General features: G+C 41.9%; 1 long non-coding RNA gene and 1 other non-coding gene across 2 annotated transcripts; both read right to left on the bottom strand.

The window, feature by feature from the left end:
• Positions 1-6,276: 6,276 nt before the first annotated feature.
• On the bottom strand, positions 6,277-6,405 carry LOC120879170. Its single transcript, XR_005724734.1, has one exon. It is a non-coding gene; the product is annotated as a small nucleolar RNA SNORA70 (small nucleolar RNA).
• Positions 6,406-25,912: 19,507 nt separating this feature from the next.
• On the bottom strand, positions 25,913-61,384 carry LOC120878612. The gene is made up of 3 exons (XR_005724588.1): positions 61,316-61,384; positions 41,932-42,001; positions 25,913-28,013 (listed from the first exon to the last, which is right to left on the bottom strand). It is a non-coding gene; the product is annotated as an uncharacterized LOC120878612 (long non-coding RNA).
• Positions 61,385-72,089: the final 10,705 nt, after the last annotated feature.

Here is a 72,089-nt window from a genome sequence, read left to right as displayed (position 1 = left end):
CTGTCCATGAGATTCTCTACGCAAGAATACTGGAGTGGGTTGCCATGCCCTCCTCTGGGAAACCTGGGTCCCCTCATATTACTCTTCTGCTCAGAACTCTTCAGCTACTTCCTAACTCACTCAGAGTACCTGCCGACCTTATGTACTGGCCTCTGAGGTCCCAGGGATCTGGCATCATCTCTATCCTCACTCCACACTGGCCACCAGCTGTCCCGACCTCCTTTCTGGGTCTTCCTGTCCCAGTTGCTTCCACACATGAACTTCGCACTCAAGCTCTCTGGTCTGAAATGCACTCCCCCTCCTGCCACCCACCCCCGAGTTGCTGGCTCACGTCCTGCCTTCCTTCCTCCCTTTTGATCTTTACTGAAATGTCACCATCTGAATGATCCTCTCCTGATCAAGCTGCACAAAACTATAACTCTTGTTTTGGCGCTGCCTCCTCTCATTTCCTGTTTTATTTGGTTCCACAGCATATTTTTCTGTCTGATGTCATTTTATTTTCTTGCTCGTGTCATTATTTTCTGCCTCATCACTTAGAACATAATTCACATGAAAGTGAGGGACTCTTTTGGGCTTCCCAGATGGCACTAGTAGTAAAGAACTTGCCTGCCAGTGCAGGAGACATGGAAGACTCAAGTTTGATCTCTGGGTCAGGAAGATCCCCTGGAGGAGGGCATGACAACCCACTCCAGTACTCTTGCCTGGAGAAGTCCATGGACAGAGGAGCCTGACCTGCTACAGTTCAAGGGTCACACAGAATCGGACATGACTGAAGTGACTTAGCTTGCATCACCTAGAACATACTTTACATGAAGGTGAGGACTATTTTTGTCCTACATCACTGCATGTGGTTGATGCTGATTAAATAATCAATGAAGGGCTGTGTGTTCAATGATGAAAAACTGACTGGGCTGTATTTTGGTATACAGTTCACCAGTAATGGACTTCAGGGATGAAATTCAGTATTTTTTTTAAAAAATTTATTTATTGGTTGCATTGAGTCTTAGTTATGGCGTGTGGGATCTTTTGTTGTGATGCACGGGCTTCATTGCCCAGCAGCATGTGGGATCTTAGTTCCTGGACCAGGGATTGAATCCAGGTATTCTGCATTGCAAGATGGGTTCTTAACCACTGGGCAGTCAGAGAAGTCCTGAATTCCAGTATTTTAAATGGAAATTTTGACTACTTCACTTTTGCTTTATGCATACATTTTGCAACTTCATTCCCTGAGTATGAGTTGACTCTACTATAGAAGACCATGGCCATGTGGCCCCTTTCATAAAATAAAGAGCAAAAACCTGGCAACTCAAAGTCTGTAAAGCCTGTGATGACCATTGGTAAGTAAATGCTGATGTCAAGCGCCTCAGACATCAAATATACTGAAAAATGTCCTGGGTTCATTTTCAATTGGAATAATTCAATAAGTTTCCATTTGTTTCAATAAGTTGAAATAAGTTTCAGTTTGAATAATTCAACCCCCTCAAACATGAAGCTTTCTTGCTTCCAACTCAAAACCCATGTCAGCCCAGCACCATACACGGAAAAGAACATAAATCCAACTCCATAAAGCACTGAGGAGTAATAACTGATGTTTTCATTCTGTTTTTTTATGAGGCCACAGAAGAGGTGGAGGCACAGTCACAAATACACTCAGATTTCCTACCACTCTCTGTAGCTATCGTTCACCTCTAAAGTTCTGTATTCACTCCAATCTCCTTCCCTTTCTGCTCAGACTTCTTCCTCTTCCTCGTCAGTCGCCCATTCTGCCCCCAGTCTTCTCTCTTCCATGCATCTCATGACATTTGTAGATCAGTGATAACTAATGTATATTAATGAAGCTTTTCTTCTTCTTCTTCTTCTTCTTTTTTTTTTTTTTTTTTTTTTGAGCAACAACCCTGCTTCCACACTGGGCACAATAAAGCAGGAGAAGGATGAAGGAGGATTTTCCTCTCCCTCAGGCACAGGCTGGGCTCTTCCATTGCTGGTTGTTATTTAGTTGCTCAGTTGTGTCTTTTTGCAACCCCATGGACTGTAGCCCACCAGGCTCCTCTGTCTATGGGTTTCCCAGGCAAGAATATTGGAGTGGGTTGCCATTTCCTTCTCTATGGGATCTTCCTGACCCAGGGATCAAACTCACGTCTCCTGCATTGGCAAGCGGATTCTTTACCACTGAGCCACGAGGAAAGCCCATCTCTGGTAGTACAGTGAATTCTCTCTCTTAGCTGTGCTCAATGCCCCTGGCTCTTGCCCTTCAGCTTGTACCACATTTGCGTGAACTCCTGAAGAGCAAAGAGGACAAACATCTGAACAATCCCCTGCCAACAATTAAGCATGCACCAGGCTGTGCCTTCACCACGCCCATCTACTTGTGGTCCATTTGTCTAATACTAAGATGCTCTCAGGGCTACACAAGCCACCTGCTTCCTCCCCAGATTCCCTGAGCCCTGACACAGTAAGTATCTGTAACACTATTTCTCTCCTAGTCATTAAAGATGGGTACGTGCTGTGCTTAGTCGATCAGTCATGTCTGACTCTCTGCGACCCCAGGAACCGTAGCCCACCGGGCTCCTCCTCTGTTCATGGGGATTCGCCAGGCAAGAATACCAGAGTGGACTGCCATTCCCTTCTCTAGGGGATCTTCCCAACCCAGAGATCAAACCTAGGTCTCCCGCATTACAGGAGGATTCTTTACTGTCTGAACCACCAGGAAAGACCAAAGATGAGTCTGTGTTCGTGTAAATGCCAATTGGAAGGGCTGAGTCCTTTCTCAGCTTGGTCAGTTGTGCTGTTTGCTCTATTAGAGGAGGAAATGGCAACCCACTCCAGTGTTCTTGCCTGGAGAACCCCAGGGATGGGGGAGCCTGGTGGGCTGCCATCTATGGGGTCGCACAGAGTTGAACACGACTGAAGCAACTTAGCAGCAGCAGCAGCAGCAGCTATTTGCTCTGTTATTATTGTGGGTTAGTCTACTTTTGGCACAATTTTACAGCATCATCGAAGTTCTACATTAGTATTTAGATCTCACATGACAGATTTAATGATCTTAGTTCACACCCCAGTGACGTAGGTTTAATTTTCTGGTTCACTTGTTTTTGCTGTTTACTTTCCTGAGTTTCAGCCAAACTAAAGAAACTATGAAAACAGAATCCGATGACCCGTGAAAGAAAATTCCACCTTTCTTGGTAAAAGAAAACCTGGATTCTTCTAGGTTGGCACCTTAGGGAAGGACTCTGCATGTGGGGCTGGAGGAAGTGTAGACCCCGGCGCCTCGGCCCCTCCCCATGTGATACCTGAGTCACCCTGGCTTCATGGATGCGTCCTGCTCTTGGAGGCTTTTACTCAAAGGAAGAATGGGATCACTTCTCCCAGTAGCCCATGGCACTGCTGACTGAAGATGAAATCATTTTGTTTATTTATTACCAACCTGAATTTTCCTGAGCAGATTGTACAAGGAGAGTTTACAAAGTCTTCTTTGGTGTATGTCCCCAGCCCCGCAGCCGTGCCTCCCCGAGACAACCAGTGTAACTGGTTTCTCTGCATCTTCTAGGCTGAGACAAATACAGGATATGGTTTCCCTCTTCCGTTTTCACCAGCACATGATAGAACATGGCACACACCAACACGAGTGACTCTGCCCCCGGCTGTGTCAATACTTTATTTACTTATTTTTTTTTTGCTGTGCTGGGTCTTTACTGCTGCACTCTGGTTTTCTCTGGTTTCGGCCAGCGGGGCTACTCTTTAGCTGGCAGTGTGTGGGTTTCTCATTGCGGTGGCTTCTCTTGTTTGCAGAGCTCTGGCTGTAATTGTGATACATGGGCTTAGCTGCTCTGAGGCCTGTGGAATCTTCCCAGACCAGGGATTGAACCCGTGTGCCCTGCATTGGCAGGTGACTCTTATCCACTGTGCCACCTTCATTATAGAAAAGAAGTCCCTCATTCTTTTCTGTAATGACCACTGCATAGCTCTACCATAATTCATTTAGTCAGTTTCCAAGCACTTGCGTTGTTTCCTGTCTTTTCCTATTACCAAAACTGCTTCAATAAAAAAAGTGAAGAACAACCTTTTTGCACATATGTGGCATCTGTAAGACAATTTTCTGGAAATTGCTGGGTCGATGAATAGGTGCATCTTTATGATTAGTACCTAGTGCCAAATTTACACTAAATATTTTCATGCACACCCTCCACCCCAGGACACACAAGTAATGTATACATTCAGCAAGAGTTTACAAAAGGCTTGGGAGCAATGTAATGAGATAAACCTAGTAACCTAAATTTAGATGGCTCTTTATGAGCTGTGGCTCACTATTTTTTAATTAAAGTTTTTAAGAGTAATTTTTGGCTTTGTTGCAAGACTTGTGGGATCTTGATTCCCTGAGTTGGGATCAAAACCAAGCCCCCTGAAGTCTGGACCACTGGACCTTCAGGGGCTCCTTCCCTGTTCTTTAGTTTGTGGTCCATTAGGGAAAGCTTTCCTGACTATAACTGCTTGTGCAGAGCAGAACCTCTCAGCAAGGTTGGGGAGTTGTTTTTCTTCCCCTCACCTTCTGTACATCCTTCAATTTCTCTGAGCCAGAAGGTAACACAAGATGCCTTAGGTAATAAAAGTCAGGAAATAGAAAGTCTAGTGTTCTTCCTGTCTCCATCATCCCAACACCAACATCTGGCCCAAGTAGGTCTGATGTCCAAGGCTGAGTATGAGGAGTAGGAGGGTAGCAAAAACACTGAGGGGACCACACGGTCCTTTGCGGTTGTTTAGTCTCTTAGTTGCGTCTGATTCTTTGCGACCCCATGGGCTGCAGCACGCGAGGTTTCCCTGTACGTCACCATCTCCCAGAGCTTGCTCAAACTCATGTCCATTGATTCTGTGATGAAGTCCTGGAAGGTGGAAAACGGAGAAGGGACGAGGAGGGAGAGTTTTCTCTCCTGATACGAGAGGGAGGCTCTATGCTGCCCTGGATGTGTTGTGGGTGATGTCACTGTTGGCTTGTCTATATTCGTAGGGCTGTGGAACGATGCCACTGACGATAGTCTCTATTTTCTGTGGGATCTTAAAAGTTGAAGATAATTTCCTTGGTTCCCAATGCTTGAATTTTATTAATTATTGGTGAAATTTTAATACAACAACTACTAATTACAATGAAAAAAAAAAAAAACACCCTGGACAAAACTATCTGTACTAAAAGATGGTCAGGCAGCATTTGCTATGTGGTTATCATGTGTGCTTGGGTGCTAAGTTGCTTCAGTGGTGTCGGACTGTTTGTGACCCTATGGACTGTAGCTGTCAGGCTCTTCTGTCCAAGGGATTCTCCAGGGAAAGATGCTGGAGTGGGTTGCTGTGCCCTCCTCCAGGGGATCTTCCCACCCAGGGATCAAATGCACATCTCCTGCATTGGCAGGCAAGTTCTTTACCACTAGTGCCACCTGGGAAGCCCGTGGTTATTATATTCCTTTCCTTCCCTTTCCTTTCTGGGACACAGCTCAAATCTCTTCTCTGCTTTCCTTGCTGTTTGGTGAGGTCCTTGTGACTACGTTCTGGGCAGAGGAAAGTAGGCAGAAGTCCCAGGCACTGTTTCCAGGCCTGGCCCCCGGAGGTAAAAGGCTTCCAGGCTTTAGGTCACAGGAAAGCCAGAGCACAGAATGAGCCTGGGGCCTGAATTCTTCTTTAAGAGAGCAACTCAGGAAAGCCTAAGATTTGTAGCCTCCAACTTATCAACTAAACACCACCACCAACAAAATAGGGGGACGCTAGTTCTCTCCTTGGATTGATCTCTGCTGCAGGTTACTGTAACATCCAGATACATATGTGCTTCCAGGTAAGAAGGCATGAAAGTAGGATTCAAACACACAGTAGAGCTTTCCCCAGCTTAATTTATTTATTAACAGGGAAGTAGAATTTATTGGTGGGCATGAGTAAGGAGGGGCCAGTGCCAAGCTCTCATGAGTGCACGGCCTGCCATCGGTCCAGAGGGCCAGGATTAGGGATTGACCCTGCAGTCGCTGGGATGAGCTGCTTTTCTGCTACCATGTTTTCAAATTCATCCGCATTCAGCTCCACTTCTTGGAGACTGAGATCTTCTGGTACTCGGGGAACTTGAACTTGGCCCTGCGAAGGGCCTCAGTCACACGCTCCTTGCTCTGCAGCTTGGTGTGGATGGACTTTATAACTTGGCCCATGTTGACCCTGGCCACTGCACCCTGGGGTTTCCCAAAGGCACATACTTATCTGGAGCATAGACTGGGGATAGCACGTCAGTCAGGAATGTCCACTGGAAGGGGTTGTCGCCAAGGTCTCCTAGGGCAACCTGTACAGGCAACAGGCTGCCTACACTGCCAGGGAGACTGCTCTTTGCGGCTATGCCCCACCTTTAAGTAAAAAATTTTACCCTGAGTTAGAAGAAGGGCTCAGATAATTCTGCATGCAACTTCTCGAGTGAAAGCCACTCAGTCATGTCCCAGTTTTTGCGACCCCATGGTCTATAGGGTCTATTGGGTTCTCCAGGCCAGAATATTGGAGTGGGTAGCCTTTCCCTTTTCTAGGGGATCTTCATACCCATAGATCGAACCCAGGTCTCCTGCATTGCAGGTGGATTCTTTACCAACTGAGGTATCAGGGAAGCCCCACAACTTCTTGAAATAAAAAGCAAAATAGAAGTCTACTCTGCAAACTAGAAGGTACTTCTAAGAATAGTAAATTCTATTTCAGTGGCCCCCACCCTCAGACCATGAGGGTTAGAGCTGATAGAAGCCATGGCCCTAAGAACTGCTTGTTGGCTTTCATCAAGGGCAAGGAAGAGGGAGAAGGGGGGTGTTGAAAGGGACAGAATGGTGAGGGAAGGCTCATGTTCGTGGGAATTCACTAATATGTTAGGGCTTGTGTTGACTACTTTCCATGTATTTTCTCACTTAACAACCAAATGGGATTGGTGTCAGCCTCCTTTAACGGATGTGGGATATGGACAGCATATTAAAAAGCAGAGACATTACTTTTTCAACAAAGGTCCATCTAGTCAAGGCTATGGTTTTTTCTGTGGTCATGTATGGATGGAAGAGTTGGACTGTAAAGAAAGCTGAGCACAAAAGAATTGATGCTTTTGAACTGTGGTGTTGGAGAAGACTCTTGAGAGTCCCTTGGACTGCAAGGAGATCCAACCAGTCCATCCTAAAGGAGATCAGTCCTGGGTGTTCATTGGAAGGGCTGATGTTGAAGCTGAAACTCCAATACTTTGGCCACCTGATGTGAAGAACTGACTCATTGGAAAAGTCCCTGATGCTGGGAAAGATTGAAGGTGGGAGGAGAAGGGGACAGCAGGGGATGAGATGGTTGGATGGCATCACCGACTTGATGGACATGGGTTTGGGTGGACTCCAGGAGTTGGTGATGGACAGGGAGGCCTGGCGTGCTGTGGTTCATGGGATCACAGAGTCGGATATGACTGAGCGACTGAACTGAACTGAATAGCACCTCATCATCAACTGCCCACTCCCCTGTCCTCTGAAGATGTTTGCATACAACCCCGCCTGCAACTCAGGGAAACATTTTTTATCCCAGGACCCTTGTCCCTAAAGGAATTGTTCAATTAAGAGCTTCCAAAGCATTTCATTAACTGATGATATCTAGTCTTCTTTAATTTCTTGTCATCATGATGACAAAGACAGAATCAGGCACCACTGATGCTGACACTTGAGTCTGTGTTTGTCTTCATCAGAGCCATTTAACATCATCATTCAAGGAGTCATCAGCTTTTGGGGAAAATACTTTTTGAAAACAAACTTAACGAGGTCATTTCTACATCATCTGGAATCAGAAATGTCTTTTATGATTGAATTTCCACTTCCAACTTATTGACTAATGTCAGGGATTATTATGTGTCTTGGTGAGATGAGCAAACACATACTTTGCTCTGTGTGGATGAAGGTGTATTCTCAGAGGATTAGAATGAAATTACATTTCTGTTTAAGTAAGAGCTATAGGACAGTGCTCCTGTTCTTTGCCAACCATTTTGGCTTTTGAAGATGCATGCTGTTCCTAGCATTTGCTGGTGTTACCCAAAGAGACACTATCGAAGGTGACTTGACTCATCCCTGGGCCTCCATGCCATTCACTGACTTCACAATGGGTATATCTCCACTTGTGTAACTTACAAGGCTCTGAATCTGGTGACTTCTCCCTGTTCCACATCTCCCAGCCTTTTCTCATGTTTCTCTACCATACTCACTACACTCCAGCCATGGAGGGCTTGGTTAAGGTCCTTGCTGGCATCCACCTCCTTCCCAACTCAGTCTTTGCAGTTGCAATTAAATCAGAGGTGTCACTTGGCCACTCCATCCAAGATACTCATTCCACGTCTGTTCACTCTCCATCACATCAGTTTGTTTTGTGTTTTCATGGCACTTACCATAATCTGAATTCATTCTCAATGTGTTCATTGGTTTTCTCCAAGTTTACATACCATGTGATTGTTGGATTTGTCTTTGCTCATCAAGATGTGAACTCCTAGAGGACAGCTAGAGACCAAGTCCCTGGAAATTTTCCTTTGTCATTAGGAAATGATATAATTGCAAATGACTGTCAGTCAGCATTTCTTCACCTTCTCTTGTAAGAAGGATGACTTCCCAGACAAACACTGGTAAATGTTACTGAAGTCCCTTAGAGTTGGAGCAAAGATCTAGCTGACTCCCCAGAGTATAACCATTCAAGACACAGAGAATCATAATGTGAACTCCTTGGATGGAGGAATCATGGCTGTTTGGCTCAAGGCCAATACCAGGGTCTGGCCCAGAGTCTGGCACATTATAAATGTTCAATATCTACTTGTTAAAAGATTGAATAAAACTGCAGTAAGATTGTTCCTCTGGGTAAACTTGGAGGATCTCAGAGGATGGGAGAAGTTCCAGAAAATGGGCCATCCATGTGAGAATTTTCAAAAAAAGTGAAAAAAAGTAGATTTCACAAATCTTAAACTGATGAATTTAGTGAAAATCCCAAGGAAGACACTAAGATGTAACTTATAAAATCTTGTAAACACCAATTGTGGTTTTTAATAACTAATACAAATTCAAGTCGGATATATTATTTCTTTTTCATAAAATTTATATATTAGACTACGCTAGAGAGGAGATCAAGAAAACTATGAGTCTGGCTTTCAGAACGGTACTTTACCTAAAAATAGCGCATCATCCCAGATCTTAAGGAGGCATTTGAAGCCCGCCTGATGGGAATACCATGATAATTTGTCAGTAATCACTGTCTAACCTGCCGTATTCAACAATTTGTAGCCTCTGGATAAAAAGACATTTGAGCATTTTGTAAGTCACATGAATTTGAGAAGAATAACCAATATAATTTGGTTTAAAAAAATTGGAATTTAAAAGTATATCACTTCAGTTCAGTTTAGTTCAGTCGCTCAATCATGTCCAACTCTTTGCGACCGCATGAATCGCAGCACGCAGGCCTCCCTGTCCATCACCATCTCCTGGAGTTCACTCAAACTCACGTCCATCCAGTCGGTGATGCCATCCAGCCATCTCATTCTCTGTCATCTTTTTCTCCTGCCCCCAATCCCTCCCAGCATCAGAGTCTTTTCCAATGAGTCAACTCTTCACATCAGGTGGCCAAAGTACTGGAGTTTCAGCTTTAGCATCATTCCTTCCAAAGAAATCCCAGGGCTGATCTCCTTTAGAATGGACTGGCTGGATCTCCTTACAGTCCAAGGGACTCTCAAGAGTCTTCTCCAACACCACAGTTCAAACGTATCAATTCTTCGGTGCTCAGCTTTCTTCACAGTCCAACTTTCACATCCATACATGACCACAGGAAAAACCATAGCCTTGACTAGACGGACCTTTGTTGGCAAAGTAATGTCTCTGCTTTTCAATATGCTATCTAGGTTGGTCATAACGTTCCTTCCAAGAAGTAAGCGTCTTTTTATTTCATGGCTGCAGTCACCATCTGCAGTGATTTTGGAGCCCCAAAAAATAAAGTCTGACACTCTTTCCCCATCTATTTGCCATGAAGTGATGGGACCAGATGCCATGATCTTTGTTTTCTGAATGTTGAGCTTTAAGCCAACTTTTTCACTCTCCTCTTTCACTTTCATCAACAGGCTTTTTAGTTCCTCTTCACTTTCTGCCATAGGGTACTATCATCTGCATATCTGAGGTTATTGATATTTCTCTCGGCAATCTTGATTCCAGCTTGTGCTTCTTCCAGCCCTGCATTTCTCATGAGGTACTCTGCATAGAAGTTAAATAAGCAGGATGACAATATACAGCCTTGACGTACTCTTTTTCCTATTTGGAACTAGTCTGTTGTTCCATGTCCAGTTCTAAAAGTATATAGTCATATTCAAATGACTGGCTGAATCTAACAAAATTAAGTTTAATAAGAGTCAATGTAAGTACCTGAAATTGAGTCTAATAAACCTATTGGAGGGTTTAAACTAGAGGCAGGTTGGGGCATTTTCACTTAGCCATAGTAGTATATGTTGAAGGGGGACTTTAACCTTATAACTCCATGTGATGGAAGAATTAATGAGAATAAACAGGGTCATATGATGGCCAGAAAGGCTAACACGATTCGTATGTATAAAGCACTGAGAAAGCTCACAGTGTAGTAGGTGTAGTTAGGGTTCAACATGTAATTGCAGAAGGAGGATCAAAGTCCTTAGAGTATAGAAAGATTGAGTCTGCCAAGTAGATTCGGAATCTTCAACATAGTAAGTACTCCATAACTGCAAATTGAGTAGGTTTTTAGGGAGATAACATTAGATTTGGGTCTTGAAGTTTGAATAAAATACATCTAGCCTTTAAGGCAATATATGAGCATTCTACTCACAGTAAAGGACTCCTAAATAATAGAAGCAAGAGAAGTCAGGGGAAATATGTGGGCAAAAACATGAAAGAGACATAGAAGGTATGCAAAAGGAAATGGTAAGAGGCAAGGTTGATACCGTTAAGAGGTGGGTCAGATAATGGAAGATCTTACATACCGAGCCAAGGAGTTTGGATCTCACTTTTTATATTTCAAGATTTTAAATAAAGTGATAAAACAATGCTCAGGTTTGTTACTTAGAACTATATTGAGAGTTTTTAGGAAAACATGGAAGTTCTAAGCTCCTTGTGGAGGCTGTCAAATTAAAAGACAATGAGGGCCGGAACCAAGGGCAGAGGCAACGGGACTGGAGAGCTGGACTAAGAGATGATATTTGAGCTATTTTCACACATGTGAAAAAATGGAGAAAAAATAAAATTCAGCATATGCTTAGAGTAGGGGAGGGATACATGCTTGTCTGTTGCTTAAATTCACAGCTGTGGGATGTCCCTGGCGGTCCACCGGTTAAGACTTCACCTTCGAATGCAGGGGATGCAGGTTTGACCCCTGGTCGGAGAGCTAAGATCCCACAGGCCTTTTGAGCAGAACATCAAAACATACAATAGAAGCAGTATTGTAACAAGTTTAATAAAGACTTAAAAAGAATGGGCCGCATCAAAGAGATCTTGAAAAAAATTTCATAGCTATGACTAGGTTATAAGAATATCTTACATGATTTCTGTGTGTCCAGCTAGGAGGCATAAGAATTTAAATGCCTATTTAAGGGAAAAGGCAATAAGATTAGCAATTTCAATTTTTCTTCATTTTGCTTGTAAGCCTCCGGGTGCTCTCAGTCTTGACTACATTCTTTTTTTCCTCTTTTTTTTTTTTCTTTTTTTGTGACAAATGGAAAAGGGGAAAACTTTATTTTTTTAGGTTGTTATATTTTCATCTCTAAGGGTAGAATCTGGATCATACCACTGAAACAAGCCCTTTCCCTACCTTTTAAAGAAACTTACTTTTATAATTACAGAAATATTGCAAAAGTAGAGTTCCCATGCATCCCACTGCTTCTCCCTCTTTTTTCCTGCGGATGAACTCAAAACATGAGTTGCTAGCCAGTCAGTTCAAGACAAATTCACTCACTATTCTTGACAGAATCCCAGGGCACAGGCTTAATTCACTCACTATTCTTGACAGAATCCCAGGGCAGATGCTTAATACTCTCTTATACAATGTAAATAACAGTATTGTCTTAAATAATCTCTTTGAAGATTACTCTGATGTTAAAGAGATTTTACTCCCTGATTGAGATGGGGTGAAAGTATTTTTGGTAACCTGACCCAGAAACAGCACAGAAATCAACAGTGGGCAGGTCTCTGGGGAGGAAAGAGGGAGCAGGTGGGAGTTTAAGAAGAAGGGGCCCACTGAGGCCACCCTTCTCCAGGGAAGTTGAACTTAGAACAACCCCAGGGCCTCTGGTACCTTGAGATGCACTTAAAAAAAATTATTTATTTATTTGGTTGTGTCAGGTTTTAGTTATGGTGTGCCAACTTAGTTGCTCCATGGCACATGGGATGGGATCACAGTTCCCCAACCAGGGATTGAACCCATGTGCCCTGTATCACAGGGCAGATTCTTTACCGCTGGGACCACCAGGGAGATCCCCGAGACGTACCGTTAAGCTTTCTCTTTTTTTGCTGACCAAAATCTTGGCTTTCTCTGCCCACTGAAGCTGAATAAAAAAATATGGAGACAGAGTTTGGAGGTCATAGAAAGGTGGCTTTAATTCTCAGCCAGTGGAGAGGGGAACACAGTAGATTTATGCCTCAAGAACTGTGCCCCAACTCCATGAGGCGTCTAGGGGCTTATATAAGATGAGGGCTCACAGTCAGGAGTTGGCGGTAAGGAACAAAGATGTTAGGATCTTGCTCAAAAACAGTCACAGACTGGCATCTATAACCCAATAATTGATCCTGGCAGTTCCGGGCTCTATAGCCTTCATTCTGGTATGTAAAAAGAGGAACTACAAGGGGAAGAGGGTGTTGTAAGGGTAAGCAAAGGATAACAGGTGAGAAATGAAGCTCGTGCAGAGTTAGGGGACAGAAAAGCAAACTTTGTTACAGACATGCTGAGTTAGGAGCAGTTAAAGCAAAACAAACTAGGAATGTTCAGTTCTGTTCACTGTTCTCTTTGTCTTCTTTGTTCTCAGAAAAAGGAAAGAAAAAACTCATTCCTCTTTTTCCTTTTCACTGCTACACTTTCTGGAATGGAATTCTCTGATTTATCATCAAACCTTAGTAAAATTTATTCATTACAAAGGCTTGTTTCAGTTTAGCTTAGGAAATGAAAGAGAGCCTGAGTTCCTGCTTTGGAGAGAAGTTGCCTGGAGAGGACTGTGAGGACGAGAGAAGTTACCAGAAATTTAGGGTCACTGGCAGAGTAGCCCAGAGCAGCTGTCTGCAAGGAGTCCCCCAGGTAGCACCTGTGTGGATGGGTAGAGCATGTGAACCCTCCCAGTTCAGTTCAGTCGCTCAGTCATGTCCGACTCTTTGCGACCCCATGAACCGCAGCACGCCAGGCCTCCCTGTCCATCACCAACTCCCGGAGTCCACTCAAACCCATGTCCATCGAGTCGGTGATGCCATCCAACCATCTCATCCTCTGTTGTCCCCTTCTCCTCCTGCCTTCAATCTTTCCCAGCATCAGGGTCTTTTCCAATGAGTCAGCTCTTCGCATCGGGTGGCCAAAGTACTGGACTTTCAGCCATGCTCAGAAATACATGGGGGAGGGACCGCGTTTCCTATAGTCAGGTAGCCTGAGATGTAACTTTCATTTGTGTATGAAAGAGAGGGCTAACCCCTTGAAATCTGAAGAATGAAGGAACATACAAGATGCATGCCTTTCCTAATTTTATTATAATGAATACAGATTGGAATGGGGAAAAATCTTTTTAAAAACAGTAGTCATCTTTTACTTCAATGTACATTTTTATTCATAATTGAAAACAATAGCCTATTATACTGCTAATTTATTGTAAGAGTCTCCAGAGTCAAAGGGTCCATAGAGACATAAAAAAATGTATGCAGTTTCTATTAAATAACATTTTCTGGTCACTTTAGAATGTGAGTATAATATACAGGTATTATATGCACAAAAATGTAAAAAGGAATTGTGAAAACAAGTCTTGTTACTAGTTTGTATAAGAAAAAAGACATTCATTTTTCACAGGCTACCAACATCATATAGGATGATTCCTAACAGAATTCGACTTTTTCCATTGATTTACCTGGTAGCTCAGAGATCTGTAGAAAAGAAGTTAATATATAATGAAGTCACTACACAGTGTTAGGGGGCAGTAGAAATTCATACTGGTACAAAATATTATCCAAGATTTGTACATGAAGTTGAAGTGTTGAGACTGAGATACACATTGGTTGGCAAGTAATCTAAGAATCGTTTAAGACTGAAAGTGTTTTTTTTTTAATGATGTTTTAAAAAAATCTGAAAGGTTAAAAACATGTAGAAATAGGTAGGCCATGTCCTTCTGTCCTCTTACCAGCAGATCCTTGCCTTTGAAATAGAGTGAAATGCTTTAAGTACTTCCCATATTTTCCATTAGATGGCAGAGTTGATGTTACCAATGTGAGGACAAACTAGAATTCTGTTAGTCACAGCAATAAAGAGACTTAGAGGTATTCTCACCATTTCAATACTGCTCTGCTGCTTTCAATAAATAATAATATTGAGTTAGTTAGAAATAATACTAAAGAAACAATTACACGTCGTGTCATCTCTGCAACTGTGCTTTCAGCCTTGCATTTTCTCCTTTACTGAGTCCCCTTACTTGCCTGCTCTGCATTTTATTTAAACAGTGACCTATCAAACTAGAAACCCTACGCTACCACCCTCGGATCATCAGAGATGAAGCACGAAAATCACTTGAGTGAGTAGCGACTGTGATTGCTTTTGATTGTGAGGAGCTTTGATGTGAATTCAGAGGCCCTTCAGACTGGCTTTGGTTTGTCTGAGGTGGGTGTCTGCAGTCCTGGCATTTGTCATTCAGGTCGTGAGTGGTAGGGGGCTCATTTGGTCCATTTTGCTCTTTTCATGCAGAGCCACAAGAGAAAAGATGGCAAAGGTTGGCCCAGATGGATGGGGCAGCCTCTGGGCTAGTGAAACTTCGGTATTATAGTGTGGACAGGTATCGTTTTTAGAGGCTGGACCCCAGGAAAGCAAGTTACCAGCTACCTGAAAGCTATTGGGATTTCTTCTGTAAACTTCTCAAGGCAAAGATGTTTTTGTTACTACCCCAGCTTCTTGTGCAAAGTAGATGCTGAGCCTTTGCTGAGTCATAGGGAGAAACAGTGAGGTTGGGAGCTGGGACCTGGAATCTGGAGGAAGCAAAGCCCCAGCCCCCTAACCTTGCAAGGGTCTGGCTTGTGCGGAGCTGTGAGGTTAGTACTCTTCTTCATACTCCTGACTGTGAGCTCCCTGTGGGCAAACTCTGTTATGATCTTCCTCCATCTCTCTAGTGCCCACCCAGACCATCACATGCAGCAGGTGCTGAGAGGTGTGTTTTGAAAAGAAGCAGCAGCTGTAGCTAGACACCAGGGAATGCTGGTATGGCTTCAAGTAGGTCATCTAATCCTGTCTCTCTAGAGGAGCTGGTGTACCAAATGCTAGGGTGGTCCCTACCTGCAGAGAAACTTAAAGAGCACTTCAAGATACTCATCTTCTAGATATTGTCAGTTTTATACACCAAAGTGCATATCAGACTTTCCATGAATGAAGAAGTAACAACACATCCCAGTTTGCTATATGCTGCTGTTATCAGAAAGAAGAGCTCTGACAGGCCACGGATGCACCAGGAAGAAGTTGTTTTGGTGAACGGAGGAGGGTAACCCCTCCCATGGAAAAAGCTTGCTACACTCATGCTTTCTGCAAAAGCTTCCCTCGTCTGCAAAACATCTCCAGGACTTTGCTATCCTTGCAACTGAAAATATCAGGGCATCCTAGTAGAAGAGATAATTTGGGAACCACAAGATGGAGGAAAATTTATTGAAGGGGAGAATGCCAGAAAAGTAATACCAAGAACCACAATCTTGAAAATCTCTTCATTTTTTTCCCCAGAGAGAGGATCTTAGAACATGGCTCCCATTCAGAATATTCAGGGGATATCTTTGATGTTACTGAGACTTTAACCTTCTGAATACCCAAGTGTTTTTATTTTAACCATTTTGGATGGTGAGTTTTTTTAAATAAAATTTATGTACCCAATTATTTAAGAAGAACTTGTTCACCACAGGGCCAATGTATAAAGTTGTGCAGGTTACATGGAGCACAGCAGTGCCACATTTAAAAGTGTTTCCATTCAAATTAGAGACATTGAAAATCTGTGGTTATTTGAAAATTTTTCCAGTAGATGACAAAGTAAGTAAATAAAAATCAATACTATGATTTTAGGACAAATGAAAGGACAGTATCTTGACTAAGGGGTTCCTAATTTACAATAAATGTTTTTATTGATAATCTGGATTTATCACTGTATGAACATGTTAGTCCTTGAAGCAATACAATGTTACCCACAAACTCTACTAAGTGTATTCACTCTTACCTTAAATGTCTCCAGACAACTGTGCTGTAGAATTTTTAAAATTAGTTCTCTATCTCTGTTCCTTTAGTTTGGGAGAATACGTAAAATTATTGTATTTCTGCATATTGTATACAGTGCTGCTGCTACTGCTGCTGCTGCTAAGTTGCTTCAGTCGTGTCCAACTCTGTGGGACCACATGGACAGCAGCCCACCAGGCTCCCCCGTCCTTGGGATTCTCCAAGCAAGAACACTGGAGTGGTTTGCCATTTCCTTCTCCAATGCACGAAAGTGAAAAGTGAAAGGGAAGTTGCTCAGTTATGTCCCACTCTTCGCGACCCCATGGACTGCAGCCCACCAGGCTCCTCCATCCATGGGATTTTCCAGGCAAGAATACTAGAGTGGGGTGCCATTGCCTTCTCCGATTGTATACAATACCTATGTTTAATTTTCTATTTTTACTTGAAAAATACATGAAATGTCATGACATGAAAATGTCATTAAAATAATTAAAACTGTGTGTAAATTGAGTCAATAGTATTTAAAAAGAGGGTTGAAGAGCTTTTCTATGGGAAAAACTCAGGAGTTTCAGAGTGTGGGTTTTATAACATTTATTGGGGTAGTCAAAGACTGTTTCTGCTTGTTCCTTGGTTCTCAGTTCTGCTGCGGGCAGAGGTTGCCAGGTAGCAGAGTTCTTGTCTCATATAAAGGAGTCTCAGAAAAATCTGAAAGGAAAGCACAACTGAGAAGACAATGTTTTCTTGCCTTTCTACCTATAATGGCAGAAATTCCTTAGTGTTTTCAGACTGGGATGGTCTCAGCAGCAGTTCTCACCTATACATTTCTATCAGGAGATGAGCAATAACTTTGTTATTCTGAAAGAGAATAAAATGTATTTTTGCTTTAGAAAATTAGTACTTTTCACTTCAAATATTCCCCTAAGGACTTAGAAGTATTTTGAAGTGATAATGCCCAAATTCCCTTTGAGTTATATAGGAGGAAATTGGAGTATCTGTATCTTTATGAGAACACAAGAATGTAACCTTATTACAGTTGTCATGGATGCTAAGAATATCCTGTGCTACCCTAAGCATCCATCATATGGTGTCTTAGATTTGCAGGGGAACTTTAATGAAAGCTTTCCACTTTCCTAAGAGGTTTTAATTATCTTGTGGCCCCATATTTATAAATATGGAAATGTGAAGATCAGGCAGAATTTATTTTATTAAAGGAGAGTCAACAGCCATGGGCCCTGAAGCAAAAGAGGAAAGAATAAAACAGGATCGGAAGACCCCCTTCTTGACCCTCCCCTGAAACTTCCTTCTTGACAAAGATTGATGGGACCAGTGTGACTCAGGCTCAGAGACTTCAGAGCCAAATTTTCCTTGTAAGCCTGACAGCACAAAAAGAACTTTCCAGAGGGCAAAGTGATTTCGATTTCTGGGTGAACTTTGGATATTTGAATAATCAATGGCTCTTATTTGTGATGTTAAAAAAAACCCAAAGATCAATCTTTTTTTCCCCTTAACTCACCACATTAAACAAGTGGTTTAAAAATAATGAATAAAGTGGAATTAATGAGTTTTGCTTGCCCAATAAAAACAAGCATGCCATATGACTTGCCCCAGATTCCAATGTCTGAAGTTATTTAACCTGGTGCTCTATATATTATATTTTGCTTTAAAATATTTAGCACAGGAAAGAAATGTTCTTACTTAGAGTGATGACAAAAATGAAAAGCCATAGAAGGACCTAAATAAATATTTCTAGGTATTGGTTGAATACATGGGTTAAATGTGACAGTTTAGAATAATAAATACCCTGGACAATGCAAAGAAAAGTCTCCTCAACACAAGGCAAGTTATGACGAGGGAAGCAGAAGCTGATTGCCATTCACATGGAGAATATTCTATGTGTACCATCATGATCTGAGTGCTGTACTATACTGACTTCAAAGACAAGGCTCTTAGTTTCATTTTACATAGGAGACCCAAGAAAACTATTCTGTTAGAATACATTCAATGACTGCTAGTTTAGGTTTAAAAGAGAGTTAAGAGACCAGAAGAACAATTCCATCCCCCCACCCCCCCTTAAAAAGAGGTTTAAAAGAAAGGAAAACATGTGAGGCAGTTAAAAAGTGACCTGAAGCAATTATTTACAAAACCACTTTCTCAGGAATGAAAGTCTTGAGAAGAGCCTGATATCTGGTGCTGTAGTTGAAAGGAAACTCTCTGTTGGTTGACAAAAAAAGCAAGAGAAGGCTCGACTGGGGCAGATAGAATCATATTTCTTTAGAATAAAGAAAGAAGAAGAGAGGCAGGACAGAGCAGTTCTGTCTTTTGGGAAGTGAAGAGCAGCTATCTGAGGTCTGAGATGTTTTTTGGTCCTGTGAAGACAAGGTGACAGGAGGCAAGGCCACTGGTTGGGACTTGCTGATGCTCAGATACAGGCCGCGGAAAGGCGGAGTGGGAGCAGCCATCAGCCGGAGCCCAGATGAAAAAAATCATAAGATTTCCGTCAACAGCCAAGGGATGGTTCAGTCCAGACTCGCGATAGCCAATGACTACCCAATGGAGGCTGGACTGACAGCTTGTCTAGCAGACTGGGTAGGAGGAGGGGCAAGCCTCTGCAGATACCAGCCTCCATCTGTCTCCTCATCCCTGAACTGAGCAAACCCATGGCTGAGGTCCTTTCAAGGCAACAGCCTGATCTTGTAGAGAAAAGAATATATTGTCTCAGGCATCTTTCTTCTTTTAGCTCTCAATCCCTAAAACAATTTTATACTGTTTATCCTTCAGGAACATGGGCCACATGGTACATTATTTAAAAAAGGATGTTCTCAGTGAAGGTGGTGTGTATATGCATGTGTTCAGCATGGAAAAGTGAACCAATCTTATCTTGGTGATCAGTGTCAGCAGCCAGATTTGCAGGTACAAGGTATGAGGGCCTATAACTAACACTTTTCAGCAACAGGAATCATTTTGAGGAATATTGTTTAATGAGTGGTACCTGGAAAGTTTCTCTCTGTTTCTCTGTCACTCATACACACACACACACTCACTGACTCACAGAGTCTTGGAGGAACATATGTTAAAATCTAATTACAAAAACAGTTTATGATTTTCCTCAACTGTAGGTATCCTTAGAGAAACAGACTACCAAGTAGTTTAAAATACACCCTTTGTCTCCACGGGTTTTCACATCTGCCCGTCTGGAATGTCAGTGCAGGAACGGGGAGGGGGGTGACTGTTTTTATTGTTTGTGTAACCTTATTTAAGACTCTTGAGCTTGGAGGATTTTGGTTTCTGTGGGGGCTCCTGGAACGAGTTTCTCATGGATACAGAAGGATGACTGTACCCATTCGTCTCTAGCCAATATTATGTTCTTAGAGGTTGAAAGGAAACACAAGCCCAACTTTTACTGAGAGAAAATAACAGAAAAGGAAGGGTCATATGTTTTTCACTTGAATGTCCTTCCCCATCTCCCTAATCACCAATGTCCATTACATACTTGGTGAATTGAATGAAAAGAAAATAATGGCACACCCACTCAAATCAGAAGAAAAGGTGCTGCCACAATAAGAGTTGAAGAGTTATGATCATAGAAGAATTAATGTATGTTTGTAGCAGAACAATGAGAACCAAGCAATACATTAGATTGCAATTTACTTTCCAGAGAAGGAAAGTTAAAAGATATTCTGCAGAATTATGGGAAACATAGAAGGATCTTGTGTCATAGGTTTATTATTTTATTTCTAAGAAGAAAGGCAGAAAGATGAGGTAGAAATTCTCATTTCACAGAGTTGATAATTCCTCACAGTATTGAAGAATATATATATATTTTTAAATAACGCATTGTAATCAAAGTAAATGAAAATATTCTTCCAAAAAACCATGCCCACTAGTCTGAACTGTGTGGCAGAGACTGCTAAACATTCTTCAGCATATATTTGCCTTTGTCACTAAGAAATCGAACCCCTAAATTTTAGATGAGCACAAGGCCACCACCGATAAAGACTACAATTTCTAGCTTTCCTTGCAGCTGAACTTGGGATGAGCCAAGTAGTGTGCAACATGTGAGACACATCCTTAAGTGAAAGAAGCTCCGTTCTCTGTCCCCTTTTTAGCTGGAATACAAAAACAATGGCTGGAACTTTGGCAGCCGTCTAGAATCATGTTATGATCTTGAGAAAGTCAGGAGACATAGTGAAGCAATGAGAGAGACAGAGCCTGGGTCCCTGTCTCTAGGGAACCCCAGTCCAGGTCTTTGCTGACTCTCTCCAGGATTCTGAAGTCTGAAGAGATATAGACCTGGATCTTATTGAAGTCACTGCCGTTTTTCTTTTCTGTCATTTTTGGGTAACAGTGCTGCTGCTGCTCTTTAGTTGCTCAGTTGTGTCCGACTCTTTGTGACCTCATGGACCATAGGCCGCCAGGCTCCTCTGTCCATGGGATTCTCCAGGCAAGAATACTGGAGTGGGTAGCTATTCCCTTCTCCAGGGGATCTTCCTCACCCACGGATCAAACCCAGGTTTCCTGCATTGCACGCAGATTCTTTACCATTGAGCCACCTGGGAAGCCCTGTTGCTGCTGCTGCTATGTCGCTTCAGTCGTGTCCGACTCTGTGCAACCCCAGAGATGACAGCCCACCAGGCTCCCCCTTCCCTAGGATTCTCCAGGCAAGAACACTGGAGTGGGTTGCCATCTCCTTCTCCACTGGGAAGCCCTAGGTAATCCTAATCCTAACAAATATAGACTGACAAGGTTGACTGCCAAAGCAATTCTATGAGAAAAACTAGATAATTGGTTTCTTCAAACTGTTTTAAAAATAACCTAATTCTAGAAAGCAAAGGAAAAGTGTGTGCTAAATGGAAAATGGTCCAAGTTTTCAGTCACTCAAAGAAACAAGAACAATAACCCCAAGTTAAGGACTGATATGTCCAAATCCAAATTAGGTAGAGTTTCAGATTTGAATTCTTCCCTCCTTCTTCCTCCCTCCTCTCTTCTCTTTCTTTTTTTCTTTACTCCTTCCTTTCTTTTCTTCTTATTTCTCCTTCTTTTTACTTAATTTAGTTTTCAGTTGCAGGCCAAAACATATTTGGAATTCTTTGAATATTTCAGTATCTCATGTATTTCTTGCTCTTTATATGCCTGCAACTCCATGAAAGATGATTTATGTATCACTTGGCACCAAACTTCTCTACAAATATCTGTATTTAAGAAGATTTACCTACCTTTGAGTAATGGAGTTTTTTTTTCCACTTCAGTTCAGTTCAGTTCAGTCGCTCAGTTGTGTCTGACTCTTTGCGACCCCATGAACTGCAGCACGCCAGGCCTCCCTGTCCATCACCAACTCCTGAAGTTCACCCAGACTCATGTCCATCGAGTCGGTGTTGCCATCCAGCCATCTCATCCTCTGTTGTCCCCTTCTCCTCCTGCCCCCAATCCCTCCCAGCTTCAGAGTCTTTACCAATGTGTCAACTCTTCCCATGAGGTGGCCAAAGTACCGGAGTTTCAGCTTTAGCATCATTCCTTCCAAGGAACACCCAGGACTGATTTCCTTTAGAATGGACTGGTTGGATCTCCTTGCAGTCCAAGGGACTCTCAAGAGTCTTCTCCAACACCACAGTTCAAAAGCATCAATTCTTCGGCACTCAGCTTCTTCACAGTCCAACTTTCATATCCATACATGACTACTGGAAAAACCATAGCCTTGACTAGATGACCCTTTGTTGGCAAAGTAATATCTCTGCTTTTTAATATGTTGTCCAGGTTGGTCATAACTTTTCTTCCAGGGAGTAAGCGTCTTTTAATTTCATGGCTACAGTCACCATCTGCAGTGATTTTGGAGCCCCCCAAAATAAAGTCTGACACTGTTTCCACTGTTTCCCCATCTGTTTCCCATGAAGTGACGGGACCAGATGCCATGATCTTCGTTTTTTGAATGTTGAGCTTTAAGCCAACTTTTTCACTCTCCTCTTTCACTTTCATCAACAGGCTTTTTTAGTTCCTCTTCACTTTCTGCCATAAGGGTGGTGTCATCTGCATATCTGAGGTTATTGATATTTCTCCCAGCAATCTTCCAGTCCAGCATTTCTCATGATGTACTCTGCATATAAGTTAAATAAGCAGGGTGACAATATGCAGCCTTGACGGACTCCTTTTCCTATTTGGAACCAGTCTGTTGTTCCATGTCCAGTTCTAACTGTTGCTTCCTGACTTGCATATGGGTTTCTCAAGAGGCAGGTTAGGTAGTCTGGTACTCCCATCTCTTTCAGAATTTTCCACAGTTTACTGTGATCCACACAGTCAAAGGCTTTGGCATAGTCAATAAAGCAGAAATAGATGTTTTTCTGGAGTTCTCTTGCTTTTTCGATGATCCAGCGGATGTTGGCAATTTGATCTCTGGTTCCTCTGCCTTTTCTAAAACCAGCTTGAACATCTGGAAGTTCATGACTCCCCTTTTTCCACTTAGCTCACAATAAAGAAATTAAGGTTTTTCAGGATGAAAAGAGAAATGCTGCCCACAAATTGTGAATTTTTTGAGAATGGTTTTTTGAAGAATTCTTTACTTATAAATACATTCTTCTAATATTTCAGATACATTCACTCCCTTTCTGCATTACACACTATACAGTTATGTGAGCAGTGATTCCATTTATCAGTTCTACTTTGGGGCATAATACCCTTAAGTTACAGGCTTATTTATTTATCATGAATATTTGAACAGAAAACATAGGTAGACCTTCAGTCCAGTAAAGGTTACAGATGACTCTTAAACAGGAAGGAAATAAGAAAAGGAGACATTCTACATTTTAAAAATCAATTATTGATATTATTTCCTACTTAATTCAGTTATCCATTGGAAGAGCTACTAACTTGGGCTAAAAGGTCGAGTCAGAACATTTGAATTCTAATCAACTGCAGAAGTTCTCCTATTTACATACTATGTAACTCTGAAATGATAAGCGAGTATTTCCTTTGAGAAATACTTAGCCAGAATGTTTACTCCATACTGAATCCACATTTTGGGAAACTATACATTTTAAAATTAGGTGTGAAGTGAAGATCTGTTTATTCTTGGCAGGATTCCTTTCTAATTTGCAAAGATTGAAATGAGCAGTTTTGGTTTTTACTTCCTCCTCAGTTTAGCAGAGTCAGGATGGTTCTCTCCAGCTTTGCAATGTATATTTCAGCTGGTGTTGATGAAGACAAATTCCTCTCAGTCATGCGTGGTCCATCCATTAGGTGAGACAAATGGTAGTCTTGCCATAGTTTGCTAGATTCAGCCTCTTAAAACTGGCTGCCTCCCTTATCTAGGTCTGCAGGAAATGTGTGCTATGTGCTAAGTCACTTCAGTCGTGTCCGACTCTTTGAGACCCCACGGACTGTCACCTGCCAGGCTCCTCTGTCCATGGGATTCTCCAGGCAAGAATACTGGAGTGGATCGCCATGCCCTCCTCCAGGGGATCCTCCCCACCCAGGGATCAAACTCGTGTCTTTTATGTCTCCGCTATTGGCAGGTGGGCTCTTTACCACTAGTGCCACTATACCACTACAGGAAATAGTAGGGCTTATTTTTCTGGAGGAAAAAAGAAGGAAGTCAGTGTTTTCCTAGGCAGGATGTCAAGTTATCTTCAAAACAGGTAAGCCAACAGCCTCTCAGCTTGGAGTGATAGACACAAGTTTTTGTTTCAGGGACACATACCCTGACGTTGTACAGCAGGTGGCAGGCTAAGACACTTGTGGATGTACTATCTTAGAGCTTTTCCTAAGAGAAATTCCTCCCCCCGCTTTTTTTTTTTTTAATAATACCGTCACTTTATTCCAGCCTTCGCAGGTGCTTGTCTATCCTTGGACAAAGGCAGAGAAGAAAACAGAAGTCTTTAAGATAACATTTCAATGCAACTGAGAAGAAACCAGATTCTATAAGAACAGTAGAAAATAAAGAACACTGAATCATTATCTGCACTGTGACCTTTGGAAACTGACCCGAAGGAAACTGACATCGAACTCACGTTCGATGAACGTGAGCCGCAGGGGAATAGCCCTATCTGCCTCTTTCTGCTCCAACTCCGGGCAGATAAAGGAAATCAGAGAAATCTGTTTGAGGCTGTTCCACACCCCATACATATTCTGTCTCTTGGGAATTTTCTAATTCAGCCCCTCCTCTGCTGTAAGTCCCCTGCTTCACTTCTGCTACCTTGAAAGTAAGTTAGAAAGCATCTTAACTGCACAACGGCAGCAGAAGACACTTACAAAAGGAAAAGTCATTGATGCAAGATGGAAGATGCAGTCTGGGGTAGGGGTGGACAAAGCTCACAAGAGACAATGCCAGGATGTTTCAAAGAGGGAAAAATAAAGTGGTTTTAATTTTCCCCATCTCCATTCTAATCAGCGCTCGTGACAGTGAGAACTGCTAAGGGGCTCACGGACACTGGGTGTCCCATCTCGAGCTTTACTGGGGCCATTTCTGAGAAGAGAGCTTGAACCTGGAGCTGGATCATCTAGGACGAGGAAATTCTATCCAATGGACCCGGGCTAAAAATACATGTTCATTTCCCCTGACTTTGACCAGACATACACTTGCACACAGAGAAGTCAAGAAGAGGCAGGAATGTACATAACAGTGAACGTGTCTTTGTCGAAAGTTCTGCCATGTAATGCATGGTACTGCGTGGATTCCCTAAAACAGGAAGCTGCAAAAGCTGGAAATGCTCACTTCTAAGAGGCAGGAAGGGGCTTCCCTGGTGGCTCAGCAGTAAAGAATCCTCCTGCCAATCAAGGAGACAGAGGCTCCATCCCTGGGTTGGGGAAATCCCCTGGAGAAGGAAACGGCAACCCACTCCAGTATTCTTGCCTGGAAAATTCCATGGACAGAGGAGTCTAGTCCAGGGCTGCAGCCCAGGGATCACAAAGAGTCAGACATGACTGAGCGACTAAACAACAAAGAGGCAGCAAGCTTGACAGTTTTGTGTCGGAATTACCCAGATCAAGGAGTGGCTGCTGAGTGTTACTGCACAGGCCTGTACACCTTTTCATCCATTGGTCTCAAGTAAGCATAACTTCTGAAGACTGGTGGGACTAGGAGAGGTACGGAGGAGCTCCAGGGGAGGGAGAGCAGACAGGAGACCTATCTGGCTTGCTTCTGATGAGTGGCAACATTTCTGGAACTTTAGAATTATCATTATGAATTGATGGCATTGGGGTTTGAAACAGTGATAACTTCAATGAAGAGAGATTAAAAACTAAAAACACACATACTATATCAAGTAGTTCCATATATTGAGTATCCATAGAAAGATGACTAATGTAAGGATTTCCTCCTCAAATCTGCAGTTAGACAAGATCTAGGACTCTGCAGTGCTTCGCAGAAGCATGTTCAAGTTTATATGAAGGCAACACAAGTTAGTGCGGTAATATTTTGTGAAGGGTTCACTGTGTTTTGTTTGTGTGTGTGTGTGTGTGTATGTGTGTGTATGTGTGGAGGGGATGATGAAATGACAGTTTAAAATATTTAAATGTTAATTTTATTCTTCTGTCTTCCTGATTTTCTACATTTTTTAACATATTCTATTAGCTTCCTCCCTAGTAATACTATGTATTCATCTTGGATTTGAAGGTAAGAATTACTTGTAAATTAAAAAATGCACTGTTGAGTGAATATTATTTCTAATCTCTTAAATATGGGCAAGTTTTTCAAGCTATATTTTAGGAAACTTGGAAGAGTTTGGAGTTTGCATGGGGTTTTCACAGTACTTGAATGGGTAGCAAGAGCTCCAGACAGGATCCAACTTGCTCTGACATGACAGTGAGAACCGCCTCTTTTAATTGTGGTACATTTCCAACTAATCCTCACCTTACCCTTGGGAGGGAAGGATTGTTGTTATACTTAGAGATGAGGAATTCTCTAGGGTTGAGACGTCAACACTCTCCAAGACCACAGGGGTGGGCTGGGGACTCAAGCCCCTCCCTGTCTTTGTCCTCCAGCTTCTCCTTCCTTGGGCCACAAAACACACCCTCAGGACACAGCAGGACTCTGGATACATCAGGAAATCCCCGAGGATTCACCTCCCTCAACTGGACAAGGTGACTTGGACTGGTCTTTCTCCCCACTCCCTGCTACTTCCTGTTCATTTTTTATTTGGGTTCATTCAGTGGAATGAAAAGTGATGGGATTCAGCTGACTGATGGGAGACATAGTCCAGAGGAGGCTGTGAGTATAGCAGGCCTCCAGAAAGCCCACACTGTCATGAGCCAGGGCGGACCTTATTGCATAAATTTTCAGTCTTAAGGCGATCTCATAAGATATATGGACTTGGAAGAAGAAGTAGGAAATGAAAGCCTCTATAGAAATACAAAAAAGTAGACATCATTTAAGATGGGTTGTAGACCGACTCAGAGGTTCATGGGCCAGGTTAACAACTTCTGGGTTAAATAGTACATGTACCCAATTTCATGGCCTCTAGGAGGACCAATTTTGGTTGTTACACAAAGTGAGCAAAGCTTATTTTGATGTGGGAAATAGTAATTGAAAGATAAGAATGAAAAAAAAAAAGTGATGAGTTTTCAAGACAGTCTTTTTCTTCCATGGGAAATTATGTTTCCCATATTACTTTCTTGGTTATTGGAATAGGTTAGAAGAAAGAAAAGCTGATGAATCAATAGAAGTATATATACTTCTTTAGAAGTATATAGAGAACTCCATGCCATTTTGATACTTTTTTGGAATATACTAAGAGCAACACTTCTGATTGCAGATTTATGGTTGTGATTTCTGTCCCATGAACCTATAAGCTGTAATATTTAGGTCTGGGTGCCAATGGCAGGTCTGGGATAAAGGGTAGAAAATCTGAACCTCAGAGACACCCAGATTCCCTCCAAAGGGCAAAGATGTACCACTGGTCATTTCACTCTTTCTTACACCCATGATATATAATTTTTCAGAACACAGGAAGAACAAGATGTCATTCACACATCTGAACATTTAGATTCCCATACTATTATTCTGGGTTTTGGAAAGTTAACAAAAGAGGACTCCCTGTTTTGTCTGGTGGTGGTGAACAGTTGATCCATACTCAGGCTGAAAGCCTGATCCACTCTCTGTACCCATTTATCAGCTGTCATGGCACCTAACTTGCTGCTGAGAAACCCCAGGTGACGTCTACCATGTGAACTCTTTCAGGTCTGGGGTCACCGCAGGCAGCAATGGGGACCTGATACCTCAACTATACAAACCCACATTTCTCTTAGAATTGACTGTGGAAGGCTATCACAGAATGTTTTATCTCATGTCGCATGCCTCACATTAAATATTGTTAAGAAATTAAAAGCCGATTTTGGAGGTACAATTTACAAGTCTTCATATAAGAAGGAAACGACTAAAAATATACCCACTCAAGCACCTACAACTCATCTAGTGAGCAAGGCTAATAACACGTAGGCTGTGCCCGGAGAACTCCGTGGCTCGTGGAAAAGCGAGGAGGTGCGGTCCACCCTCTGGAAGTAAGTGAGACGTGTTGATGCAGAGAGTGCTGTCAGTGGTGCTTTGCTTCCTAAGTCAAATTCGGCGGCTGCGTTTCAGAGTCAGTGTCGTTACTTATTTCGACCTAAAACAGAAAATATGAATTGCTTTAAAAGACTTCAAAATTGAAAATGAAATTTCCTTTCTATTTACCCGGGCTTTATAAAAGGCAAAATGTGACTTGTGCTGTCTGGGTTCCTGGCTGTAGAGTCAGCAAGCAAAACACCAGGGTTCCCTGCATTTCCTATCAGGGTGGGCGAGCAGGTGTAAACATCAGAGGGTGGGACTTGGCTTCCTGGGAAGGAAGTGCCAGCCACAAGAAGATGGTGGTAGGGGGGAGGTGGGTCAGGTAAAGGTGTTTTTGGTGACCTTGGGGTAAAGATGACAGGGTGGTGTTGTCTCCAAACTGCCAGATATGCCCCTAACATAACCTACAGGCTTCTGCTGGTTGACTGCTCAAGAATCATACACAGATAGGTGGCTTTCACACCACCTATGGCCCTTACATATGTCCCACTCTGTGATGGTTAATTTAAAAAATACTTTAATTTATATATTTTTGACTGTGCTGGCTCTTCCTTGCTGCGAGCAGGCTTTTCTCTAGTTGCGGTGCACAGACTTCTCACTGTGCTGGCTTCTTTTGTTGCAGAGCACAGGCTTTAGGGTACATGGGTTTCGGCAGTTGTGGTGCCTGGCTTAGCTGTTCCTGGACCAGGGATTGAACTGTCTCCTGCATTGGCAGGCGGATTCTTTACCACTGAGCCAGCAGGGGAGCCCTGTGATGGTTAGCTCTATGTGTCAATTTGGCTAGGCCATAGCATCTAGATATTTGGTCAAACCCTGGTCTAAAAGTCACTGTGATGGCATTTTTTTTAAAGAAGAGATTAACCTTTAAATCAGTAGACTTTGAGTAAAGTAAATTCTCTCCATAATGTGGGTGGATCGTGTTCAATCAGTTGAAGGTATTAAGAGAAAAGACTGAGGTCTCTGGAGGAAGAAGGAATTCTGCCTCCAGACTGCCTTTGGACTCAAGATGCAATGTAAGCTCTTCCTGGGTCTCTAGTCTGCCTGCCTACTCTGCAGATTTACACTTGCCAACCCCATAATCACCATAATCACATGAACAGATTTCTTAAAATCTCTCTCTCGCTCTCCACACACACACACCCCCCCACACCCACACACACACCCCCTATTGATTCTGTTTCTCTGGAATACACACTCTCATCTCCAGTCATCCTTGTCTCCACACATTTGATAAAGATGCTGCACCTTTCAGACCCCACACCAGGCAATTCGCCTTGGGAAGGCGAGGGCTTCAGTTACAGCATCTTCATACAGTATCAGCCTCAACACAGTGTCTGCTACATAATTCAGTTCAGTTCAGATAAGTCGCTCAGTCGTGTCCGACTCTTTGCAACCCCATGAATCGCAGCACACCAGGCCTCCTTGTCCATCACCAACTTCCGGAGTTCACTCAGACTCACGTCCATTGAATCAGTGATGCCATCCAGCCATCTCATCCTCTGTTGTCCCTTTCTCCTGCCCCCAATCCCTCCTAGCATCAGTCTTTTCCAATGAGTCAACTCTTCACATGAGGTGGCCAAAGTACTGGAGTTTCAGCTTTAGCATCATTCCTTCCAAAGAAATCCCAGGGCTGATCTCCTTCAGAATGGACTGGTTGGATCTCCTTGCAGTCCAATGGACTCTCAAGAGTCTTCTCCAACACCATAGTTCAAAAGCATCAATTCTTCGGCACTCAGCCTTCTTCACAGTCCAACTCTCACATCCATACATGACCACTGGAAAAACCATAGCCTTGACTAGACGGACCTTAGTCGGCAAAGTAACGTCTCTGCTTTTGAATATGCTATCTAGGTTGATCATAACTTTTTTTCCAAGGAGTAAGCTACATAATTGGCACCCGGCAAATATTTGTTGCATACTTCTGCTCTGTTTCTCTCTTGTGAGAAGTCTTAGCTGGTCCAAACCTACTTATCTTTGAGGTCAGTGGATATTTCTTCTCCTCCTTGAAGTCCCCTCTTCCACCTCAGTGGTGTTGCTTGCTCATCCTGCTAATGGCAACTCACACACTATGACTGGACCCCATGTGGGGCAAACAGCATTCTGCCTCACAAGCAACTGTGCCCTGACTGTTTCACTCAGCTCCGTAAGTTTTCTCCCTCCAACAAAAGTATAAGCAGGGTGCTGGTGGATACCATCTTTCATGCTTGTTTTATCTCCCCATCCAGCAGGTCTCTCCCATTAACTCAGTTTGATGACTCTCTCTATGACTTGGAATATAGACTTTTTAGTCATACTTGAAATAGCTGAAAAAAAGATTAAATTTTCCGGTTTTGCCTTTTGGTAGCCACCCTTATCCCTGTAAATTCTGTTCCCTTCTCAGTCCTCAGGGATGGGACCCTTCCATTCCTTCCTTACTACTTATCACATTTTCTCTGTGTTCCTATTTCTCTACATTCTGAAAGATGTAGCCCAAATGCCTAGCCCTTTTACCCCACTGAAGTTTAACAAGGAAAGATAAAGAGGTGAAATTAAATGGTGGAATTTTTGTGGTTTTATAAATCTTTTAGTCTGAAGATTTATTTGAGAGTCAAGTTATGGAGGTTTATTCGTCAATCCAACGGGTGACTCTTCTAGAATGGCATAGACAGTAGAGGAGGATGTTTTCTTTCTTTGTTAGCAAATAGTATTGGTGGTGGTGGAGGCTGTGGTCAGGGGGACGTCTAGGTACCTGCTCATTTATCCTTCTTTTTAAAAATCTTTTTAATTCTTACCTTTTTTAAAAATTAATTTTTATTGGAGTATAGCTGATTTACAATGATGTGTTAGTTTCTATTATACGGCAAAGTGACTCAGCTATACGTATACATATAATCTCTTCTTTTTTTGGATTTCCTTCCCATTTAGGTCACCACAGAGAACTGAGTGGAGTTCCCCGTGCTAAACAGCACATTGTCACTTAGTTGTCTGTCTTATACGTAGTATCAAAAATGTATATATGCCAATCCACACCCCCAATTCGTCTTACTCTCACTTCCCTACATTTACCTTTCATGTGATGAACGGGAAAGAGTGAAGTGAAAAAGTTGGCTTAAAATTCAACATTCAGAAAAATAAGATTCTGGCATCTGGTCCCGTTACTTCATGGCAAATAGATGGGGAAACAGTGACAGACTCTTTTTTTGGGTTCCAAAATCACTGCAGATGGTGACTGCAGCCATGAAATTAAAAGTTGCTTGCTCCTGGGAAGAAAAGTTATGACCAGCCTAGACAGTTTATTAAAAAGAAGAGACATTACTTTGTAACAAAGGTCCATCTAGTCAAAGCTATAGTTTTTCCAGTATTCATGCATGGATGTGAGAGCTGGACTATAAAGAAAGCTGAGCACTGAAGAATTGATGGTTTTGAACTGCGGTGTTGGAGAAGACTCTTGAGAGTTCCTTGGACTGCAAGGAGATTCAACCAGTCCATCCTAAAGGAAATCAGTCCTGAATATTCATTGGAAGGACTGATGCTGAAACTGAAACTCTAATCCTTTGGCCACCTGATGCAAAGAACTGACTCACTGAAAAAGACCCTGATGCTGGGAAAGATTGGAGGTGGGAGGAAAAGGGGATGAGAGAGGATGAGGTGGTTGGATGGCATCACCAACTCAATGGACATGAGTTTCAGTAAACTCTGGGAGTTGGTGATGGACAGGGAGGCCTGGTGTGCTGCAGTCCATGGAGTCACAAAGAGTCGGACACAACTGAGCGACTGAACTGAACTAAACCTCTGCTTATAGCTATCTTCTTTTTTAAAAAAGTTTTGTTGATTTTATTATATTCTGGCTGTGCTGGGTCTTTGCTGCATGTAAGTTTCCTCCAGTTGCAGTGGGTGAGGGCTACTCCTTGCTGCAGTGCACAGGCTGTAGGGCATGGGGGCTTCAGCAGTTGTGGCTCTCAGGCTCTAGAGCACAGGCTCAGTGGCTGTGGTACATGGGCTTAGTTTTCCTTGGCAAATTGGATCCTCTTGGACCAGGAATCGAACCAGTGTCCTTTGTATTGCAAGATGGAATCTTAACTACTGGACCACCAGGGAAGCCCCATATAGGTACTCTTTTCTGCTCTGGGGCTTTGGCAACATTTACTGAAAAAACAGTGAAGTAGGCTGAGGCTGTTCCAAGGATTCCTGGTAGGAATTCTGGAGTGTTTCCTCAGGCATCGGGAAATATGCCAGCAAGGAGTTTTCTAAGAGGACAGTAAAGCAACTTTGAAAGCAGGCATTGACAGGAAAGCCTGTTGACAACCGTGCCTAAGGTTTTTATTAGCAGATGGGTTTTTAAAAATCAAACATACACAGAAGTAAAGAGAATGCTATTATGAATCCTGTTTACTCACCATCCAGAATCAACTAAAATAAAAATGATCTAATTAAGTTTCAGGTATTCACGCAACATTTTTCTTTTTTTAGCTAGAGTATTTAAAAGCAAATCTTAGACATCATGTCATATGTGTCACTTATGGGCACATCCAAGTGATGATTCCCTAGCTTAGTGATTTTTCCTTAGTGATTGTTCTTATTTAGTGGCTGTCATATCTGACTCTTTTGCAGCCCCATGGACTGTAGCCTGCAGGCTCCTCCATCCATGGGATTCTCCAGGCAAGAATACTGGAGTGGATTGCCATTTCCTTCTCCAGGAGATCTTCCCTGGTCAGGGATCTAACCTGAGTTTCCTGCATTGATAGGTAGATTCTTTACTACTGAGCCACAAGAGAAGCCCAATAGGTCTTTCAAATCTCTTTTAAATTTTATGAGTTCCCTCTCCCCTACCTTTTTTTTTTCTTCCCATTTTCCCTATGCTATTTTCCACATCCTAGATTGGTTGATTACTTCCTTCTGGTAAGGTTTAACTTACTCTGTTATTCTTGTATTTTTACACTTTCAGTCCAAGATCACTTAGTCCAAGATATTGCATAGATGGTGCCATGTCTTCTTATTGCATCACCTCCAGAGACACATAATGTCTACTTGTCACTCTTTTAATGATGGATCAATTAGTCTAGGTTGAAGAGTTTGAGTTTTGCGATCCTTAAAAAGAACTTTTTTTTTTTTTAGTAGATGTTTGTATATAAGTTAGCAGTTGCCTGAGGATAACGACCCTCGAGGCAGAATGAAATCAATGATAAGACAGTGATGTTATTCCAAAGTTCATCCCCTGATGGGCCTGTCATTGCCTCTTTTTCTATTGCTTTTTAAGTCTCACTGTGTCACTTCTGGGGTGTGTGTGCTGTGTGTGTGTGTGCTTGACTCTGTGTTTTGTACATTCTTTCTTTCCTTTTTTAAGTAAACAATCTCAAATTTTTATTGTCTTCATAATAAAACAAAATATGAAGCTCAAAACTGGATCAATTGGCCCTTTCTCCTATCTCCTCCCAGATCAAAAATGCTTGCACCTTTTAATAGTCAGCATTCTCTTAGATCTACTTCCCGGGTGGCTCAGTGGTAAGGAATCTGCCCACAGTGTGGGAGACTCAGGTTCGATCCCTGGGTAGGGAAGATCCCCTGGAGGAGGGCATGGCAACACACTCCAGTATTCTTGCCTGGAGAATCCCATGGACAGAGGAGCCCAGCGGTTTACAGTCCACAGGGTCGCAAAGAGTCGGACACGACTGAATGACTAATACTAGATCTGCAGTTGGGCTCAGCACATTCAAGCTTCAGTACAGTGTTTTTTGTAGTTTTAGCCTTTTTCTGGAAAATTGGCTGAGTCTGCCTACCATAGACGCTTTGCTTCCTGTCGTAATGCCACTTTCCCTGTGCATGCAGAGAATCCTCGCCTTTCTTGTACTATGTCACTCTGTGCAGCTGGTGCTTGCCACACTTCGTACAGAAAGTCTGGCAGGTTTTAGGAACATTCACCACCTTTGCAAGAGCACTGTCAGCACAGAAAGAAGCTTTCTTATGTCTTGTTTCTTCCCAGAACCTGTCATAACTTGCAACGTATACATATTTTTGATGTGACTATAGAGTGAAAGATACGTATTTGACATTAAACTTGGTTTATGTTCATTATCTTTAATTTTAAAATCAGTGGATACTTCCTCTTGGGGACAGGACCAAATGAAGCTACCTTTACTCATGCTGGTTAATTTTTTTTTTTTTGGCGGGGGAGATGCTCTGTAACTCCATACCTCTACAGAAATCAATTTTCATGCTGTTGACACCAATGACAAGTACTGAGAAAAATCCTGAGTTTCTTGGAAAGACAGGAATTGATAACTTCCCTGGAGGGTACCGTTTGGATATGAGCTTTCTCATTTTGGAAAAGGTTTTATGTGAACCAATCTCCATAAGCTCTGGGGGCAGTGTGCAAGGTCATGTGTCAAATGAGAGGACCTTTGTGTCTCCAGTGAGGTGTAGGACAGATAACTGAACATGGGCAAGGAGCCTCTCTTGCATGTGGCCAGCTGCACTGCTGGTGGCCACGTTCTTGCCTAGTAGACAGTGGTGCATCAACTGGCCAGAGTAGGAAGGAGTCAGAACTGTGTGAGATGTATAAACACAGCCATCCCACTGCTACTGGTCAAATAACTACATATTTCCCTGGTGGCTCAGACACTAAAGAATCTGCCCGCAATGCGGGAGACCTGGGATAGATCCTTAGATCAGGAAGATCCCCTGGAGAAGGAAATGGCAACTGACTCCCGTGTTTTTGCCTGGGAAATCCCATGGACAGAGGACCCTGGTGGGCTATGCAGTCCCTGGGGTCACAGAGTCGGACACGACTGAGCGACCGAGCAGCAGCTGTAGGATATGTTCTTATATAGTCCCTAAAAAGGGATAATCATCACCCAGGATGGATCAGAATGTCATGAACGCCACGACAGAGGGAAGGAACTCCAAGCCAGGGAGAACAGTGAGCCCTGGGTGCTGCCCCCTGGGTGCCAAGTAAGGCAGGCAGGCGGGGGCACCGGCTCTCCTTGGGTACCACACAGAGGGGCTGAGTGCTTTACTGTTTAGCGCCCTGGAGGCTTGAGGCCACCCTGGAGGGTTAATGTGTACAAAGAGCTGCCTTTCCAGGGACTGATGGGAATAGAACTGCATGCTCAGTAATGGGAAAGGTGAGCCAGTCACTGCTCCGAGCAGGTCACTGGCACCTGGCTCTGGGTACCACAGAGACAGACACACAGACACCTAGATGAATATGAAGGTGTGAAAGCCAGTTGAGGATGAGTCAAAATAGGATCCAGCCAGAGAGCTATCACTTTATTAGTCTTCACTTGCTCGGTCAGGAAATGGAGGCGTGATGGGATGAATGATGGTTCCCTGGCTGCAATTTACTAATATATTGTTGGAGGTTATTGGCTTTTACTTATTATTATTTTGTAAACTTATTTTTGTGTCTTTTATTTTTAATTAATTTTTATTGGAGTATAGCTGCTTTACAATGTTGTGTTAGTTTCTGCTGTACAGCAAAATGAATCAGCCACGTGCTGTGCTTAGTTGCTCAGTCATATCCAGCTATTTGTGACCCCATGGACTGTAGCCTGCTAGACTCCTGTGTCTATGGAATTCTCCAGGCAAGAGTACTGGGGTGGGTTGCCAAGCCCTCCTCCAGGGGATCTTCCAGACCCAGGGATTGAACCCATTGTCTTCTGCATTGCAGGCGGATTCTTTATCACCTGAGCCACCAGGGAAGCCCAGCCATACATACATGTATGCCCTCCTTTATTGGATTTCCTTACCATTCAGGTCACTCCCGAGCACTGAGTAGTCCCCTGTGCTATACAGTATGTTCTCATTAGTTACGTATTTTATAAACGGTATCAATAGTGTATATATGTCCATCCCAATCTCCCAATTCTTCCCACTGCCTCCCTCTCCCACTTGGTATCCATACATTTGTTCTCTATGTCTATGTCTCTATTTCTACTTTGCAAACAGGATCGTCTATACTGTATTTCTAGATCCCACACATATGCATTAATCAGAGTTTGAAAGCACATCATTCTTATCTCCCTGCCTTCTACACACTCACACACACACCCCTCTGATTTGTCCTCCTAGCTGCTTTCTAATCTAGATGCTGTAAATGCAGGATGGCTTGGCACCAACCTGTAAGGATGCTGATACCAAACATCTGTTCTCAGGAAAGAGCAGATGGACGTGACCACCTTTGGCTCCATCCAGCAGCCCAGCTGTCAGAGGAGGATTTCCTCTGAGTCTGCATTGTGAAGAGTGGAGGTACAGGGGGAACTGACTGCAGTGCTGGCCTGAAATGGGGGGGCAGTGTGTCTTCCAGAACTTGGTTGCAATAGCAGACAATCAATGGTAGTCACATGGCATGTAACAATTTTGTGAAGAAAAGCCAGCCTCCTGCAAAGGCAATCAGACAAGTCAAGATGCCAGAGAAAAGTCAAGTTCTTATTTGGAAATCTGAGGAAAAGATTGGCTAAAAGCAACAGGAGAAGCTTTTTCCATCAAATTTTCTCAACTGCAGTCATGGGGCATCTTCCCTGTGGAAATTTCTAACATTATCAGATCTCTCTACTTTTCTTGGAAAACTTAGTTCTCAAACTCCACTGCTGTCTATCTTTGATAAGCTGCTTTGGTCTGATTATTTTTATATGAAGAGTTATTGCTACATGGGGCTTCATTTTTCCACCACCCAGCCCCTGACCATTATGATGGTTTTTAAAAACCTTGAAGTATTTCAGTTGCTCACGATGATGCTCCTTGATTATCTGTATCTCTTTCAGAGCTGCTTGGGTTTACGCCAAACTATGTTTCTTCCTGGGGCTTCCCTGGTGGCTCAGATCAGAAAAAATCCGCCTGCAATGCCAGGAGAACTGGGTTTGATCCATGGGTAGGGGAGACCCCCTGGAGAAGAAAATGGCAACCCACTCCAGTATCCTTGTCTGGGAAATCCCATGAACAGAAGAGACTGGAGGGCTACAGTCCATGGGGTCACAGAGAGCTGGACACAGCTGAGCAACTAACACTAAATGCCTATATATGCCTAAGTTTCTTCCTGAGAGGGGTAGCTGCTTCTATTAACCCTCTACCTCTGGTGGTAAGGTTGCTTCCACCATAAGCTGCCCTGCAGCTGTCCTCTTCAAACCACAGATGATCACGTGAGCAACCCTTGCACTGGCCCCTCCCCCATCATGAAAGGTGGTGTAGCAGCAGCAACGGGGAAGACCCTGATAGAAACCCAGGATGTGCTTATGTTGAGAGTTAACCACCCCTCCCCCCACAGCCATGGCAAGATAACGGACCCCAGCACAGGCTCCCCTTGACCCCCAAGCCAGAATCAGACAACAATCACTGGAAGCATCTCTATAGCCTGAGCCATGAAGAACGACGTCATTTAGATGGTGAAGCAATGGCTGCTGGGGATCTAAGAGCATCCTCACCAAGAGCCAAGATTCCTTCTCTGCTTCAACATCTGCTTCCTTGTGGGTTTGCTGACTTTATGTGAGAACTATGGCAAAGGCCAGATTGGATAGGCACAGATTTCAACTTTGTCCTGTGCAGAGCGGCCAAGCAGATGAGATTCCATGTAGGGAACACTTGTTTTCTTCTTTTCCTCTTGATAAACTCTTCATCTTCTTTTCAAAGTCATTTCAGACATCACAGCTCAGTGGTGTCTTCTCTCACCAAGTGAGAAGTAAACATTCCCTCTTCTTCAGAAACTTGCCTTGGGGTCATCACTTGTATCTGCTTATTTCTATGTAGGCTTCCTCTCCTGGATCATTAGCTTCTGGATCACTCATCATTTTATTATTAACAAAAATAACTTTTTGTTATTTCCAGCCCAGATCCTGGTGCACATGTTATAAGTGATCAATATACAGTTGTAAATGGAAGTAAACCAATTTATTTAACTAGTGGGTCTTGATAGCTTAATGCTGTTACTTTTTTCCAAAAAAACTAAGTTTTTATTTTGTACTAGGGTATGCCCCATTAATAATGTTGTAATAACTCAGCCATACTTATATACGGATCCATTCTCCTCCAAACCCCCTTCCATCCAGGCTGCCACATAACATTGAGCAGAGTGTTACCTTTTTAAAAAATTGAAATATAGCTGATTTACAATGTTGTATTAGTTTCAGGTGTTGAGCAAAGTAATTCAGATGTGTGTTTGTTGGGTGTATATATATATATATATATATACATACATACATATATACACATATATACATATATACACACATATGTATAATATGTATACACATCATATATATATAAGTATTTATATATTATATATAATCCTTTTTTAGATTCTTTACCCTTATAGATTATTACAAGATATTGAACATAGTTTCCTATGCTATGCAGTAGGTCCTTCTTGTTTATCTATTTTATGTATAGTAGTATTAGTTAGTATGTATAATAGTATAGTTAGTATGTATAATAGTCTCTGTTAATCCCAAACTCCTAATTTACTCCTCCCTCATCTTTCCCTGTTGGTAACCATAAGTTTGTTTTCTGTGTCTGAGCCTGTTTTCATTTTGTAAATAAGTTCATTTGTTGATGCCGGTATTTTAAAAAGAGACAAAGCAGGAAAGACCAAATCCATATATGAATTGCCACCCCATCCCATCACCCCAGTGCACACAGTCACACACAGGTGGGCTGTGGGCCCCGGAACTGGACACTTTATGGTTATGAGCAATGACACAATCAAATACGAGAATGGGGACTCCCTGTACAAGTCTACAGTGAATGGATGGTCTGTGACCATCCATCTAGAGTTGAAAGTGACCTGTCTACATGTGCTTGAGAATATGACCAAGATTCTTCCAGTTCCCTTCATGAAGCAGCTTTTCCGTAAACCTGGATTTGTACTCCATGAAGATCAGAGCCTTAATGAAGCTTAAAAGCCAGGGTTCATGCATGCCCCCCCCTAATGATTTAGTGCAGAAGACTGGCTTTTCCTCTAGTCTATTGCTGGTAGAAGGGATATGGCATCACTGCGCTGGTTACAATGGAACCCGAAAGAAGGGCTTTTTTTAAAAAACAATCAAGCAGGCTGACTGATGCCAACTGGGTAAACTCTGCCATATTTGCATACCTGAGGGGAGAACCCACATCGACCTTTTAAATTGTTTCCTGTACAAAGATTTCATTTTGGGTTTAGTTTGATCTTGCAGATTCCTGCCTCCTTCACGGTAGAAGGCATTCCATATTCATCTGGCATAATGACACGCATCATCTATCAAAATGGAAACTTGTTCTCTTGTTTCCTGCAGCTTGTAGCTGATGCCACCTTCAGCCGAAAAGTGTGGGAGGTCAGCAGTGAACAGCGTAGTTGATGTAACTAGAGATTATCACACTAAGTGAAGTAGGTCAGGAGGAGAAGGACAAACACTGTAGCATATCACTTATATGTGAAATCTAAAATATGGCACAAATGAACTTATCTATGAGACAGAAGCAGGCTGATAGAGAACAGATTTGTGGTTGCCAAGGGGAGAGGGGGTGGGGGAGGGATGGCCTGGGGGTTTGGGGTTGGTAAATGCAAACTATTGCATTTAGAATGGATAAACAACAAGGTCCTAATGAAAGACAGAGGGAAAACTATATTCAGTATCTCGTGATAAACCATAATGGAAAAGAATATTAGAAAAGAATGTCTATATGTGTATAAGTGAGTCACTTTGCTGTATAGCAGAGATTGGCAGAACACTGTAAATCAGCTGTTGTTTTTGTTGTTTTAGTTGACTCTTTGCGACCCCATGAACTGTAGCCCACCAGGTTCCTCTGTCCATGGGATTTCCCAGGCAAGAATATTGGGATTGGGTTGCTATTTCCTTCTCTAGTGGATCTTCCTGCCCCAGGAACTGAACCTGTGTCTCCTGTGGATTCTTTACCACTGAGCCACCAGGGAAGCCTACTATACTTCAGTTTTTTAGGAAAAGCCCTTACAAGGGAGTGGAGTTGATCACAGCCTTTTAGGTAATCTTACCAGGATGTTTCGTGCATTCTGGATTCACAGAGATGGAAGGGACCTTAAGAAACAGAGACGGAAGTCATGTGCCTCTGGGCCATCCCACTAGACACCCTTTTCAGGCACATGGATGAGCCAGGGTCATTCAAGAAAGGAGATTCCATTATCGTCAGTAATCAACTGCTGTGTTTAATAACTTCCCCTAATAAAAAGATCTTTCTTATATCCGACCAACATCTTTCATACTGCAATCTCTCTGCCGACTTATTCTTCAGAATAGGGATGAAAGAAATCATTCATCATCCTCTTTTCACATAACAAGATGACCCAAGTCACTGCTTGGCATTGTTTCAGTTCTTTTCTCTTCCGATGCTCTGGTCATCTTTGTTACACTGTACAATCCCTGCCAAGTTCCCCACATGCACAGATACCCACTTCTGGGGTAGATCGTTCATGAGCACTCAGTAGCATGAGTAATGAGGTGGTGGTTGCTTGGTTCTGGAATGTGACGTGGGGTGAACGGCTTTTCCAAATTGGATTTGCTTTAAGAAACCAACATATATTTAAACATCTATCACGTGACAGGCACTGTGCTGATTTGTGTAGCATGTGAGCCTGTGTTTCCTTTAGCTCACTCTGCTGGAATAAAATTAATTCCACATGGGGAGGTGGAGGAGCCAATACAGTCTTCTAGAGGCTTCTGTCCCCAAAGAAGCTGGGGGAGGAATTGCAGATTTGGGCAAAAAGGCAGCTGGTGAATCCTTTCATACATATTTCTTATACTAGTGATTGTGTTACCAATTTCCTCTGTCATCACAAAATTACAGAGCATTGGCCTGAAAGAACAGGAAGGTCATCTGAGCAAGTCTACAATGTCCTGGTGAGAGTGTCTCACCCAAGAAAGACCCCAGCTCCACCCCTTACTACTTGAGAGACTTTGGGAAGACTGTTTATCATCTATGAATCTCAGGTTTCTTATTTATAAAGTGGACTATTAGTACATTATTTTCATGAGGATGAAGTGAGATAATAATGCAAATTGTACAAAGTAGCTACTGTTTTATACAGCTGTCTATTTGCTGCTTAGAGTTTTCTAGGAATGCAGTCATGGTATCTATTTTCTTGTTTTTTAGTATTTTATCAATCAAGTGACTGTGACTCCTTCCTTATACTCAACTGAAATCTGTCCAGTTTGAGGTGTTTTCACTGTAGTTGTTGACTTTCTTCTGATTAGTCAAACATTTGAGTACCAGGTGGACTTCTCTGGTGGCTCAGATGGTAAAGCATCTGCCTGCAGTGCAGGAGACCTGGGTTCTCTCCCTGGGTCAGGAAGGTCTCCTGCAGGAAGACATGGCCACCCACTCCAGCAGCACATGGACCCGTGTTTCCTTTAGCTAACTCTGCTGGAATAAATACTACCCACTCCAGTATTCTTGCCTGGAAAAGTCCAAGGACAGAGGAGCCTGGCAAGCTACAGTTCATGGGGTGGCCAACAGTTGGACATGACTGAGTGACTAATACTTTTTTTTTCTTTTGAGTACTAGGCACAGTCATAAGCAGCTTTAGAGATGCTCTTTATACCGTATTCCATTTAATCCATCCTCCCTCCTCCACCCAGGTGACAGAACCAAGTCTATTGTCAGAGACATAAAAGAAGGCCCCTGGGACCACACAGTTAGAGCCTGGATCCTAACCTAGTCTTTCTTCTCTTTTCCCTCTCCTGTGCTCCCCCAAGACACATATTAAGCCTCTGTTTTGTACATTAAATCATCCTTTCTTCCCCCAATTTGGCAATCTAACAACAAGAAAAATAAAGCAAAACTATCATTTAAGAAACTTAAATCATTGTACTACTTGATATCCTTTTTGGAATGAACAATAATAATGATAATGTTGGGTTACATGTGAAAGGTGTGTTTCAAATATGAGTGGAAAATTAAACCAATGATTAGTAGTGGTAGGTCCAAATTATTTCAGGTTTGGTTAGTTTTGGCCAAGTTAGAAGGATTAATATTTTCCATCTCATCACACCTTTACTTACAGATGAACAGGCTTTAACGTAACATGATCCTGGCAGTAGGAGTGTGCATCAAGTCCACCTATGAAATCAACTGCAAATACAACATAGCCCAACATGAGTAAGTGTGCAAATTCACATAACAGTAGATGATTTAAAAAGAACACATGAAAAGCTAACAAAAATATTTATCACACAATGGAAGAATGTGTATTTAATATAAAGACTGTTCAAAATATTATCAGTGGTCAAAAAATGGGGAAATTTAAAAAAGAATTTTAATGGAGGATAATTGTTTTACAATGTTGTGTTGGCTTCTGCCATAGATCAACATGGATCAGCCACAGGTATACATAGGTCCCCTCCCTCTTGAACCTCCCTCCCACCTCCCACCCCATTCCACCCCTCTAGGTTGTCACAGAGCACCTGAAAAAACATGGGGAAATTTGAAGAAACACGCACAGAACTTGGGATCTTAGGGACTGAAAAATCACACTTGTTACTGGCTTTAGTGAAAAATGAAGTATACTAAATAGTATTAGATTTTAAATAATGTGCTTGTCCTTAGGCATACAAATATGCCCTTTCCCCTCATATATCAAAAGATATACCTTTTCTTCTTGTTGCCAGAAACCATTCTTTTTCCTTAAGAATATTTATTGCATTATTAGAAAGACCTTTGAGAAGTCACAAAATATGTGTCCTTGCCCTCTGTCTTCCAGCCATTCCTGACAAATAAGCACCTGCATTTTGCAGAGAAAGTTTCAACTTCTCTCTGGTAGTGTGGTACTTGCCTCATACTGCATAGACTCACTAATTTTGATAATATTCTTTCTAATCTGTTTCCACTTTGATAAAAACTTCAGTCTTTCTTTTGCAAACCTAATGTCCATGGTTAATCTTAGCTCATTTCTCCTGTTGTTTTTTTTTTTTTCCCTGCTATAATCCATTAAAGCTATTAATTAAGTCATATCAAGCTCTGGTTATATTATAGTACTCTAACATTAACAAGTATCTGGGTGTATAGGAACACCCTGAGCTTGGTATGTGTGTGTGTTTAGGTACACAAGATGTGACTATTTTATCATATTCTCCACTCAAGACAGGCATGCTAGTAAACTGATTTTGAGAAAGATGAATTAGCCTAGAAGTTCAGAGGGGCCAAGAAAAGCCCATCCTTTTCCTACCAAGGCACATAAGTCACCTGGACACAACCTTAAGGAGAGAAGTAGTGAGAGAAGAGTCAATCTGAGACACTAAAACGATTTTCCCAGGACTTCCCTGGTTGTTCAGTGGTTAAGAATCCACCTGCCAGTGCAGGAGACACAGGTTCGATCTTTCCTTAGGGAAGATCCCACAATGCCTTGGGGCAACTAAGCCTGTAAGGCGCAACAAGAGAAGCCCTGGGATGAGAAGCCCTTGGGCAGCAAGAAGACCTAGTGCAGCCAAAAAAATAAATAAATAAAATACTTAAAAAATTCTTCTATTAAAAGAGGAGTCTTATCAGAGAGAACTACCAGTGTCTAAAGGGGTCATTTAGTCAGATTAGATTAAGTTTTTATTAGATTAGATATTTAATCAAATATCCTATCCCTGATCTTGTTGACCAATGGGTGAATATTTAGAAGGAAAAATCACCTGATTAAATTAACATTATTGATTAAAAACTGAATGGTCCTAAAAAAAAAGTTGGGTAGTACTATAATTTACTGAACTGATATGGAAAGTATTTTCATAGTTAAAGATACTATGACCTACAGAGGCACCTTTGGAAGTTGAAGGGTGTATTAAAAGAAACAAAATTAAAAAAACATACATTTATGAATAATAAAATTATTCAATTAAAAAGTTATTTCAAAATAAAATTATTTATAAAAATGAATATTGAAATCAATATACATATTTATTAAAGCAGAATAAAAAGAAAACTTTATACTCATTTGAACATTAAAGTGTAACATTAACATAATGGTTATTTTTGGTATAAATTCATGTACTGCCATGAATCTGCTCCATGGTCCATGTCTATCTGTAATAAACCACAACACTGATCTTTTGGGGGAAAATATACACATATCTTTTCAATATGGTTTTATTATTTTTACAAATTTATTTACAATCTTAGGAGAAGGCAGTGGCACCCCACTCCAGTACTCTTGCCTGGAAAATCCCATGGACGGAGGAGCCTGGTGTCCTGCAGTCCATGGGGTCGCTGAGAGTTGGACACGACTCAGTGACTTCACTTTGACTTTTCACTTTCATGCATGGAGAAGGAAATGGCAACCCACTCCAGTGTTCTTGCCTGGAGAATCCCAGGGACAGCGGAGCCTGGTGGGCTGCCATCTATGGGGTCGTACAGAGTTGGACACGACTGAAGTGACTTAGCAGCAGCATTTACAATCTTATTCAACATTTCTTTTTATGAGTAGTAAACTTGAAATTGCTGATATCTTGATTGCCTCTGTAAATCATAGTATTTTTAACTATGAAAATATTTTCCGTATCAGTTCATTTCAGTCGCTTGGTTGTATCCAACTCTGCAACCCCATGGACTGCAGCATGCTAGGCTTCCCTGTCCATCACCAACTTCCAGAGCTTGCTCAAACTCATGCTGATAAATGCCAAGCAAATTTGCTACAGAAAGGACAGGTGTCATATAGTTTAGCTCAAATACTTTCCCAAGCACTGCAATTTTACCTCCATTTAGCACATGTTTCTGTGCCAAGAATTTTACAAGACACAAAATAACTTGCATTTATTTATGATACTTTCTAGACCTTCTCACAAATTAACTTTTTTCATTTTGGTGTAGAATATAAATTTGTCAAATAAAATGCAGTTCTGTCAAAAGAGTCTTTTCTCAAGTCAAGAGATTTCAAAAGGAAACTATGAAACTGAAAATTAAATTTCATATAACATTTGAACTCTCAATATTTAATTTGTCCAGTTTGCTTGTTTTGTGAGCATAAATTTCTATGTTTTCCTTTTTTTGTAAGCTTTCACTTATTGCCATCTACTAAAGATTCAAAAGATGATTTTGGGGGTGCTTCATTTGTTGAATAATTTGACTTAAGTTCTTCAACTGATCTTGAATGCAGTGCAGCTAAAATGCGGAAGACTTATTTATAAAACGCTCACAGTCACTTGAATTAATTTACGAAGAGTTCTTTAAAGACAGAAATGACCCTAACTGATTAATGAAGAGAAGCCAAGAGAGAAAATGTATTCTGTCATCCCAAAGACTTTGTTTTGTTTGCTTGTTTTCAACATCAATTGCATTACAAAAATATTTGCAGGGAAATGCAAACCAAAACCACAGTGAGATACTACTTTATACCCACCAAAATGGCTATAAAAATCAGATAATAAATGTTGGTAAAGATATGGAGAAATTGGAACCCTCATGCACCGCTGGTGGTAATGCAAAATGTTGCAAGACAGGTGGTTCTTAAAAGAGGAAATACCAAGTTACCATGCATGCTTGCATGCTCACTCATGTCTGACTTCTTGGGACCCCATGGACTGTAGCCCACCAGGCTCCTCTGTCCATGGGGATTCTCCAGGCAAGAATGCTAGAGTGGGTTGCCATGCCCTCCTCCAGGGGATCTTCCTGACCCAGGGATCAAACCCACGTCTCCTGCATCTCCTGCATTAGCAGGTGGATTCTCACTCCTAGGTATATACCCAAGAGAAATGGAAACACACCTCCACATAAAAATTTGTACACAAATTTTTAAACTCTCAATATTTAGTTTGTCCAGTTTGCTTGTTTTGTGAGCATAAATTTCCATGTTTTCCTTTTTTGTAAGCTTTCACTTATTGCCATTTACCAAAAGATTCAAAAGATGATTTTGAATCATTTTTGAAAACAACATTATTCATCATATCCAAAAGGTGGAAAAAGTAGGTAATTAAGAAACTGAAAACATCAAGAATCTTTTATGGGTAGAAAAGAACAATGTTGTTTTTGTCAACAGAAACCTGATATTTCCATATTATAAAAATAGTTTTTTAAGCACACACTGACACTTCCCATTTGCCAGAGTAGGAATACAGTTTAAGTAAAGAGGTAAACTGAAGTGTTTATAGATTTTAAAGTTTTTAAAAATGATGCTTTCAAAAATGAAGTTGTTCTTTGACCCAACGAAATACATGAAAACAACTCAGTAGGATATACCTTCAGCTTTTTAAGCTTTCAGAGTGGTAGTTGTATCACACTGTTAAGAAAGTGAAGTGACTGTGCATTCTAAATGTCACTGTAATGAGAAAGATGGGAGAACAGAAGCTGCTGAATTAAGGAGTTGCTCCAGTAGAAATAAGGAGATGAATTGCAATGAAACCTGAGAAGTAGCAGAAGAGGCATAGATGGGTTTTCAGAAATATTAGAAAAGGAGAATTAGAAACAAAACATCATGAAATCTGAAGCAATCACAGCAAGAACACCATCTAAGGGTCTTTGGCAGAAGAGCAGCCTTGGAGGAGATGAGGAAGACAGAAGGTAGAGGGGTGTGCACAACTTGCTTAGTGACCTGCAGGATAATTGACTTGAATTCTCTGGTTATTAAAGTCTTAAAATGTAGAACAGAAAAATCAGCACAATTAAGAGCTGGCATCAATGGTGCAGAAAAGCCGGTTACAGAGAACATTGCCCTCTTCACCCATTCTCGGAAACTGAGGTGTTACTATAAAAGATCCCTTGGGGAGAGCCCACAGCCTGGAAACCCCATTGTTCATAGTCCTTTCAAATGTATTTCCTGTGCCAACTTTCAACTACAGAGCCAAGTGACTTCTTGGAACAAATTAGGTTACTTGCAATGGAACATCTTTGTGGTTATTCACTTTACACATAGCAGATCCCAGACAGGGGCTCTCACTGACCTGGAGGAACTCCAAAGCCACTTTGGATTTACAGCATCATCTTACTGTACACACACAGACTTGTTTTCCACTTGTTGGGCTTCCCTGGTGGCTCAGACAGTAAAGAATCCACCTGCAAAGCTGGATAACAGGGTTCCATCCCTGGGTCAGGAAGATCCCCTGGAGAAGGGAATGGCTACCCACTCCAGTATTCTTGCCTGGAAAATTCCACGGACAGAGAGGAACCTGGTGGGTTACAGTCCATGGGGTCGCAAGAGTAAGGCATGACTAATATTTTCACTTTTCTTTTTTTTCCACTTTTCCACTTGTAAGAGATTCACAACTGAGTCTTCTGTTTGACTACAGGGAACTTTTGGTCATCAGTGAGGTTTCCCATAGATAAGTCAGTACTACTTACTCAGGGCTTCATCCAGACACTGCAATCCCAACTGACTCTAAAGCAAGACAGGCCATTTTCAGTGTGCACTCAAGCTATCATTTATGTCCCGGGTTTAACTAGATTCACCCCGGTGGCTCAGCTGGTAAAGAACTCGCCTGATGATGCAGGAGATATAAGACATGTGGGTTCGATCCCTGGGTTGGGAAGATCTCCTGGAGGAGGGCATGGCAATACACGCCAGTATTCTTGCCTGGAGAATCCCCATGGACAGAGGAGTCTGGTGGGGTCACAGTTCATGGGGTCACAAACAGTTGGACACAACTAAGTGCGCACGCACACACACAGCAGAGAATGAACCAGAATGCAGGCATTTTTTTCTGATCCAGCTCTGTTGCACACTGCCTTGTCTCTGATTGGGAAGCACGGAGACACTCTACCATTGCGTTTAGCTCAGAGAAATGAAAAGACTTGGGAGGATGAGGATCAATTAACATATTTACTCGGAGCCTGCTTCTTGCTCTATCATTGTTCCTGCTATGTCGTTATGAGGCTACTCTAATAAACATTTATTTTATAGGTCGCCAGCAATACTGATTAAGGGAGCACTGCTCAGGCTTCTAAAGAACTCAAATATGGGGGCCATTACATTGTGATTTACTCATTCTGTGATAGGAATTCATAAGAGAAAAGCGAGGGCAGACGCTCGACATCCACTGAGTTCATGCAGTGAGGCCCTTAACAGACCACAGGGAGGATTTTGCAGACCCCTGTAGGTAATGAAGGCTTTTAGGAGAGAGCGGTGGTTTCTGAGGGAGCTGGCAACTGAACTCTGCCTGCGTTACTAGGGAACGAGCTGGCCCACAGCATCGCTGATCTGCTGCCTCTCCCTGTCTGAAGAATCTGAGCTTTCAGAGGGCACAACCCGCTGAGCCAAATCGCAGACCGTGGTGGGGCAGCTCACATCACACAGAGTGGGTCCAGGCATGGTGTCCCCATGGGTCTGCTGGACCTGGTGAACTTGATTGTGCCCTGAAACACTGCTGACCCCCAGAGGAGATGGTTGGGGCTGTGCAACCGCCTGCTGGAAATAAGAGCTGTTCAGACTGGTAGATGACAGCCCATGGGCAAGCTTTATTAATGTTCATGATTGTTCTGTTTATAATGTGGGAAATTTACCATCCCCTCCACCTTTCAGAAAGCACTGGGAACTGAAGAAGGGAAACTTCTCGCATGGGACCCCTGAGATGCTCAGGGAGAAGTCAGCCTCATTGGAGGGGCAGAGTCTGCCACCCTAGAGGTGGCCTTGGCCAGGTCCGTCCTCCAGCACATTTACCTCTTTTTGCCTGCTATCAGCCATGCAAAGTGGATCCATCTCACTTCATCTGGTCCCCCTCAGGCAAAGGCACTGATGTGGAAAACTGATACTGCGCAATGACTCGGATGGCTCTGCGGCCTGGGAAACACCAAGAGGTGTCACTGGGAGAGTCTGGAGGGTCTGGAAAAAACCACACGTCTGTCTGGGGGCTCCAGTCCCTCCTCCTTTTGCGGGGTCGGGGTAGGGAGGCAATAAGAGGCCAGCTGTTTTCACCTGGGGAGTGCATGCCCCAGGGGATGTGAGGACTTCCCAAATGGTGTGTAATTTAAGGTGGAGGTGGAAGTGTTAGTTGCTTAGTCATGTCCAACTCTTTGCGAACCCATGGCCTGTAGCCCACCAGGCTCCTCTGTCCATAGAATTCTCCAAGCAAGAATATTGGAGTGGGTTGCCATGCCCTTCTCCAGGGGACCTTCCCAACCCAGGGATTAAACCTGTGTCTCCTGCATTGCAGGCAGATTCTTTACCATCTTAGCCACCCAGGAAGCCAATTTAAGGTAGCCAGTTCCAAAAGTGTTATTCCAAAATGTGTGTGTCCTGAGAAGGTACCTGTGGCCATTCTGGTTCTGGGTTCACTCATTCTCTTCCACAGCTATCTACTTTCTGCTTGACTGAAGGCATTTATCTCAACCATCTGGAGAGGCATTCATCTCATTGCACTTCCCAGGGTAAAAGGCTCCAGGGCACTAAACCAAAGGGAAGTTTTAATTTCTTATGAGGGATGATAAAGTAACAGCTACTAATGACAAGGTAGGTAGCTTCCAAAATAATGGAAGGAGGACATAGCTGATTTATCACTTGTAGTACTTTAAAATAATCTAACAATTTTTATTGAATTATAGTTAATTTACAACGTCCTGTTAGTTTCAGGTGTACAGCAAAGTGTTTCAGTTATACACATATATTTATATATAGACAAGACTGAGCGACTGAACTGAACTGAACTGATACGTCTTTTTATAATCTTTTCCATTATAGGTTATTATAAGACATTGAGTATAGTTCTCTGTGATATACAGTAATCCTTGTTGGTCATCTATTTCATACATATTAGTGTGTATATTTTAATCCCAAACTGCTAATTTATCCTTCCCTAAAAAATGATTTTTGATAATGGATCATATATACTTTTTGACATGTACTTCAGCCACTTTATAATTCCCACTTATCCTATCTCCTTTCCTCCTTTATGTTTCCTCTTTTGTGTTTATCACTGTTTACCATATTGTGCTGTATATTTTTGGCTTTCCAGGTGGCTTAGTGGTAAAGAATCTGCCTGCCAATGCAAGGAGACCCAGGAGATGCAGTTTCGATCCCTGGGTTGGGAAGATCCCCTGGAGAAGGAAATGCAACCTACTCCAGTATTCTCGCCTGGAAATCCCATGGACAGAGGAGCCTAGCAGGCTACAGTCCATGGGATGGCAGAGTTGGACATGACTGAGCATGCACACATGCACTATATATTTTATTTAAAAAAAATTTGATATCTGACTCCTTCACTATAATTTAAGTTCTATGAGATAAAAATTTTTATCTGACCTTGTCTGGTTTTGTTCACTGCTATCTCCCCAGAACTTAGAACAGTGCCTGGTACAAAGTAAGCTCTCAAAACTATTTGGGGAGAGAAGGAATTAAAACAGTTGAGTGACATTACTGTAACAAATTTCCTCCCATTCTTATATTGAAATGAGGTAAAAAGTACCTCAGGTACCTATTATATTCTAGCAATAACCAATATTCATCTATGAATACATGAACTAATTGAAACAAAATCACCCTGTCCATTTTATTAAGAGGTACCCTTCCAATAAATATTTCATTTTATGTTTAAGACTTGTTCATCAATATCTACAATGCATTTATGTTTGCTCGTGTTGGTAGAGGATAATTGCCATTATTCTAAAGTGTCACTAGCTCAGTTGTGTCTGAATCTTGGCGATCCCATGGACTGCAGCCAGACTCCTCTGTCCATGGAATTCTCCAGGGAAGAATACTGGAGTGGTTTACCGTTTCCTTCTCCAGGGGATCTTCCCAACCCAGGGGTCGAACCTGGGTTTCCAGCATTGCACGCAGATTCTTTACCATCTGAGCCACCAAGGAAGCCCACCGTTATTCTAAAGATAAGCTTCAAAGGCTAAATCTGATTTTGCCAAAATAAGGAAGGCACATTTTTTATTTTTAAAGATCATACCCACAATATTTGTCATATCATACTCTGTTACATTTGATTGTTGTTTGTTGTTGTTTAGTTGCTGAATTGTGTCTGACTCTTTGTGACCCCGTGGACTGTAGCCTGCCAAGCTCCTCTGTCCACGGGATTTCCCAGGCAAGAATATTGGAGCAGGTTGCCAGTTCCTTCTCCAGGCAATCTTCCCAATTCAGGGATAGAACTCACATCTCCTGCATTAGGCAGGCCCTGGCAGGAGGATTCTTTATCACTGAATCATCAGGGAAGCCATTTGATTGAGCTAGACTTTAATAATGGCAGATTATTAATTAGATGCTCATTTTATAGCCATACAAAATTTTGCAACTATTAAAACTTTTTTTTTTTTTTGGTGGGGGCATTGTTTTCACAATTGTGTAGTATTTGAATTACATCCTAAAATTCTGTTATTGTAATATAAGCTTTACATTGAATTCTTGCTAACGAGACATTTGATTTGGTTGGTGCTAGTAGTAAAGACGGAGAAGGCAACGGCACCCCACTCCAGTGTTCTTACTGAGAAACCCCATGGACGGAGGAGCCTGGCGGGCTGCAGTCCATGGGGTCACGAAGAGTCGGGCACGACTGAGCGACTTCACTTTCACCTTTCACTTTCATGCACTGGAGAAGGAAATGGCAACCCACTCCAGTGTTCTTGCCTGGAGACTCCCAGGGACGGGGGAGCCTGGTGGGCTGCCGTCTATGGGGCTGCACAGAGTCGGACACGACTGAAGTGACCTAGCAGCAGCAGCAGCAGAGGTAAAGAACTCACCTGCCACACCTGCCAATGTAGGAGACTAAGAGGGGTGGGTTTGCTCCCTGGGTTGGGAAGATCCCCTGGAGGAGGGCATGACAACCCACCCCAGTATTCTTGCCTGGAGACTCCATTGGACAGAGGACGCTGGTGGGCTACAATCCATAGGGTTGTAGAGTTGGACATGACTGAAGTGACTCAGCGTGCACTCTTGAGGTTTTTTTTTTTTTTTATGCTTTTAACTGGCATTGCTTTTATTCTCTAGTCCTTTTTCCTCACAGTAGCACAGACACTGAGGGGAAATCACTTTCCTTTTTCTTGGTATTTCAAGTCACTCTATGGGATTCTTTGTACGTAATACATCCCCTTTGTGCAAAGTGCGCAGAGTGACATTTCCCCAATGCTTTCAGTGTTATTCCTTTAGGTGCCTGGGTACACTCATTCTATGACACTATTTGAATAGAAACTACAAAACTTCTATTTCGTCTTCTATAAATCTATACAGTTTTTCAGTAAGGATACCATGGACAGTCTCTAGCATTCTGTCTTGATTCTTGTGTGCGGGGTACCTGGTTATAGTGTCCCTACAAGGTGCTTTGATAATAAAGCATCTGTTGCTGTAATTTCTTCTCTCACTCTTGACTGCTAGAGTTGTATCATCTTTATAAAAATGCCTAGGACATCCCGACTCCCACAGCCTTCTTCCTTAAAGCACACATACACTTTTTAGTTTTCATTTTCTCATATTCAGGAAGAAAGGACCTAGGATCTTTTCTTTTTCCATTTTAATTTTCATCTTTAATAGCATAATTGCTTTTATAAAATTAGTTTTTGTTGGCATAGCATTGCCTCACAATGTTGTTTGTTTTTGCTGTGCAGGAAAGTGAATCAGCTATATGTTTACATATATCCCTTCTTTTTTTTTTTTTTTAAATTGTTTTCTATTCCCTCTAAAGTGCTTCCCAGGTGGCCCAGTGGTAAAGAATCCCCTTGCAATGCAGGAGACGCAGGAGATGTTGCTTCAACTCCTGGGTCAGGAAGAGCCCCTGGAGGAGGAAACGGTGATCCTCTCCAAGTATTCTTGCTTAGAGAATTCCACAGACAGAGGAGCCTGGTGGGCTACAGTCCATGGGGTCGCAAAGAGCCACACAGGGCTGAGCATGCATGCATGCATGCACACACATTCCCTTTAAAGTTACTCAGGTTTTTTACAGCCACATAAGTTGTACTCTTTTCCTTTTGTAGATATACTGCTAACCCTTTGGTTCATCTTCATCAGTAATTGGGTGGAATGGCTGCTTACTATTAACAACTGCAATTTGGCTTTCCTGAAGTCTCTTTCAAAGTTTTTATAAGTTTTCAATTACTGTATGCTCAAAATCAGGGGTGGCTGAAGGCCTTTGCGTCATTACTATTGGGCTAATTTAGAGGAATATTTTATTCTATAGGAAACAAGATTTTTAAAAATTCTGAAAACATCTCCCTTTTCTATTTTTGGAGCTCCCTTTTCATTTATTACTTGGATGAATTTCCTCTTTTGTTTTTCTCATGGGTCCACATTTCTGAAGGTAGATGTTCCCATAATCAGAGCACACAGTTTCTTTCCACTTTAAAATTTTCCATGAGTATATAATACTTAAACAACAGCACAGTGAATTTCTAAGATCTGCAGAATGGAATGACTCAGAGAAAAAATATTAAACTAAAAAGGTAAGGGCTAAAAACAGCTCTAAGAATTTGTCTAAACAGGTACATTTTTCCCCCTTATACAATGCATTTTTCTTAGTTATTCAGTTTTTCCCCAATATATTTTTATCACTCATTTAAATCTAGCTAATGTTTTACTTTGCTTTATAAATCAAGTGATAAATACTTGTTGACTTTGAAATCTCTATAATTCAGTTTTTCCTGTCTGCTTCTACACTTTTGAACATTTCCCCTTTGAATATTCTTTTTCCTTTTAAAAATAGCCTCTATTATTACTTTTGGTTTTCCAATTTCTAAGACAGACTCCATCCCCAAAATGCCATTTCTTCTGAGATCATTTTATAAATTCCTTTCTCTTTCTATGGATGACTGTTCAAAGAAAATTGAATCTGATCATATTCTTCCCAAGATAAAATCTTTTCATTGATTCCACATCATCTATCAGAGCATCCCAGCTGTTGAGACCTGAGTAGGTACAGCTGACAGGATATTGATTCCCTAATTCCCTGGTGTGTGGGTGGTGGGGACGGGTGGGGCATGCTCATGCCCACATGCTTGCTGAGCAAGACTGGAGGTAGCTAGTGGTCTGGGGTGGTCATTTATTGCTGGGAAAAAGTAACTTATTTGTCACAGTGTGCCTCATAAATTTTGACTTTTCTCTATAAGTGCCAAGATATGAAATAGGTTGGGACTCATTTGCCTGGAGAATCCCATGGACAGAGGAACCTGGTGGGCTATAGTCTATGGGGTCACAGAGTCAGACACCACTAAAGTGACTTAGACTTAACACAGGTATAAGCCAGAATCCAAGGTCCCTCAAAGACTGACCCTGTTGTTCACTTAGTGAACTGAACACACCCGATACCCATCACTTCCTGAGTACCCCATGGTTTTCCCACACTAGTTTGACATATCTTTTTGCCAGTGTTTTAATGTCCTCTTCCTTGTAGTTTTCTTCATATACGACCATGTTCTCATGCTCTGAGAAGCCATGCTTGATGCTCTGACAGACAATTAGCCTCTGCTGATTTTTTTCAGTGCATCTGATTCACTTTATGCAGACCATGATCTGTGCTTCACTCGTCCAACATTATTTACATACCTGGCTCACTTATTAGATGTGAGCTCTCCTAAGAAAGGGACCAAGGCTTATTCATCTCTGTATCCTTGCGGGTCTAATACATGGTGGTCTTTTAGTAACTGTTTCTTGAACTAATGAATCTAATGAATTAGCTACTTAAACTTGTTTAAGTCCTAAAATTAAGCAATAATATTCTAGATCTGGACTATACTTTCAGATACGGAAAGGTCAATGACTACAGAACAAGAAGAGATTTTGGAAAATGCCAAATCTAGTTGAGCACTGCAAGAATTGGCAACCTACCTAAAATATAGAAAGAACACAGAATTCCATCAGGAGATACAGTTGAAAGAAATTAAGTGGAATGTCAACAGAACATCTGAGTCACACAGGAAGACATTGAAATGTTTTAAAGGGTTAGTGAGTATAAAGCCAACCAGAAAGAGATTCTTGATAGGAGTAAAGTCTTGTGTCTACTCAAATCTAACGTCATCTGAGTTCCAGTGCTGTGGGCTGTTGAATTAGTCACATTGGAGGGATATGGCATGAGATCGCCTCTTGTTCCACCAACTATTTTTAAAAAGCTCTGAAAATCCATTAGTGGAAAGTGAGAATTGCCTTGGAATTGAGGTCCTGCTTCCTAGCTGAAAATTCCTTAAAGTGAAAGAAAGTAAAAGTCACTGCTGTCTCTGATACTTTGTGACACCATGGATCGTAGCCCTCCAGGCTTCCCTGGCCATGGAATTCTCCAGGCAAAAATACTGGAATGGGTTGCTATTCCCTTCTCCAGGGGATCTTCCCTCCCTGGGGATCAAACCCAGGTCTCTTGCATTGCAGGCAGATTCTTTACCTTCTGAGCCACCAGAAAAGCCCTTAACATGCAGCAAACTCAAGTCATCTGAGATGTTTACTTAATGGAGAAATAAATTCCAACATTTATTTAGATATTTATTCACTGTGGTGGCTCCACCATTTTGAACATATGACTTCCAAAACTGGTCTGTAACCAAGAGGCAGAAAGGGGAAGAACATGGAGAACCACATAGGGGAGGATTTGGGGGTCAAGCCTGGAAGTGGGGGTGTCTCTTCTGCTCACATTCCATGATCTGGAATTCAATGTCATGGGACACCCAACTGCAGGGAGCTTGGGAGATGCAACCCAGTGGTATGCCAGAAGAAGAACACACAAATGGCAAATAGCTGGCAAGCCCCCAACACAAGCACATACATCCAAGCTTGGCAGTTGACTGAACTGTATACAGCAAAGAAAGATGTTCTCAGGGTATGCCATTTACTCTAATCTAGACTTTGTGTTCTTCTTATAATCAGAGAGAGAGAGAGCAAGAGCAAACAAAAGAGAGGCGAGAAAGAAGACAGGAAGAGCAGACACGGGTTTGATACCTGGGCCGGGAAGATCCCCTGGAGGAGCGCAGGACAACCCCCTCCGGTATTAATGCCTGGGAAATCCTATGGACAGAGGAGCCTGGCAAGCTACAGTCCACAGAGTGGCAAAGAGTCAGACAGGACTGAAGCGACTGAGCATGCACGCACAGCTTTATTCATAAGCTGAAGAAAAAGATCCAAGGAGAGGAAGAAACTAGGATGGGGATGGGAGAAAGAGATAAGGCCAGGGAGGTGGAGAGAGAATCATTAATGACACCAGCTGCCTGAATACGTGGGAAGGACGGACAGAGGAGCCACAAGAGCCCCAGGACAGAGTGAAGGCCCCCCTCTTCTGTGTCAGCAAGAAGAAAATCTTGGATTAATATGGACAGCTCTGATGGGAGAGAGACCTGAGGAGTCTGTGGGAAGCCATGTCCACTGGCTTACCTTCTCTATATCTTAGAGTCTCAGGCTGTCAGTGCAGAGCAGAGGAGGACAAAGATGCCATAATTACATCACCTGCCTGGGCTTCATGTCCCTCATTCCTAAAATGAGAGTAAGGACTCTAAAGTTGCAGTGTAGGGAGCTCTAAGGCTGGAGTTTTCATGGACCAGGAGATGCCGTTGATTTGGAATGCATGAGAGGAAGAAGCAGAGGGGGCCCTCACACACGTGCCCTCGTGGGACAGCATCAGGGCCAGTGGGTAAGGCACATGCTTCTCTGCTGCTCAGGGACCGATCACCGGGCAGCTCAGGGATGGCTGGAGAGAAACGAGGGCTCAGCGTACCTGCGGTAAGGCTGGCTGAGCAGCTCAGTTGGACGACTGAGAAAGGTGGGGATGAGTTGGGATGGGGCTACTGACTTTAGAATTAAAACGGAAATACAAGGGACCATGTCAGAATACTGCTAGCTCATCTCTCCCTTGGGTTTCTAAATTCTCCCACTAATAACGCATTATTATTGAATAAATAATAAAAACTATTGCCCAGGATCCACATAAAATCCTCACATCCCCCCACCCCTTCTTTTTCTTACTGCATTTAGGATGTCATGAAGATGTGAACTTTCTTTTTTTCAGTTGTTCCCTCACAATCACCTCTGGCTCCCAAATCTCTCATCTTCCATTCTGTACCATCTGGATGGCAGATCCTTCAGTCTTCCTTCTCAGGGAAGAGCATGCCCCACAGCTTGGACTCTTGGTAACCATAAGAACCTGGGAGCTCCAACCTGTCTGACCCCGGTTGTAGGGAGATGAGATCATGTCTCTTTTGAGTTGACAGGCATCTGTGTAGAGGGCTTGCCTTAAGGGGTGAAGCTGGTTTTCACACTGCCTGGGCTATTAGTCTGGAGCAGAGAGATGAGGATGTCTTGAATAGCTACCTGATATTTACCATTTGGAAATGAATGAAGAAAAGGTGATGCACTTGATGGTGCCTTGAAATATTCCTGGCTCTGGGCATCATCCACAGGGCTGTGATGTTAGAGCTGAAAGTGCTTGGGGGACCCCTAATGGGAGATTCTATTTGTTAATGGGCACAGAGCTAGGTATTGGCAGAGTGAGGACCACTTTCATTTAAAAATTTTCTAACATACACTTTCAAGTGGAAACACAGAAAAATTAAACCCGTTTCTGACTGTCACTTCACTTCGCCATTTCACTGTGAGGTTAGTCCTGACTTTGGAGCTAGTTTTAGTAAGATGGCTTTGCTATCTTGACTCCATGGAGAGTCCCTCCTTGACTTACTGGTTTGGGGAGCTGGGTGTTGATGACATCCCTCTTGAGAGACACTGGGACGTGTAAAATCCCCCATCCATGAAATCACCGATGTCTTTGATGCTGACTCTGGGCTCTTTCTTCAGTCTTGAGGCTGGGCAAGTACAGGGCTTGTAAGCCTGTGGGGTGTAGCCCAACAACCCTCAAACATCCACATATTGCAAAGCTCATGAAATAAAGAAACGTTTTCTCTTCTGAGGATCATCCAGGCCTCTTCTGCTTTCTCTGTCCTCTACTGACCTGACTTCTGGGTCACATTATTTTTCTAAGGCTTTTCCAGACATCACAAAATGAAGGAAGGGAAACTGGAAATTAACACTCAAACTGGTCAGTTTTCCTCCTATTAGCTTCTCCAGTGAATTCTCAGCAGGACCTAAGTTCACATCATTGCTATGGTACTATCACCTCGTTCTCTTAACAGAAATTCATGGAAAGACAGGCAAATACATGAACACTAGTCTATGGGAAGCCTCAAGGACAGCAGATATGCAATTATTTTTCCAAAGCTTGTGCTTCTTTCCAATAAAGAGTTTCCCAAACTACATTAGCAAGGGTCGAACAGTTGTATGAGGAGGTATTTTGAGATTTTCAAAATAAAATACTGAACCCACATCTGGGGAATTTGTTTTCTTTTCAAAAACTAACACGTAGGGTTTTCAACGTACATTTCTCGAGCCATTCAACATATACATAGTAGGCTGGGCTTTTCAAGCCCAACAGATGCTCCATTCGCAATTTGCAACCTAATATCAGATGAAGCAGTGCTAGCAAAAGATCCTCTGAAAAAACCTGACTATATTTATAAAGTTAATACTATTTGTCAGCGTCTTTGCTTCCCCTCCACACTTCCTTGAATTTAAAAAGCTATTTTTAGTAAAACTGACAAGACAGTAGCCATCCCACAAGTTCATTTTCAGCAGTAAATGGTTCACAAACAAGATGTTGACATGTTTTTACTACTACAGGTTCCAAATACCCTGGTCTCACAAAAGTGTTCAAAGAGATTGACAGATATTAAAAAGAGAAATAAAAGTGAAATAGATATAAATAGGCTTTTTCATGAGAATGAATGATGAACAGTATTGACCCTACCTAGCAGCACTCTTGCTTTTGTGAGCTTTTTATTTCATTGTCTTTGACCTGCAATCATAGTCTTTATAGGAAATGGCGAAAGAGTCTGAAAGGTAACTAAGATGGGTGGCTGGAAATAAATGTTTCCTCAAGCATTTATTACCCTTCAGAAATGTCCATCAGCTGAAAATGTTAGTCCCATAGAACCACTTAAGCACTGCAGAGGAGAGAGGCAGGTAGTTATTAATTTTTAAGGATGGCTGACAGCTTTCAGTCCATGAGCAAGGCTTAACTTTGCATTTTGAATAATGCAGAGATTTTCATTAGTTAGAATAGGAATCGAAATGATAAATGCTATATTGTCTGCCAAAATACTATGACATTACAGTGTCTATTTGCAGTTACCTTTCAGAAGAAGCTTTCTAGAAGTATGCTTAGATAAGCTGAAAGGCTACCAGTATTGTTTTCTTATTTGATGTTTATATTTTGGAAACACAATTCAAACACATCTTCTCGATTGGAGGTTGGTAATGCCCTCTCGCTAGCTCAATGGTGGCTCCAAAGGGCAGTTCATTATTACCTGACAGCTAAGTGTTGGCATAAATTGCACTAGTCTATGGGATCAATGCAATCGGTTTCAAACTTTTTTTTTTTTGCTCACGTCTACCTTCTGAAGACTCTGGGACAATTTAATTACAACTGCACTTAGATTCCTACTTCTTTCAATAAAAAAATGTAAGATTACCCTCACTTTGAGAACTATCAGACTAAAAGGTTTGTGATTGCTTTTTACTGTCATCTTGCTTCCAGCCAATTATCATGTCAGGTTTGTCTGGGGCGTATTTACTTCATTTTGAGCACCCAAGACACTTTTGGCTCTAAGTATTATTTGAATTGATAGTAACACAACTACTTTATCTGGATGTCTCTTGGTAACTTAATGTATGATCCCAGTAACAAACACTAGAATTAAACCATTAATAGAATAAGCTGCTAGCAGCTGCTTCAACGACGGTTTCACGGGCATTAAAATAGCTGATTCAGAGATTTCTATACAGAAACGTAAGGTAGTTAAAGACTCTAAAATCAATGAAACCATAATATCTGCCAGTAGCAAGCTGATTCATATACAGACATTATTATGCTGAAAAAGGCGGATAGAAGGTCAAAAATCTTTTCCTCAATTTAGGTGAATCTTCTATTTTGCATGTCATTTTTCATTTCCAAATTTAGCTTAAAATCACAAGCTTCAAGGAAAAGTCCTTTATATATTTATTCTACTAGATAAAAGACTATTGATTAATCTGCCTGCCCTCACACAAGAAAGTAGGATGAATGAAGAATTGGCATCATTTGAGAACCTCTGATCAGTTCAGTGAGAAGAAAGAAGATCCTTTTGGTACCTGCTCAAAAGTACTTTATAAGGTATTCAGCTGGGATTTATCAATCAATGTATTAATATCATGCTTTGGAGAAGCATTTATACAGCCCCAATTCTAATAATTTTGTAAGGTCTCAATTCTAGTTAAAATTGTCCTTGCTCAACTGGTTGTTTTTGGCTGTGCACTGGAAGCATTCTGCTGATTTTCAGTACGTAAACTTTGTAAGATTGCAGAACTACTACTGGAACACCTGAAAATATAACTTTTGAAGTTAACCTCATAGTTGGAAGTGTTGTCATTACAACAGCACTTTTGAAATGTCAGAAACTTTCCAGATCAACTAGCATTAAAAAAGATAGCCACAAGCAGGCACAAAAGAGATGATGTGGAAAAAAAAAAAAAAGAGATGATGTGGTATGTTTGCATATTTTCACTGCCTGGTGAGTTTAATCTCAAGGTCTAGTATTTCTTCCAGTTGACTAAATAAATCCTCTTTGTTAACTGGATTCCAGTTCATACACCATGAGCTGTACCTATTTGGTGGTAAGAATTCACTCTTGTAATTATGTTATAGAAAGAAGTTGTAACAGTTAACTAGACACTTATCCTCATTTTTTTAAAAAAGAGCCAACTTTACAACCCAGACAGTAACTGCAGTGATATAACCAAATCTCCGGGATGGTTGGTTATGATTGATTTATCTAATAATAATTTATTTTTAAAAAGCAAATTAAAGTTTTTTGGTATAACATGAGCCTATAATGAAATTGTGCCAAGAAGTGCCTTATAGATTAGCAGGTGTTCCATAAATGCCAGTTGTTGGCCTATGTTGCTAAGGTTCTTTCCACATAACTTCCAATAACAATATCTTTTTTTTTTTTTTTTTAGTGTTCTGCTAAAATGTGACGACTTATTATCATTCCATTAATTGTTTTTCAGCATGTCTCTCTCTTTTTTTACATCTTACATTGAAGGTTGTCATTTTTGTTTCCTTTATGGAATTTATATACATATGTAGTTCTTGATATACTGTATTATCCTATTGATGTTATTGTTATTAGTCAGATTTCAAAATTCTGCAGCCAGCAAACTTATAACTGGTGATAGATAAAGCAACCCTAATTTTCTACTCTGAAAGACATTTAGGTCTCTGATGAAAAGTTACTAAAATGATACAGCAGCAATCCGTAGGCATCCCTGTCTCTCTGCACTCTCTTGCATGACTTGGATTGAGAGCTTCCATACTTAGTGCCATGTTATTTGTGTGCAGGATAGTTTGTAAATGTTTGATTGTAACTTTACTCTGTTGATTTTAATCATTTAAAATTCTAAATATAAAAGATTTCATGATCCTGTAATGATTAGTTTTGGAAGCTAATCTCATACAAAATAAACCCAGAAGCAGATAAAATAATACTTACAGGTATCCTCTTCTTCCATGAAAATACTGATCACATAACAGGCATACACAAAACCAACCAACTGCAAAGAAGAAAAAAAAATCTTGAAAATCTAGGACAAATGTCCATAATTAAAGAGACCGTATAATCAGTAGATAAAGAATACAGAGTAGTATCATCTATGAATTAACATTTAGGAAAAAATCTTAAATGCTATTTAAATATTTCAAAATAATAGCTATGATTTTAAAGAACCGTTTTCATTTTTACTTAGGTTTAATGACTTTCTAAAGTAGTACACAGAAATGGGAAAAATTATAGATATATTTTACTTAGATTTTGATTTGGAACAAATTACAGTTATTTCCCTTAGATTTTGATTTGGTATTTACAGTTCTCATATTTTAAAATCACCACAGGTTATTCAGAACATATATATTTAAGTTTTTACTATTTGTAGAGCAATTTGTAGCACTTTTCATTATTACTACAGCTATTTTAATGTTTAATCACCACAAGGGGAATCAAAATATGTTCATTGTAAATTAAATACCAATCATTTATTTAATTATGGAAAATGCTTTGAGAATGTAAATTCTAATTAAATGTTAAATTGCTTTGTTAATTATAAATGGCCAGCTGCAGACGCCAGGTATGCTACTACTGCTGCTTGGTCACTTCAGTCATGAGCAACTCTGTGACCTCTGTGGACCGTAGCCCGCCAGGCTCCTCTGTCCATGGGATACTCCAGGCAAGAGTACTGGAGTGGGTTGCTATGCCCTCCAGGGGATCTTCCTGACCCAGGGGTCAAACCTGGGTCTCCTGCATTGCAGGCCACCTGGGACGAGGCAAACACCAGGTATATTGTTCTCCTTTCTCCATGTATCTCCTCCTTTCCCTAATTAGTAACTATTTCAATCTGCCCTGTGGAACTCAGGGAATGTTTCAGAGGCTGAAGCCATTTTCTCACAAAGAAACAGGGACATGAAAAGGCTTTTGTACCCAAGGGGGCGCCACAGGATCCTGCTTGGTTTCAGGGGCTAGGATGTGTGTGTGTGTGCCCCTAGTCGATGGGGTAAGGCCTTCTGAAGAGAGTTGGACCCTACCCAAGAGAACAATATACTTTGAGTTCTTCTGTAGCCCAGTCAGAGGAGGGCTCCCATTTTCTCACAGGCTATGGCTAGTACTTTAGAAATACATGCGACTTTCCAACATGCAGTCCAGGTGAGGCTGTGTGAGTGTGTGCTCAGTTGTTAAGGCATATCTGACTCATTGCAACCCCATGGACTGAAACCTGCCAGGCCCCTCTGTCCATGGGACTTCCCAGGCAAGAAGACTGGAGCGGGTTGCCATTTCCTCCTCCAGGGGATCTTCCTGACCCAGGGATCGAACTTGCATCTCCTGTGTCTCCCGCACTGGCAGGCAGAGCCTTTACCATTTAGTCACCTGGGAAGCCAGAGTCAAACCACACATGATTTATTGTTAAAGGCTCGTTTTTCTTCAGTTTTTAGAAAATGAATACATACATAAATAGAAACCGAAGCAATATTTTCTCCTTATGTTCCCAGGTGCTATCTTGTTCACTCTTTTCAATACACATGTTCTACTTTGGACTCCTTGATGTAGCTCTTTGGATGAATATGCCCTACTGTGGGGAAATGACTTTGAAGATGGCCCACTAGCTTGAAGAGCAGTTCAGTGAGTTCAGGTGACATGAGTCCTAGTGGCATAAATAGGCAGATCACATTTCCTTTGAACACTAAAGAGCTAGGCAAAGTGACAGCCAAACAAATCAGGTCTCTTCGTGTGCAGTGTGACCAGGATGACTGATACTCTGGGTCTCTTCTACTCACTTGGCAAGGAGGAGGTTAGTAGAAGACTGAATGGATCATGTTACAGTAAGAACATTTCTTACCTAGTTTTGTAACTTTGGTTGCAGACCACTGTTTAAATGCTACACAGTTTGTTTTATCTTGGCAGTTGCATATTGAATAGTTAGCCCATAGTTGCTTGATAGCTTAGGTAATCCAATAATTTTTCCCACACAGTGAACTCAGGTAAATTAAATCTCACAAGTCATTATTTTCCATTTACGTAGGTGAGAGATAAGCAAAATGTTTTGATTGAGTGTTGTAGGACTTTTCTAGTATAAAGTTAAGGTTTTCATGACAGCTCAGTGCTACAGTGAATATTCCTTTTTTACTTTCCTAACAGACTATATATCTTTACAAAAAAAATCTAACACTTCTACTTACACATTTATGTTGATTTGAAGTAAGATAAATTATTATTTTATCTTCATTGATATCTTTTGAGATGACAATGATGGCTACATTAGCCTATTATTAGCCTCTCTGACAGGGAACATATATATATATATATATATATATATTTAGCATTGGTTCATTCCATTTGGCATGCTGGATCCATCGGCATTTACTAGTTGGTTCATTGGCATTTCCTGGAAGGAAGGCCAGAGAATTGACTAGAAGGGCCCATGAGAGCAAACTCAGTGAGCTCAATGCTGAAACACAATTTTCACATATCAATATGCAGAGCTAATCTGACAGGGTTGAAAAAAATCCCATCCTGATAGAGAAATTTTAACTTAAAATGAAGTCTATCCCACCTCCTCTGGTTTGCCTTCCAGTTGTTACAAGAGACCTGGAAAATAGTAGCTGTTAAAATGCAAGTTAGGTAGTCCTGATTCCATCATTTGAGTAAGCTGAAATTTAGGGAGAGGTTTCGGGTTAGGATGAGACATTGAACAGTTAGTAGGACTACATAAGAAGATGATCACAGATGTACTTTTTAAAAAAGTTATTTATTGATCGATTTTTGTCTCACTGGGTCTTGGTTGTTGCACTGGGGCATTCTCTAATTGTGGCGAGCGGGGATTACTCTTAGTTGTGGTGTGTGGGCTTCTCATTTTGGTGGCTTCTCTTGTTGCAGAGCAGAGGCTCTATGCTCGCAGGCTTCAGTAGTTGCAGCGTGCAGGCTCTAGTGTGTGTGGGCTTTAGTTGTCATGGTATATTGGCCTACGTGAATCCATCTTCCCAACCAGGGATCGAACCCATGTCCCTTGCATTGGCAGGCGGATTCTCAAGCCACTGTACCACCAGGGAAGTCCATAGATGTACTTTTATAAAGGCAAAAGAAGCAAACTCAATTGAATAAGTTTTCAAATAAAGTTTTCAAAAATATGTTTTTATTTAAGTCTTATTTATCTTGTATTTCTCCCCTGCATTTTAGGACCATGCATTATTTTTAAATTATTGGGTTAACTGTGTTTCTGAAAAGACTGTCTATGTACTTAAGATTATTGGTCAATATATTTATTTCTCTTTTTCCAAATGAGTCTATTAAGTAACAGAAAATAAGATCTGGTTCTTAGTTATACTGGCATCACACTATTCTTCCCTAGTCAGTGAAGTTTTTTTTGTTAATGAAATGTGAGAACACCCAGTTTTAAAGAAACAAAGAAACGCATACCATAGCAACAGAAAATTTGCAGATCCAATTGTTTATTAATGGATCTTAATAATATCCTGATAGATGAAATGAAAGGAATTTTGGGTAATTGAAATATGCAATACCATTAGCTGGAAACAGAAAGATAAAGACCTGCCATATTGGAAATATTAGATTACGGTCCAGGTCTTCAAACAGAATTTGACAGTCATAATCTCAATATTATAACAAAATTAATTAAAACATATCCTTTTACTTTTGCTTTATTGATTGGCATACTAATAAATTATTTACTCCTCAAATTACTTTTGCTCTCATGATTAACCAAACTGCTATTTCATTAATAATGCTATTCTCATGAGAACATGTCTAGACATCATGTTAATCACTGATTTGTAGATGGCTGACTGTGGTGTAATTCTTGGTTTCCCAGAATATGAGTTGAAGTAGTCCCCATGGCTTTCTGCTTATCTCTAAGAAATGGAATAAAATGCATTCTTGCCAATAGCAAAGACACAAAATAAACAACATCAGGGTAATAATCCTGATTATTTCTGCTTCAAACAAAGTTTTGAAAGAGTCATTCATTTTAAAGACATCTTTTTTCTCTTCTGTTAAAGACACACATCTCTATGGTTATAACATTCAAATGATTTTCTCCTTCATATTATAAATTCTGACTGCATAAATTCCATCTTTTTCAATACATCAAATAGATGCAAATGGCCTAAGACTAGATTCCAGCACCTTTGTGTGTGTGTGAAGGGACTGATTAGTTTTTGCAAGTAGGATTTGTATAGGAGATTGATTTGGCCTGCAAGCCTTGTAGGGCTTCCCAGGTGGAGCTAGTGGTGAAGAATCCATCTGCCAGTGCAAGAGACACAAGAGATGTGGGTTCAATCCCTGGGTCAAAAAGATCCCTTGGAAAAAGAAATGGCAACTCCCTCCAGTGTTCTTGCCGGGAAATCCCATGGACAGAGGAGCCTGGCGGGCTTGTATAAGGATTGACAGGATTAGATTTCACTCATGCAGGACAACTAACCATGGTCTGTGTGTCCTGTTAATTGTGGGTCTTGTTAAGAATAAGTCAAAGAAATGAAAATCTCTACAAGCCTGATGTCTTATGTATGTACTCAGCCTCTTCAGTTATGTCTGACTCTTTGAAACCCCATGGACTGTAGTCTGCCAGACTCCTCTGTCCATGGGATTCTCCAGGCAAGAATATTGAAGTGGGTTGTCATGCCCTCGTCCAGGGGATTTTCCCCACCGAGGGATGGAACCCGAGTCTCCTGCATGACAGACTGATTCTTTACAGCTGAGCCACTGGGGAAACCCATGAGTGTCTTAAGGGATCACTTTTTATTGGAGTGGACGGTGAGAAAAACTCATTTAGGGACTGCAGAGAGGAAAACTTGTTCAGTACTTGCCTTAGGAGAGAATTGGGAGATTTGAGGGAAGCCAAAAGGATTCATGAACAAAAATAAGTCCCCGATACTATCCCAAATTTCCCACCACTCACACCAACATTTAAGCCCTAAAGCTTAAGAGAATCTGTAAGGAAGGAGGGAAGTTTTTCTATTTAACAGATTCTAAATGGCTCTTTGTTAGTCCAAATTTTCCTCAAGTCCAAAATGACTTTACAAAAGTTTTGGCCCAAGTCCCTCCCACGGGATGCAGGCAGAGGCTGGCATGCTTAGCTCGTAGCTTCTGTGTCCCTACAGACGTCATTAAGTTGAACATTTGTGAGTAGAAAGCATCTGCGTGTAATTTATTTGGGTTAAGGTGTTAAGTTACTTATAAAAGAAACCATAGCTACCTAATGTCAAGAATGTGCCGGGTTTGGGATTTTACTCTATGTATAGTCTAACAAGTTAGCCTGTTACTTTTTCATGGATGCTGGGCCAGAGACTAAGGACTTGACTACTCAGGGTACAGAATCCAGGATGAACTTCACATCTCTTTGCTGTACTCCCACATCCTTTGGGCCATGATGGGCCTGCATACATAGACGGTCGTATTGCAAGAGAGGAATCCCGAGTTCCTTAAAAAAATATATTTTTATTTATTAATTTGGCTGCGTCAGATCTTAGTTGGGGTATGTAAGCTCTAATTCCCTGACCAGGGATTGAAATCAGGCCCCCTGCACTGAGAGCACTGAGTCCTAGCCACTGGACCACCACGGAAGTCTCTTAAGTTGCTTTTTAAAAAGTAAATCATTCATCTAAGTTTAAAAAGGGCAAACAAGAGAAAAATTTGCAAAAAACATAGATATCTAAGCCATATAGAAAGAAATAAAACTAATAAACTGTGGAATGATGTCATACATCAGACATAAATGAAATCACATGAAGACTACAAGGAAGCTATGTTGTCACCATATTTTATGGCACTTCTTAAAATTTTTGTGGGTATGTGTTAACAAAGGTGATCCGATTGACATTCTCACATACTACATTTGGAAGAAGTTGGCCAACACTATATAAACTCTTTCACTCAGTAATTTTACCTCAAAAACCCATCATACTGAAATATTTAAAAAGTTTCTATAGTGATTTTTTGAGTTACTTTTCTAGTAAGAGGAAGCAAGCCTACTCTTTGTCAAAGGTGGGATGGGGGAGAAGTTACGTCATCTGTAAAGACTGTTAGCTGGAAACACAGCCCTGAGTAACTGATCAGGCAAAGAGCAGTAATAAATCTGGAGGTCATCAGTGTGTCTACCGATGGTGTTTAAAGCCATATGACTTGATTAGATCACTAAGGCAGTGAGTGAAGGCAGAGAAGAGGTTCAGGGATGAAGACGTGCGACATTATTACATGTACGGGTTGGCGAGATGCCAAAGAAGCAGCAAAAGGGACTGGAAAGGACTGGCCCGAGGGACGGAGGGACATGAAAGCCAGGGCAGTCGGCCGAGGCCAAGGCCTCCGACAGGCCAAGGACAAGGAGCACTGTGTTACTGACCAATGGGTTGGGTAAGGGCCTCACACATGGCTCCGTGGCAAAGACTCCACCTGCCAGTGCAGGAGACATAGGAGACACAGGTTTGATCTCTGGGTTGGGCAGATCCTCTGGAGCGGGGCATGGCAACCCATTCCCGTGTCCTTGCCTAGAGAATCCCATGGACAGAGGAACCTGGTGGACGACAGTCCATGGGGTTGCAAAGAGTCAGACACAACTGAAGTGACTTAGCATTCATGCAAACATTTGAAGTACATGAAAAATAGCTACAGGTGTTCCTGAATATATGCCACTTCCTTTACTGGGGAGAGGAGAAATACGAATAACCTGATGGAATATGAATTTTCCAGTCACTTTATCAAAGTGACCAGTGGTTTTCATAAGAAATGGTGGTACTCCAAACCTCACTGCAGTCTGAATGCAGCTTGCCCTCTCATTATGACAGATGACAGAAGGTCCAGAAACGTGACAGGTGGTTAATCACTTGGAAACCTTCTGACTCTCTCCTTTAGGAGGGGTGAAGGCTCACCTTTGCACGGTGGCTCACCCTCCACATTGGGCTGGACACGGACATTTCCCTCCTTCCTAAGGAGTTATTAAAAGACTCTGAGGCTGAAGAACAGGCTACAGGTGAACAGTCTCACCACACAGAGTTGTGTAGACATAGTTCTTTTTCCAGGGCTCCCAGCAGGGTGTTTTTGTGCACACCCATGTCCATCTGTTTTCTTCTGTGTACCCAGTAGCACAGAAGTCTAGGAACTTAGGTTCCTCAGTGGACTAGAGCCTGGCTTCTTATTTATTAGATAACTAAGGGGAGAATTTCCTTGTAATCCCAGTAATTCCTAACCTATTTGTTTTTTAATCAAGCTGCTCACACTTATCCTTCAGGAATCTAGAATTTGTGATGCCTGTTTATGGAAGTGTCCTATGCCAAATGAAGCCTGAAATTATTTGAAGACATTTGGTTCACTCTCCTAAGAGTCCCACTGGCACCCTGGGCTTCAAATGAATCAATGAATATGGAAATAAGTTGTTTCCTCTACAATGACCATAAAAATGCACAACGGCAACAGCATCGCATTACTCTGGGCTTTGGGGATTTATTGCCCTTATGTATAGGAGAAGCACTCGTGTAGGCAGTCAAAATGGAAAACAAATGGTTTGCTGGCTTCTACCAAGGAAGATAAGCTTTTTAATGACATGCTTTTGTGATGCAGATGCTCCATACAAGCCAGCTCAGCAATATACAGAGGACACACAAGTTACTCTGACTTGCAAAGAGCGTTGTTCTCAGTGCATTTCTGGTGTCAAGTCATAGAGGAACAACAGCGTTTTTCAAACACGGCAAACAAATAGACTTATTTAAGTAGCTCATATCTGGGACTTTTCTAAGTGTTCCCTGCCAAGTTTAATAATTCTTCACTGTGCGTGCTCTGTGCTCAGTCATTTCAGTCGTGTCTGGCTCTTGGCAACCCCATAGACAGTAGCTCTCTAGGTTCATCTGTCCATGAGATTCTCCAGGCAAGGATACTGGAGTGGGTTGCCATGCCCTTCTCCAGGCGGTCTTCCCCACCCAGGGATTGAACCTGCATCTCTTACGTCTCCAGCATCGGCAGGCAGATTCTTTACTAGTACCACCTGGGAAGCAATTCTTCAATGGTATCATGTAAATAGTTTGCTAGGGTCATAGTACCTGAGTGTTATGAGGTAATTTGAAGAAAAATGTTTCTATTAAAAATATCTCTTCTAATATTTACTCACTTTACAATCCTAAACATAGAGCTAAAAGTCAGTTTATAAAGGTATGAGATGAACCTATAAATATCGTTTGGACCTAAAGAGTTGTTTCGTGAGGGGCAGGGTCTTGGGTGAGACTGAAAGGTGACTTACTCCAGACCATGTTAGCCGCTGCCTCTTCCATACCTGACTGTCCACATGGAGTCAGGCCCAGGGAACTGGAGTGAAAACTGCAGTTGGGCAGGCACCCTCTGTCTGTGTCCACTCAGACTGGCCTCAGGTTTGCCTGTTCCATCTTCTGTCCCTGTTCTTGAGCTGTTGACTTCCCTCTCTAACAACTCAGACCTCTAGTTCTCAGGACACATGTTTGAACCTGCCCTCTAGCTTATCAGAGCATTATGACTCTTTTTGTGCTTCTCAGGGTCAAGGGTGGGTACCCTCAGTATCTCAGGAGAGACATGCCTGCCAATACACCCTCAAATCCAGCTTGCTGGTAGAGCACACAACCTGATAGTGGGATGTCCATCTCCAGGTTTCATGTATCGAAAACAGAGATCCCAAGAACACCTGCTAAAAGGCAGCAGATGGCAGAGCAGCCGAGCTCCAAGCCCCATCTTAGGCAGCCAGGCATCGCTCCAGGGGCATACAGATCTGCATGTCTGTCCACTGCCAGCCACTTCCCACCGAGGAGCTGGCTTATCAGCAGTGGAATCAAATGGCAATGTCTGGAGCCCTATCTATTGTGGACACTGCTCCCACCATCTGGGATCAGTCATGCAACCTCAGTAAACTTCTCAGCCCCTTATTATAGATGGAGTTGTATGTGGGTATATAGATAATTTTATAGAGTTCAGGAGAACCCAAGAGAAAGACAGGCATTTCTCTGCCTGGACGTATGTGTGGAATTTGAGGGGAAGGATTATGCAATATGGAATTCTGCTTGTCTGTAACAGAAATGGGGTTGTCACAGGCTTCTTGATTTGTCTGAGGGATGTATTTGAAAGTTCTGCCTAGTGAAATGTGGCAGATGCTGTGATCCACTCGACTGAATTAGTACACGAAATCAATTCCACCTAAATTCCACCTTCTTGAACAGGAGACCAAATGAGACTGATGATGCTGTTGTCCCGCTCTGAGAAGGTCCCAGAATGTTCTGTGTGAGGTACTAAGTGCACTAGCCTTTGTAACTAATGAACCTTTGAGTGCTGCAGATGTGGAGCCTGGGACCTGCCTAGACTTCAGTGTTGTGCAGAAGATCCCCTCTGTTCCACTCAGGGCCAGCGGGTGGGGAGGATCCCATGTCATGGACCACTTGACCTCCTTTGACGGTCTCAGTGAAATGGTGAAGAACCTGCGTGCCAATGCAGGAGACATAAGAGGTGTGTATTTGATCCCTGGGTCAGGAAGATCTCCTGTAGGAGGGTGTGGCAACGCACTCCAGTGTTCTTGCCTGGGAAATTCCATGGACAGAGGAGCCTGGCGTGTCCATAGGTCAAACAGTCAGACACAACTGAAGCCACTTAGCACACACAGCATGCACACCATCACTTTCCTTGTCTTCCTGCACCCTCCTTGGTTCTGAGCCTCTGTATCTCTTCTCTTTTGACTGTGAGAACAACTTCAAAGTCCTCAGGGCCAATGATGCTGGGGATTCCAAGGAGCTCCATCTAATGCTTGGGGAGTCCACAATAGGCCACACTCGCTGCTGGGGTTGCTCCAATTATCCAGTTCTCGGGATGAATTTCAGCCTTGTTGCTGGAATCTACTGCTTTCTTTACAGGGTTTTGTTGGTCAAGAGTTCAGCTTTGTGGTTGGAGAGATCTCAGTTCAAATACTGGCTTTTACAATACCATCTGAACAAACTTTGGCAAGGTATTTGACCTTTCTGAGCCTCAGTTTCCTCCTCTGTAAAATGGGGATAATGATCATTTTACTTCACTGATTATTATGAGGATTACTGCACTAACGGATGCCTAGTGCTTAGCCCAGGGCTTAGCTGGACACCATATATCCATTAATTCATTAAGCCCTTATATCTTTAAGAGCTAAGTTCTATTATTATCTTCATTCTGTGGAAGAGGAAAGTGAAGTACAGAGGTTAATCAATTTGTCCCCAAACCATTTAGGTAGGAAGTTATATCCTGACTCTGTAGTTCATGATGTTGCTCCCTCTCCTTACTGCTACTGTATGCATAGTTCTTCTATAATCCAAAGCTGCATTTATTCAGCAAAGCAGGTACAAACTCCTTTATGGTGCAATCCCAGGAAGATGGTATAATTTTTCATAATAATCTCACATGGGATTAAGTGTGGTCCAACTATTCACTCAGCACATTGTACACCATATAGTCTGTTCTTTTAAAATGATGATCTAAACTTTCCATAGCATTTTTAAAGCCTGAAAAGTGAAGAGTTGAGTCACAAGCATAAAATAGTTCCAACATAATTGTGTCTATAATCTAGAGTTTTCAGACTTTATTTTTAGTTTTATGAAGCTAGTGGTAAAGAACCTGCCTGCCAACACAGGAGACTTAAGAGACACGTGTTTGATCCCTGCGTCAGGAAGAGCCCCTGCAGGAGGAAATGGCAACCCACTTCAGTATTCCTGTCTGGAGAATCCCATGGACGGAG

This window comes from Oryx dammah, unplaced genomic scaffold (genome assembly GCF_014754425.2).
Source record: "Oryx dammah isolate SB20612 unplaced genomic scaffold, SCBI_Odam_1.1 HiC_scaffold_19, whole genome shotgun sequence".
NCBI lineage: Eukaryota > Metazoa > Chordata > Mammalia > Artiodactyla > Bovidae > Oryx > Oryx dammah.
The sequence above is the reverse complement of the archived record's forward strand: the minus strand, read 5'-3'. Positions and strand labels throughout refer to the sequence as shown.